The sequence below is a fragment of the Moschus berezovskii genome, chromosome X (genome assembly GCF_049115385.1).
Source record: "Moschus berezovskii isolate FMDL1 chromosome X, NW_MosBer_1.0, whole genome shotgun sequence".
NCBI classification, from domain to species: Eukaryota; Metazoa; Chordata; class Mammalia; order Artiodactyla; family Moschidae; genus Moschus; species Moschus berezovskii.
Window position 1 is genome coordinate 22123766 of NC_142488.1, and position 72089 is coordinate 22195854.

A 72089-nucleotide genomic window follows, 5' to 3' on the forward strand; every position below is an offset into this window, starting at 1 on the left:
TTTCTATATGTTTTTTCCATAGCTTCAAAGCATTTCCTAATTTCTCTTGTCATTTCTTCTATTTCCTCCAGATTACTTAAGATTGTTCTTAATTTCTACCTATTTGTGAGTTTCTCCAAAGACTATCGTTGATCACGATAAACTGATCTCATTACGTTTGATCTCATTATTTACGTTAGTGCAACAGGAGTAATAATTAATCATAAAGTTCCTTGAGCATATAGCATTTAGAAATTACATCCTAAGACCTTGTGTCTAGAAATTTTCAAAAGGAATTTTGGGTTGGCTTGTAAAATTATCTATTTTTGTCATTATAACCTAAGGCGAGGAAACTAAGACTAACATATTCTCCTAAGAATTTCACTGACTGTATCTATAAATTTGAGTTATATCCTCTCTCTTTAGGTTCCCCAAATCTTTTTCAGCACTTATGAGACTGAGACCCTATATAAGCCAAGTACCAAACCAGTTTTCTTGAGAGGACTGTGTAAGCTTTGGCTCTATTTATATAAAGTCAATTTTTATAATGAGATTTCCATATTTGATCAGATTAGTATAATATTTGAATGTAATACTCAAAATAGGGTATGGCCTTGGTTAAACAATTGATATATTCAATTAGATCCTGGTAAAAATGAGCATGGGTTCCATGTGAGCCTATACAAATAATTAAATTACCATGAAAGTTTCAGTAAAAATGTTATTTGAATTGAGAGAGGGATTCAATGAGATGTAAATATCATTAGCGGTATTTTCAGTTCACACAGTCATAATCTACTAAATTTAGAGTTAAGAACAGTTTATAAGAAATGGAAGCTTCCCTAGTGGCTTCCTTTGTGGCTCATCTGGTAAAGAATCTGCCTGCAATGTACAAGACCTGGGTTCAATTCCTGGGTTGGGAAGATCCCCTGGAGAAGGGAAAGGCTACCCACTCCAGTATTCTGGCCTGGAGAACTCCATGGACTGTATAGTCCATGGGGTCTCAAAGAGTATACAACTGAATGATCTTCACTAGTGGTTGAGTGGTAAAGAATGCATCTGCCAATGCTGGAGACACAGGTTCGATCCCTGGAGAAGGAAATGGTAGTCCACCCCAGTATTCTTGCCTGGGAAATCCCATGGAGAGAGGAGCCTGGTGGGCTACAGTCCATGGGGTCACAAAAGAGTTGACTCAGTGACTAAACAACAACAACAAAATGGCCGGAAAAACAAAAAGAAAGAAAACCCAAAATCATGTCAACATCATTCCAAACACACAACCACAGTTATAGTTTCCTCATAAGATTTAGTCTTGTGTCATTAATTATTTTTAATCTTATCAGTAATCTGTGTTCATGATATATGCCCACTTACAGACTAAAAATATCCCTATTAATTCCTAGCAGTCCATAGCACATCTTGAAAGTTGTCCAAGTATCATCAGCTTGAAGTCGTAGCCAAGAGTGTATTCTCTGGAGTATCAATAGTTCATGGTACACAGTAACATCCTTCCCGCAGGCCCTGAGACTGTTTTGTTTTGCTTTCTACAAATTTTAGCCTGAAGCATTAATACTAGAGCCTTTATGAACACATCAGGATAAAGGATAAAGCTGATAATAAACATTGATGGTTGTGGTTAATTTATCAAAGTAACCAATATTATAAGAATGTAGAAGAGCAAAATTCTCTATTGGGGTGCAGTAAATAATTATTTCATTAAGGTTTGATCAAGGATTTCCTTGAAAGTAACATTATATTGCAGACTATTGAAGGCATTGACAAATCTCTGAAATATTGCTATTAATAAAATTTACTTATACAAACTTAACCTTGAAAAGACCGAACATCTCTTCTGATTTGGAAATTCTTCCCATAAAATTTTTACAGTAATGTTAAGCTAAAGAAGAAATATGGAGTTATCAAAAAAAAAAAAAAGGAAGAAAGAAAGAAACTAATTACTTCTGGCAGCCCTTTTTGATAAGGTGAAATAGTAAATTTCTACCTTTCCAGGGACCATCTGGGAAATCTCAAAGATAGTTTTAAGTGTTGAAGGCATCCTAAAATTTTAATTTATTTTTAATGTAGGTTTTGATCTTGCAAAGACACAACTGAAAAAGTTTTCAAAGGAGATATGGTCACTTTATTAAGATAGAATCATGGATTCCTGAGAAACAATGCTTTTTATTGAAAGAGGCAAAATATACACAAATAAATATAGAAAAGAACAGCATGATTGTAAGGAAACTCAGTTGTTTCACAACTGAGGAATCTTAGTATTTGCTAAAAAAAATAACAATCATTTTCATTGACACAAATCATACCTCGAGTCAAGCAATCCATCCAGACTGTTCTTACAACTAACATGGACAAAACTAGATTTTATTGATGGGGGACAAATGCTGTAAATCTGTTTTTCCTCCAGCCTCTGTTCCCTATCCCCTTCTTCCTCCCTTTCTTTGTCTCTTTCATAAAATTACTTATTATACAAAGTAATAATAATAAAGATTATAGTCAAGTCAACAAAATCAGGTAATATTATTATGGTGAGATTTGGAAACTTATCTGGAGAGATTATAAGTAGGATAAAGAATAACATGTAATAACATTCTTATGACTCATTTGAAAAGATCCTGATGCTGGGGAAGACTGAAGGCAGGAGGAGAAGGGGACGACGGAGGATGAGATGGTTGGATGCCATCACCTACTCAATGGACATGAGTTTGAGTAAACTCCAGGAGTTAGCAATGGACAAGGAGGCCTAGCGTGCTGCAGTCCATGGGGTCACAAAGTGTCAGACATGACTGAATGACTGAACTGAACTGAACTGAAGGAGTTTTAAGACAAATCTGGATGACATCACTGACTCAATGTACCTGCGTTTGAGCAAACTCCAGGAGATGGTGAAGGAGAGGGAAGTCTGGCATGCTGCAGTCCTTAGGGTTGCACAGAGTTGGACATGACTTACTGACTCAAGAACAAAGACAAATTTATCATTGAAACAGACAGAAAGCCAAATTTTAGCTTTCCATTAAGATATTATTTAGCAATAAAGGTTTTTTTCCTTAAAATTAGAACCACTCAAACCAAGCCAACTTTGTAAAAATTTAAATACATTTTGTTGCCTTTTCTGTATTCTTGTAGAGTCTGAACCACAGACAATAACCAAAGAAACTAATATGTATTTTACAGAAAAATTAAAAATGGATAGATATTCGAGGACATTGTATATTATATAAGCATGTTAGTTTGAGGAGGAAATGGCAACCCGTTCCAATATTCTTACCTGGAGAATCCCATGAACCAAGGAATCTGGCAGGTCCTAGTCTATGGGATTGCAAAGAGTTGGACATGACTGAAGTGACTTAGCATGCACACAAGCATGCTAGCAAACTAAATACAAATTGTACAACTCTCTGCAGTCACTCAGATCTCTTTTACATCTAGTTAAAAAGGCAAAAAGGAATATCAGTGATAAGGAATCTGCCTTCCAATGCAGAAGACATGGGTTCAATCCCTGATCCAGGAAGATCCTACATGCCATGGAGCAACTAAGCCCATGCACCACAACTATTGAACCTGTGCTCTGAGCCCCAGAGCTGCAACTACTGAATCCCTCACACCTAGAGACCATGCTCCACCACAAGACAAGCCACCTCAATGAGAAGCCCACTCACCACAATTAGAAAGCAGTCCCCAATCACTGCAACTGCAGAAAATCAACGCAGCAAGGAGACCCAGCACAGCCAAAAATAAATAAACAAAATTAATTTTTTTTTAAAAGGAACATTAAAATGACTCATTGTTCATGTTCATTAAAATGACTCAAAGATAAGGCTTACTCTCAAGTGTAGCAGAAGAAAATGTTTCAAAAATAGAAGCATATAATCTTTGTAATAATATTTTCAGTATTCATTCTTAAAAACTGTCTTGATATTTAATAATCCATAAAAAATCAATTTAAGATCAGTCGAAGATGTTATGGCTCAGCTGGTAAAGAATTTGCCTGCAATACAGGAGACATGGGTTCGATCCCTGGGTTGGGAAGATCTCCTGGAGAAAGGAAAGGCTATCCACTCCAGTATTCTGGCCTGGAGAATTACATGGACTGTATAGTCCATGGGGCCGCAAAGAATTGTACGTGACTGAGCGACTTTCACTTTCATTTCAAGGATGTTTAAAATTATGTAATTATGCTTAAGCTTTCAAACTATGAAATATAATAATTTTTAACTTAAAAAGTTTATGACAATAAAGAAATAATTTAGTGAACACAAATTTGTATCTTTCATAATTTTCATTCTTATGGAGGAGTAATATAAGTTGATTTGATCATTAAACCAAGATTAAAAGTTTAGAGAGTTCAGAATAACTATTCTCTTTATGAAGGAACACAAATCAAAATCTTATTAAATATATATGATGATGCCATAAGATGTAAGGGGAAGGGGTAAATTAGGAGGTTGAGATTAACGTATACACTACTAAATATAAAATAACCAACAAGGATCACTTGAAACTAAGACAACATTGTAAATCAACTATGCTCCAATATGAAGTTAAAAATCAAAAATACATAATATACCACATTTTGATAAACTCAAGGAAAAGGTTCATATCTATCATTTTTAAACCAAAATGATTTAGTCAAATGTGTCAAAGAGTAATCTTTATGATGTGAACTTGGATTTTTTAAATGTTTCTAGACTAGCAATTTCTAAAATTTTAGAGGTTTGGTTTCTTTTTTTCCTGTGTATTTGAGGGAAATAAGGACTTATTTTCAAAAGAAAATAGATATCCATTATTCATCCCATCAGTTCAGTTCAGTTCAGTTCAGTCGCTCAGGTCAAATGATAAAACAAAAGTCCCAATTAATGCTGCCACAAATGAGAGTAGCTTATTGGCCATATATTAACCAGAAACAAAAACAAACAGTAGGGAAAAAAAAAGAAAGCTAAACAAAAGCAAATAAAAAAGTAAACAAATGTAAAACTCTATTGCTGCTTGGGACTTATTTTGAGAACTAAGAGAAGACCTAACTGGGATGAAGGTCTTCATGAGGTATATACACTTTCTCAGCAATGCAGTTTACTTGGTTCATGGGATGAGGCCACATGGGCATCTCAGTGGATCATCTACAAAACTGGTAAGTATATTTTCCAAAAGAACAATCAAGACTCTTACATGACCCAAAACAAATATGTGTCAAATATTTCCTGTCATTCCTTCATTACTTAGGAAAATAGTAAGATGATAAAAACCAGTCCACAGAGCATCTGAGAAGCTAAGTATTAATAGGCCACGTTATGATGAGATTCCTGAATTAGAAACCAAACTGGCTAATGACCTACATGGTTGTAAACTGAAACTTCAGGGATGGAATCACCAAATAAAATACAGGATGCAGAGCTAAATGTGAATTTCAGATGAACAGTGAACAATTTTTTCAATATAAATAAGTCCTAGATATTGCATGCATATTTATTTGTTAAATCTGGCAACTCTCTAATGAATTATCTGTTTCATTAGACAAATTATTTGCATTTCTTCTTGACAAAAATTTACAAATCAGTCTCTGCCTCTCTAGATATATAAATGACCCAGACAATAAAAAGTTAAACCCAGAATTACACTAAAAGAATAATAATAATCTCTTTTACCAAAATCTAGTGAACTTGAGGTTTCCAAGTATTAGACAATTTTCCCAGTGAAGCACAAGTAAAACACTTACATTGGCAAATACTATTTCTTACAAAATAACATTAGGAATTAAGATATAAAACAACAAGCATATAGACTGTCTCCTTAAGTCTCTTCATATTCAATCTGAGAACACTTTGGTCATTTTTTTTTAAATAGAATACTATTTCATGAGGGAGGCACTCTGATATTGTCCCAAACACAGGTTGGAAAGGTTATTTTTAGACTTATGACGTTTTCAACTGCAGAAAAAAATTTACTTCCAGAAAAGAAACCAAAACAAACCATACAATCAGATAACAGGGCAAAAATTGTTCACAAGTATTACTTGAATAAGGTCAGGAGCTATATTCCCCTGCTGTGTTCACCTCTCTCTAAAGCAGATCAAGATAAGTCATTCTACATTTCTGAAATACAAGTCTATCCCTCAAGGAACCATTTTAACCACCAGGAAGCTGTATAAGAACAATACAAATTATATTAAACTTTTTATTTTATAATTTAATTTAGCAATTAACAATGTTATGATCGTTTTAGGTGAACAGTGAAAAGACTCAGCCATACATATACATGTATCCATTCTCCCCAAACTCCCCTCCCATCCAGGCTGACAGAACATTGAGCAGAGTTCCCAGTGCTATATAGTAGGTCCTTGCTGGTTATCCATTTTAAATATATGCATGTCCATCCCAAACTCCCTAACTATCCCTTCCCCCATCCTACCCCCCCCACAAAAAATAAGTTCATTTTCTAAGTCTGTGAGACTATTTCTGTTTTGTGAATAAAGGAACTATATAAACCTGATTTTGAAGGAAAAATTAGTGAGTAAATGATCTTCGTTGCAAATCTTCAGCAAAGAAGAAATTTTCCCAAGAGCTAGGCAGGTAGCTATATATGTTAACTATATAAAATACAATCTAGCTATTGTTATATATTCATTCATTTATTAAAGACATTGAGCTCCACATATTTGTTGATTCAGGTTATATCAATATAAACAACAAACAAGGTGGATTTCTATCTTTGTGAGAGTATGTCTACTTGGCATTTGTATGAAAAGACAAAACAACTAAAAAACTGAAACTAAGTCACCCAACTAAAATGAATTCTCTCTAAAAAGGATTTTATAACTTAAAGTTTAATTATATATTTTGAAATACTGACAGTTTAGTGAAATTCTGGTACTAGCTTGACAATGGAATTGTGATTTCTGTTCGTTGGTTTAAACTTCTGCAATTCAGGAAGCAATGTCAAAAACAATAACATCAGACAAAGGGCCACTTGGGAGAGACAAAGAATAAAAACAAATATGAATCTAAAAAGAGAAGGAGAAACTTTAAATATTAGAAAGTCAACAACCTTTGAATTCACAATTATAAAAGTATTGATTGGTACTGAATGATCTTATAATGATCAGCAGATAAGAATGAGTCTTGTTTAGATACCATTATTCAAGAAATGATGAATATGGTAAAGTGAGCACTTACCAGAAACAATATACCTACTGTATAGCACAGGGAACTCTGCTCAATGTTATAGGGACATTTTTTTAAAATAAATAGAATTACTTCATCCTCCAGATTCAAATACATTTTTAGTGGCTGTAACACCTAGCTGCCTATCCAAAATGGATTCTCCCCTTCTGAGAACACAGATTTTATTGAGAGAGCACTGTGTCAATTAATTCTCCCCTTTCCAGACTTCTATAGCTATATTTGACCCTCTGACTCAGCAAAAGTGAAAGTTGCTCAGCTGTGTCCCACTCTTTGCGACCCCATGGACTATACACTCCATGGGATTCTCGAGCCAGAATACTAGAGTGGGTAGCATTTCCCTTACCCAGGGGATCTTCCCAACCCAGGGATCGAATCCAGGTTTCCCACATTTCAGGCAGATTCTTTACCAGCTGAGCCACCAGGGAAGCCCCTTGTGACTCAGTACCTTATGAAATAAAAATAAAAATCTGCTGAGTGAGGCATTTATGAAATTTACAGTTTTCCTGAAAAGAGAGACAAATCTAGCTGATGTGTTTTTCTCTTTACCATTCTCCTTTTCTCTTGCCTGCAATGCAGAATAATAACTTTCAAAAGGTGTGCCAATGACTTTCCACTATGAGGAACCAAGCTTTCCTCTAAGATTGGAGGATCATGAGGCAAAAAGGAGCGTGAGTCACAGTGACTTCCTGGAGCAGCTGCACTTCCCCTAGGTAGACTATCTCTCAATTTCTTGTTAGCAAGAAAAAAACAGGTTAACTCCTATTTAGGCAAGTCATATAATTTGGTTTCTCTTACCCAGGCCTCTTACACTACAGGCAGATTCTTTACCATCTGAGCCACCAAGGAAGCCCTACTTGCAGCGAAATTCAACCCTAACTGTATGACAGAAGCAGAGGGAGAAGAAGGGGGGACCTGAATAAGTATATTTTAAAATTTCTCCCTGGGAAATTCTAACATGAACCTTATTTCGCTCTATAAAGAAGGGCTGTTCACCTCCATGTCATTGAGATGCATGCACATGTGCCAACTGTATCTGAAAGTTCCTTCTAACTCAGGGTCTTAAAATGAAAATGGAATCTAACTCATAGAAAAATTATTCAGTGCCCTAAATAATGTGCATTTTCTCTCTCTCTCTCTTTCCCTCTTCTTCTCTCTTTTTCTTGATTTTTCTACCCATACACACATTATTAAAGTATACTTTTCAAAATTTTAAAATTATAACTCTCATGCCAAATATTTTATTTAAAACATTAATGAAAGAACCAATAAAACATTAAGACTGATTTCAAAAACATTTGAGGAGCTAATTGTAGGCAGTGTAATAAAGAATGCTAGGATAAGATTGTTGGGTTAAATACAGAACTGGTAACTGTCTACAGAGCAATAAATTATAATTTGTGGCATCACCCTTTCTACATGATAGAAATTATTTGCACCTCTACTGGATGAAAATGTGCAATTGAATATATAACCTCACTCCATCCAGATTCTTTAATCGATAGCCTTGATTTGTGTACTATATCTCATATAAGTATATATTTAAATATATAATAAGTCTATAACATAAATATAATAAATACATATTACTATGCATGTGTGGCCACTCAGTTTCTTCAGTTGTGTCCGACTCTTTGTGACTCTATGGACAGTAGCCCACCAGGCTCCTCTGTCCATGGGATTTCCGAGGCAAGAATACTGAATGGCTTGCCATGCCCTCCTCCAGGGGCTCTTCCTGACCCAGGGATTGAACCTGCATCTCCTGTGTCTCTTGCACTGACAGATGGATTCGTTACTGTTGAAGCACCAGGGAAGTCTCATATTTTAATATAAAAACACATATTTAAATTTAAACTATATAATAAATAAATATATAATGAACATATGAGATATAATTATTAACAAATACTGTTGTGATGTGAATGGTATTAACTCCAACCCACACTTTCTGGGAGCTAGAAAAAGCCTTAGCTATGAGTAGTTGAAGGAAATGGTAGGTTCTGATTTGCTTCTATTCTTGTTCTGGTTCTTCGTTATCCACTAATCCTTCCTTGGAAGGAAAGTTATGACCAACCTAGATAGCATATTAAAAAGCAGAGACATTACTTTGCCAACCAGGGTCTGTCTAATCAAGGCTATGGTTTTTCCAGTGGTCATGGATGGATGTGAGAGTTGGACTGTGAAGAAAGCTGAGCACCAAAGAATTGATGCTTTTGAACTGTGGTGCTGGAGAAGACTCTTGAGAGTCCCTTGGACTGCAAGGAGATCCAACCAGTCCATTCTAAAGGAGATCAATCCTGGGTGTTCATTGAAAGGACTGATGCTAAAGCTGAAGCTGCAATACTTTGGCCACCTCATGCGACGAGTTGACTCACTGGAAAAGACTCTGATGCTGGGAGGGATTGTGGGCAGGAGGAGAAGGGGACGATGGAGAATGAGATGGCTGGATGGCATCACCGACTCTATGGACATGAGTTTGAGTGAACTCCAGGAGTTGGTGATGGACAGGGAGGCCTGGCGTGCTGTGATTCACGGGGTCGCAAAGAGTCGGACTGGACTGAGCGACTGAACTGAACTGAACTGTATCCTTATCTTATCACAGCTCAGTTTACCACCCATGACATTCTACAGGGAAAATACCTCTTTAGTTGCCTCAGAGCAAATCCCATTGACATCTTAGTTGTACTGTAAGCAACTACTCAAAAGTGGAGACTAAAAAGCAGAGACTATGCCCATTGCATTTTTCTATACAATTTTTATTACTCTTGTAGCTCAACTACTAATTGTTACTTAGCACACACATATAAAAATTTTGTTAGTTAATACAGAATATGTCAATACCAATGCACACTTTGCAAAACAGGCTAACTATAGTTACATTTTATATATAGGTGGGTGATTTTTTCTCTCAGTTGTTGGTGCAGAACTTGAAGAGACAACCCTGGATTTCGGAGGAACAAAAATTTTTAAGGGAGCACAGCCTTCAAACTTTCCCACTTATTGTTTAAAATATCATAGCCCCAGATAAACCTCTGGTGACGGCTGAGTGAGGAGTTTGGCAAATCCTCTCCCCCATAAACAGCTAAAAAGCTGAAGAAAATTGACAAAAACAACCTTTTCAGTACTATGGCAGTAGTCCAAAGGCATATAACAATGTAAGAAGTATTTATGCTTGAACAATTGCTGAATATTGAGTAGAAATAGTAGGAGTCTATGGCATTTTTGCCTGGGATGCTACCAAGAGCCCTCCAGCTCCATTGGCACAGATGTTCTGCCAGAGCAGAGCCGGCCATAAGGGCTGACAGCTTCACTGATGCGATCAAAATAGAGTGAGCCTCTTAACTGGCGGTAATGGAATACACATTCTTTCCAAGAGAACAGGGAACATTTACAAAGATAGATGGTACTTCAGGTCATAAAATGAGCCTCAAAAACATTAAAAAAAATTCAAGTCACATTAAATATATTCTCTGACCACTATGAAACTAAATTAAAAATCAATAACAAAATGATTTCTATAAAATCTCCCAGTATTTGCAAAATAAATATTCTATTCCTAAATAGCCCATAGATCTAGAGGCAAACCAAAAGTTAAATTAGAAGTCTTCTGAAGTGGATGCAAATGAAAACACAATATATTAAAATGTGTAGGATGTCTCTAAATATGCAGTCAAGAAAAAATGCCCACATGAGAAAATAAGAACATTTTCAAATCAATGATTTCAATGTCCACCTTCTGAAACTAGGAAAAAATAGCAAGTTACACCCATGATTAATAAATATCAAACAATAAAGACTGTGGTAGAAATTGGTGAAATAATAACAGAAAACAATAGACAAAAATCAGTAACTGAAAATCGATTCTTTGAGAAATTCAGCAAAATTGATAAGCCTTTAGCTGAATTGGCTAATGAAAAAATATACAAATTATTGGGAGTTGGTGATGGACAGGGAAGCCTGTCACAAACAGTCGGACACGACTAAGCAACTGAATTGAACTATGAATATTAGGGATGAAAGGAGTGACATCACTACAGAGTATAGAAAATTTTAAAGAATCATGAAATATTTTGAAGAACTTTGTGCCAAAACGTTTTAAAACTTTGATAAAATGGACAGATTGCTTGACAGCTCAAACTCTCAGAGCTCCCAGAACAATAAATAGCCTGAATAAACTTATATTTATTTTTAAAAATGATATTATAGATAAAATCCTTTCAACAAAGATAACTTCAGAATCAGATGGCTTCAGTGGTGAATATCCAAACAGTTAAGGAATAAATGATACCAATTCCATACAAACTATATCAGAAATTGAAGAGGAGGGAATCATTTCCAATTCACCCACTAATAGCAACATTATGCTACTACCAAAACAAGCTAAACTGCTATAAGAAACGAAAACTAACGACCAATATTCCTCACGGACATAAATGCAATAATTCTAAAACAAAGGTTTGGCAAATCTAATCCAGTACTAACAACAATAATGAAAGAATAGGCAAAGAATTAACAAAAACTTCATCAAAAAAGACATAGGGACGGTAACTAATCACATGAAATTATCCTCAACATCATTAGTCATGAGGCGAATAAGAATTAGAATCAAAGCAAGAAACCATTCACATGCTAGCAAAGCAATTCTCAAAATTCTCCAAGCCAGGCTTCAACAGTACATGAACCATGAACTTCCAGATGTTCAAGCTGGATTTAGAAAAGGCAGAGGAACCAGAGATTAAATTGCCAACATCCATTGGATCATCAAAAAAGCAATAGTTCCAGAAAAACATCTATTTCTGTTTTATTGACTATGCCAAAGCCTTTAATTATGTGGATCACAATAAACTGTGGAAAATTCTTAAAGGAATAAGAATACCAGACTACCTGACCTGCCTCCTGAGAAATCTGTATGCAGCTCAAGAATCAACAGTTAGAACTGGACATGAAACAACAGACTGGCTCTAAATCGGGAAAGGAGTAAGTCAAGGCTGTATATTGTCACCCTGCTTATTTAACTTATATGCAGAGTACATCACGTGAAATGCCGGGCTTGATGAAGCACAAGCTAGAATCAAGATTGCCAGAGAAATATCAACAACCTCAGACACACAGATGACACCACCCTTATGGCAGAAAGTGAAGAAGAACTAGAGACTCTTGATAAAAGTGAAAGAGGAGAGTGCAAAAGTTGGCTTAAAGCTCAACATTCATAAATTAAGATCATGGCATCTGGTCCCATCACTTCATGGCAAACAGGTGTTGAATCAAAGGAAACAGTGACAGACTTCATTTTGGGGGGCTCTAAAATCACTGCAGATGCTGAATGCAGCCATGAAATTAAAAGACGCTTACTCCTTGGAAGGAAAGTTATGACCAACCTAGATAGTATATTAAAAAGCAGAGATGTTACTTTGCCAACAAAGGTCCATCCAGTCAAAGCTATGGTTTTTCCAGTAGTCCTATATGGATGTGAGAGTTGGACTATAAAGAAAGCTGAGCACCGAAGAATTGATGCCTTTGAACTGTGGTGTTGGAGAAGAATCTTGAGAGTCCCTTGGACTGCAAGGAGATCACACCAATCAATCCTAAAGGAAATCATTCCTGAGTGTTCATTGGAAGGACTAATGCTGAAGCTGCAACTCCAATATTTGGCCACCTGATGCAAAGAACTGACTCACTGGAAAAGACCCTGATGCTGGGAACGATTAAAGGCAGGAAGAGAAGGGAACATCAGAGGATGAGATGGTTGGACGGCATCACCAACTTGATTGACATGAGTTTGAGCAAGCTCCAGGAATTGGTGAAGGACAGGGAATCCTGGAGTGCTGCAGTCTGTGGGGTCGCAAAGAGTCGGACACGACTGAACAACTGAAGAGAACTGAGAAACCACTACAGACCAATGAGGAAGTCTAAAATTAAAAAGACTGACAATAGCAAGTATTAGCAAGGATTTGGAACAACTGTAATTCTCATCCACTGATGGTTGGGTGTAAAATGGTGTGGTTACTTTGGTAAAGATTTATAGTTTGACATTCACCTACTACATGATTTGGCCATCACCCTCAGAGGTATAACCCAAGAGAAACAAAAGCATATGTCCATACATATACTTGTGTGTGACTATTTATAATAGTTTTATTTATAATGGCCAAAAACAAGGAAATCCAAACTGTACATCAACAGATGAATGGATTAAAACAAAACAAAACTTTGCTATAGTCATACAATAGAACACTTCTTAGCAGTAAAAAAACAATGAACTACTAATACATGCTATAACAGAGATAAACCTCAATGTAAATGTGCTGAGTCAAATAAATCATGCCAAAAAGAAATAAAATGTATGGGGCTTCTTTGATGGCTCAGTGGTAAAGTCTGCCTGCCAAAGGAGACAAGGTTTGGATCTCTGATATGGGAAGATCAAACATGCCGTGAGGCAGCTAAGCCAATGTGATACAACTGCTGAGCCTGTGCTCCAGAGCCTGGGGGCCGCAACTACTGAGCCCACATGCTGCAACTACTGAAGCCTGTGTGCCCTAGAGCCCATGCTTCACAGCAAGAGAAGCCATGGCAATGAGAAGCCAGCACATCATAACTAAGAGTAGTCCCTACATGCCACAGCTAGAGAAAATCCCACGTGCAGCAATGAAGACCTAGCATAGCCAAAAACAAACAAATAAAATTTTAAAATGAAAGATGATGTATGATTCAATTTGTATAAAGTTAAAAAAATGGAAACTAATCTATAGTGACAGAGAGAAGATCAGTGGATTCTAGGAGATCTGGGGTCAGAGAGAAACGGACAGAATCATGAAGACAATTATATTTTGGAGGTAAGTATATGTTCATTATTGTGATAATGGTTTAAATATATGTGAAAACTTATTAAATTATAGGATTTAAATATTTTAGTTTATCATACATCAACTATTGCAAAATAAAGTTTTTTTTTAATCCCACAAAGAAGGCTAGGTAGAAATGACTTGATTGGTGAATTACATCAAATATTTAATGAAAAAAATCCAAATTTTTGCAAGCTCTTTCAGTAGATAGAGAAGGAGGGCATATACTTTATAATCCATTCTATGAGGCCAGTATTAATCTGATATCAAAGCCAGAAAAGGACATCACCAAAAAAACTACAAACCAATATCCCTCATTAACATAGTCAAAAAGATTGCTTGACAAAAATTCATTCAAAATGTGGGAGAGGGTGAGGGTGGGATGATTTGGGAGAATGGCATTGAAACACGTATGTTGTCATATGTGAAACAAAAAAAAAAATGGACCCTAAACCAAAATATAAAATGCGAAACTATGGGGCTTCCCTGGTGGCTCAGAGGTTAAAGCGTCTGCCTCCAATGCGGGAGACCCGGGTTCGATCCCTGGGTCGGGAAGATCCCCTGGAGAAGGAAATGGTAACCCACTCCAGTATTCTTGCCTGGAGAATCCCATGGACGGAGAAGCCTGGTAGGCTACAGTCCACGGGGTCGCAAAGAGTCGGACACGACTGAGTGACTGAACGGAACGGACGGAACGGAATAGAAGTTTCAGATATAGCACAGGTGAAAATCTAGGTGACCTTGGGTTTGACAATAACTTTTCAAATGCAACTCCAACAGTGTGATCTAAGAAAGAAAAAATGATAAGATGGGCTTCATTAAAATGAAAAACTTCTGCTCTTTTAAAGACACCGATAAGAGAATGTAGGGTAAACCACGGGCTAGAAGACCAATTTTGTAAAACATCTCATAAAGACTAGTATCCAAAGTATGCAAAGAACTTTTAACACTCAGCAATAAGAAAACAATGTAATTACAAATGGGCAAAAGATTTAAAAAGACACATCACCAAGGAAAATTGGTGACAGAAAATATACATATGACAGATACTCAACATCAAATGTCACCAGGGAATTGCAAATTGAAACAGCAGTAAGATAACACTACACACCTATTAGAATGCCTGAAGTGGGAAACACTGACAATGCTAAAGGCTCACAAGAATGGGGAGCAATAATTCTCATTCACTGCTGGTGGGAATAAAAAGGATACAGACATGATGGAAGACACTTGAACTGTTTCTTACAAAACTAAGCATACTTTTACCACAGGATCCATCAATCATGCTCCTTGGTGTGTACACAAATGAATTAAGAGCATAGGTCCTCACAAGGAAGGTCTGCACACAAATGTTTATAGGACCTTTATTAATAAGTGTCAAAACTTGGAAACAACCAAGATATCTTTCAACAGGTGAATGGATATACAAATTGTGGTACATCCATACAATGGATTGTTATTCAGTGCTAAATAGAAATCAGATACCAAAGAGAAAAAGACACAGAGGAAATTTAAATGAAAATTTGCAAGTGAAGAAGTCAATCTGAGAAGGCTATATATACTATTTTATTTCCATGATATGGCCTTTTAGAAGAAGCAAAACTATGGAGACAGTAAAAAGATCAGTGCTTTCTAAGCGTTTGAGAAGGAAGGAAGGAAGGAAGGTGGAGCATGGGTTTTCTTTTAGGGCAGTGAAACTGTTCCATATATTACTATAATAGTAGACAAATATCATTAAATACCTGTCAAAATCTAGAGTATGTACAACACAAAGAGTGAACCCTAATGTAAACTATGGACTTTGTTAAGAATAATGTGTTAATTCTAGCTCATCAACTGTCACAAAAGTACCACACTAATGCAGAACATTAATAAGAAGGAAAACTGTGTAGGGGAGGGAAGAAGAAGGTGTACGGGAACTGTGTACTTTCAGCTTAAGTTTCCCTTAAATCTAAAACTGCTAAAAAAATAAAGCATTACGCACACACACACACACACACACACACACACACACATGTATTTATCTTCAAACTATTTATATAACCCTTGTAAAGTTCAATGTATATGGTTCCCCACTTAAAATTGTGGCTGTGACTTTAAAAATCAAATTGTCAAAATAAAATAAATAGAGGTGAAGGTAATATTCTCATTTCCAGGATCATTCCACTATAGTCACTCATTCACTTTGCTGTACTAAAATGCACTGAACTTTTAAGACTTAATTGATATCATATTTAATTCGTTAATAAATCTCATCATTTGTTCTTTTTTTATGATTACATAGCAATTGTTTATTATTTTTCCAGAAATAAATCTTTGATTCTAGTCACAAAATTTTAAGGCAGAACTGTTGTATGATATTGGGCATTCTTGAAAAATGTATAGTTCCCCAAGTGTAACATTGTGGTTATGATTATTTCTGTTATTTCTCTATCCAAAGAGAATTTATAAGTAAATCATTCCCATGACAAAGAAAAATAAGGGAATAGTTAGAAAAATAGTTCTCAGTCATTAGTCTGATGGTAAAAATGCTTTTGTTTTTCCCTGATTCTTTTCTTATTCCTCAAAATCATAATGCAATTTGCCTTGATAATGTACTACAGAGACGGACCTATGACTTTTTTGTTTGTTTGTTTTAATTTATTTTAATTGGAGGCTAATTACTTTACATTATTGTATTGGTTTTGCCATAAATTAACATGAATCTGCCCCGGGTGTACATATGTTCCCCATCCTGAACTCCCCTCACACCTCCCTCCCCATCCCATCCCTCTGGTTCATCCCAGTACACTAGCCCCGAGCATCCTGTATCATGCATCAAACTTTCACATATAATAATATACATGTTTCAGTGCCATTCTCCCATCATTATCCCACACTCACCCTCTCCCACAGAGTCCCAAAGACTGTTCTATACATCTGTGTCTCTTTTGCTGTCTCGTTTACAGGGTTATCATTATCATCTTTCTAAATTACATATATGTGCGTCAATATACTGTATGGGTGTTTTTCTTTCTGGCTTACTTCACTCTGTATAGTAGGCTCCAGCTTCATCCACCTCCTTAGAACTGATTCAAATGTATTCTTTTTAATTGCTGAGTAATACTCCATTGTGTAAATGTACCACAGCTTTCTTATCCATTCGTCTGCAGATGTACATCTAGGTTGCTTCCATGTCCTGGCTATTATAAACAGTGCTGTGATGAACATTGGAGTACATGTGTCTCTTTCAATTCTGGTTTCCTCGGTGTGTATGCCCAGGAGTATACACACGATTGCTGGGTCATATGGCAGTTCTGTTTCCAGATTTTTAAGGAATCTCCACACTGTTCTCCACAGTGGTTGTACTAGTTTGCATTCCCACTAACAGTGTAAGAGGGTTCCCATTTCTCCACACCCTCTCCAGCATTTATTGCTTGTAGACATTTGGATAGCAGCCATTCTGACTGGCGTGAAATGGTACCTCATTGTGGTTTTGATTTGGATTTCTCTGATTATGACTGATGTTGAGCATCTTTTCATGTGTTTGTTAGCCATCTGTATGTCTTCTTTGGAGAAATGTCTGTTTAGTTCTTTGGCCCATTTTTTGATTGGGTCGTTTATTTTCTGGAATTGAGCTGCAGGAGGTGCTTGTATATTTTTGAGATTAATCCTTTGTCAGTTGCTTCATTTGCTATTATTTTCTCCCATTCTGAAGGCTGTCTTCTCACCTTATAGTTTCCTTTGCTGTGCAGAAGCTTTTGATTTTAATTAGGTCCCATTTGTTTATTTTTGTTTTATTTCCAATATTCTGGGAGGTGGGTCATGGAGGATCCTGCTGTGATTTATGTCAGAGTGTGTTTTGCCTATGTTCTCCTCTAGGAGTTTTATAGTTTCTGGTCTTAAGTTTAGATCTTTAATCCATTTTGAGTTTATTTTTGTGTATGGGGTTAGGGAGTGTTCTAGTTTCATTCTTTTACAACTGGTTGACCAGTTTTCCCAGCACCACTTGTTAAAGAGATTGTCTTTACTCCATTGAATATTCTTGCCTCCCTTGTCAAAGATAAGGTGTCCATAGGTGCGTGGATTTATCTCTGGGCTTTCTATTTTGTTCCATTGATCTATATTTCTGTCTTTATGCCAGTATCATACTGTCTTCATGACTGTGGCTTTGTAGTAGAGCCTGAAGTCCTGCAGGTTGATTCCCTCAGTTCCATGCTTCTTTCTCAAGATTGCTTTGGCTATTTGAGGTTTTTTTGTATTTCCACACAAATTGTGAGATTATTTGTTCTAGCTCTGTGAAAAATACCATTGGTAACTTGATAGGGATTGGATTGAACTTATAAATTACTTTCGGTAATATATTCATTTTGACAATATTTATTCTTCCAATCCATGAACACAGTATATTTCTCCATCTATTAGTGTCCTCTCTGATTTCTTTCAGCAATGTTTTATAGTTTTCTATATATAGGTCTTTTGTTTCTTTAGGTAGATATATTCCTAAGTATTTTATTCTTTTCGTTGCAATGGTGAATGGAATTGTTTCATTAATTTCTCTTTCTATTTTCTCATTATTAGTGTATAGGAATGCAAGGGATTTCAGTGTGTTGATTTTATATCCTGCAACTTTACAATATTCATTGATTAGCTCTAGTAATTTTCTGGTAGAGTCTTTAGGGTTTTCTGTGTAGAGGATCATGTCATCAGCAAACAGTGAGAGTTTTACTTCTTCTTTTCCGATTTGTATTCCTTTTAGGTCTTTTTCTGCTCTGATTGCTGTGGCCAAACTTCCAAAACTATGTTGAATAGTAGTGGTGAGAGTGGGCACCCTTGCCTTGTTCCAGACTTTAGGGGAAATGCTTTCAGTTTTTCACCATTGAGGATAATGTTTGCTGTGGGTTTGTCATATATAGCTTTTATTATGTTGAGGAATGTTCCTTTTATTGCTGCCTTCTGGAGGGTTTTGATCATAAATAGATGTTTAATTTTGTCAAAGGCTTTCTCGGCATCTATTGAGATAATCATATGGTTTTTATTTTTCAATTTGTTAATGTGGTGTATTACATTGATTGATTTGCGGATATTGAAGAATCCTTGCATCCCTGGGATAAAGCCCAATGGTCATGATATATGATCTTTTTAATGTTGTTGGATTCTGACTGCTAGAATTTTGTTAAGGATTTTTGCATCTATGTTCATCAGTGATATTGGCCTGTTCAGTTCAGTTCAGTTCAGTCTCTCATTCGTGTCCGACTCTTTGCGACCCCATGAATCACAGCACGCCAGGCCTCCCTGTCCATCACCAACTCCAGGAGTACACTCAAACTCATCTCCATCGAGTCTGTGATGCCATCCAGCCAGCTCATTCTCTGTCGTCCCCTTCTCCTCCCACTCCCAATCCCTCCTGGCATCAGACTCTTTTCCAGTGAGTCAACTCTTCGCATGAGGTGGCCAAAGTATTGGAGTTTCAGCTTTAGCATCAGTCCTTCCAATGAACACCCAGGATCGATCTCCCTTAGAATGGACTGGTTGGATCTCCTTGCAGTCCAAGGGACTCTCAAGAGTCTTCTCCAGCACCACAGTTCAAAAGCATCAATTCTTTGGCAATCAGCTTTCTTCACAGTCCAACTCTCACATCCATACATGACCATGGGAAAAACCATAGCCTTGACTAGACGGACCTTGGTTGGCAAAGTAACGTCTCAGCTTTTTATTTTTTATTTATTTATTTTTTTTTGTTGTTGTTGTTTGTTTTTTTTTTTTTTTTTTTTGAACAGAGGAAAATTTATGCGTCGAACCTGGACTGGTCACTTATGATAATATACATGCTACAATTCCATTCTCCCCAATCATTCCACCTTCACCCTTTCCCACAGAGTCCCAAAGACTGTTCTAAATGCCTATGTCTCTTTTGCAGTCTCTTATACAGGGTTCAGGTTACCATTTTTCTAAATTCCATATATATGCGTTAATATACAGTATTGATGTTCTTCTTTCTGGCTTACTTCACTCTGTATAATTGGCTCCAATTTCATCCACCTCATTAAAACTGATTCAAATGCATTCTTTTTGATGGCTGAAAAATACTCCATTGTGTATATGTACCAAAGCTTTCTTATCCATTCATCTGCAGATGGACATCTAGGTTGCTTCCATGTCCTGGCTATTATAAACAGTGCTGCAATGAACATTGGAGTACATGTGTCTCTTTCAATTCTGGTTTCCTCGGTGTGTATGCCCAGGAGTGCGATCGCTGGATCATATGGCAGTTCTATTTCCAGTTTTCTGAGGAATCTCCACACTGTTCTCCATAGTGGCTGTACTAGTTTGCATTCCCAACAACAGTGTAAGAGGGTTCCCCTCTCTCCACACCCTCTCCAGCATTTATTGCATGTAGACTTTTGGATAGCAGCCATTCTGACTGGTGTGAAATGGTATCTCATTGTGGTTTTGATTTGCATTTCTCTGATGATGAGGGATGTTGAGCATTTTTTCATGTGTTTGTTAGCCATATCAGCTTTTTAATAGGCTATCTAGGTTGGTCATAACTTTCCTTCCAAGGAGTAAGCGTCTTTTAATTTCATGGCTGCAATCACCATCTGCACTGATTTTGGAGCCCAAAAAAATAAAGTCTGACACTGTTTCCACTGTTTCCCCATCTATTTCCCATGAAGTGATGGGTCAGATGCCATGATCTTCGTTTTTGGAATGTTGAGCTTCAAGCCAAAATTTTCACTCTCCATTCACTTTCATCAAGAGGCCTTTGAGTTCCTGTTCACTTTCTGCCATAAGGGTGGTGTCATCTGCATATCTGAGGTTATTGATATTTCTCCCGGCAATCTTGATTCCAGCTCTTGCTTCTTCCAGCCAAGGGTTCCTCATGATGTACTCTGCATATAAGTTAAATAAGCAGGATGACAATATACAGCCTTGACGTACTCCTTTTCCTATTTGGAACCAGTCTGTTGTTCCATGTACAGTTCTAACTGTTGCTTCCTGACCTGCATACAGGTTTCTCAAGAGGCAGATCAGGTGGTCTGGAATTCCCATCTCTTTCAGAATGTTCCACAGTTTCTTATGATCGACACACTCAAAGGCTTTGGCATAGTCAATGAAGCAGAAATAGATATTTATGTGGAACTCTCTTGCTTTCTCCATGATCCAGTGGATGTTGGCAATTTGATCTCTGGTGCCTCTGCCTTTTCTAAAACCAGCTTGAACATCTGGGAGTTCACGGTTCACATATTGCTGAAGCCTGGCTTGGAGAATTTTGAGCATGTCTTTACTAGTGTGTGAGATGAGTGCAATTGTGCGGTAATTTGAGCATTCTTTGGCATTGCCTTTCTTTGGGACTGGAATGAAGACTGACCTTTTCCAGTTCTGTGGCCACTGCTGAGTTTTCCAAATTTGCTGGCATATTGAGTGCAACACGTTCACAGCATCATCTTTCAGGATTTGAAATAGCTCAAATGGAATTCCATCACCTCCACTAGCTTTGTTCATAGTGATGCTCTCTAAGGCCCACTTGACTTCACATTCCAAGATGTCTGGTTCCAGGTGAGTGATCACGCCATCATGATTATCTTCATCGTGAAGATCTTTTTTGTACAGTTCTTCTATGTATCCTTGCCACCTCTTCTTAATATCTTCTGCTTCTGTTAGGTCCATTCCATTTCTGTCCTTTATCAAGCCCATCTTTGCATGAAATGTTCCCTTGATATCTCTAATTTTCTTGAAAAGATCTCTTGTTTTTCCTATTCTGTTGTTTTCCTCTATTTCTTTGCATTAATCGCTGAGGAAGGCTTTCTTATCTCTCCTTGCTATTCTTTGGAACTCTGCATTCAGATGCTTATGTCTTTCCTTTTCTCCGTTGCATTTCGCTTCTCTTCTTTTCAGACCTATTTGTAAGGCCTCCTCACACAGCCATTTTGCTTTTTTGCATTTCTTTTCCATGGGGATGGTCTTGGTCCGTCTCCTGTACAATGTCACAAACCTCCGTCCAGAGTTCATCAGGGACTCTATCAATCAGATCTAGTCCCTTAAATCTATTTGTCACTTCCACTGTATAATCATAAGGGATTTGATTGAGGTCATATCTGAATGGTCTAGTGGTTTTCGCTACTTTCTTCAATTTAAGTCTGAATTTGGCAATAAGGAGTTCATGATCTGAGCCACAGTCAGCTCCTGGTCTTGTTTATTCTGACTGTATAGAGCTTCTCCATCTTTGGCTGCAAAGAATATAATCAATCTGATTTCGGTGTTGATCATCTGGTGATGTCCATGTGTAGAGTCTTCTCTTGTTTTTTTGGAAGAGGGTTTGGCCTGTAGTTCTCTTTTTTTGTGGCTTCTTTGTCAGGTTTTGGTATTAGGGTGATGGTGGCCTCATAGAATGAGTTTGGAAGTTTACCTTCCTCTGCAATTTTCTGGAAGAGTTTGAGTAGGATAGGTGATAGGTCTTCTCTAAATTTTTAGTAGAATTCAGCTGTGAAGCCGTCTGGACCTGGGCTTTTGTTTGCTGGAAGATTTCTTTTTTTTTAATTTTTAAAAAATTTTTATTTAATAAATGGTACAAAGCACAATGCCAAAAACATTAACGGTTAAAATTTCACCAAATGAAAAAATACTATAGAATACACAGTTGTAAAAAGCTACATTAAGTTGTTTTACAACTGCCTCTAGCTGCAAAAAGAAAAAAAAAACCAGTACTGTACCTAAGTTTTCCCTCTCTCAAAGTAATGCCATTTATGTTATAAACCATAATCACCCCATCAAAAGACGGGAACTGCTTTTGTTAATTCATATCACTTTGCTATACACCTGAAACAAACACAACACTGTAAATAAAATATAGTTCAATATAAACTAAAAATAAGTAACAGACCTTTGGGGCTTTACACTGAGTTAGTTCCTATCAGAGGGATAACAGCACCACAGCCATACTGAATCCACATGAAGGAGGCATACGAATGACTGGATTACAAGAATTATAGGAATGAGAGCTGCTCACTGCCCAGAAACTACAGCTGGAAGATTTCTGATTACAGTTTCAATTTCCATGCTTGTGATGGGTCTGTTACGATTTTATTTTTCTTTCTGGTTCAGCTAGGAAAGTTGTACTTTTCTAAGAATTTGTCCATTTCTTCCAAGTTGTCCATTTTATTGGCATATAATTGCTGATAGTAGTCTCTTATGATCCTTTGTATTTCTGAGTTGTCTGTTGTGATCTCTCCATTTTCATTTCTAATTTTATTGATTTGGTTTTTCTCCCTTTGTCTCTTGATGAGTCTGGCTAGTGGTTTGTCAATTTTATTTACCCTCTCAAAGAACCAGCTTTTGGCTTTGTTGATTTTTGATATGGTCTCTTTTGTTTCTTTTACATTTATTTCTGCCCTAATTTTTAAGATTTCTTTCCTTCTACTAACGCTGAGGTTCTTCATTTCTTCCTTTTCTAGTTGCTTTAGGTGTAGAGTTAGGTTATTTAGTTGGCTTTTTTCTTGTTTCTTGAGGTATGCCTGTATTGCTATGAACCTTCCCCTTAGCACTGCTTTTACAGTGTCCCACAGGTTTTGGGTTGTGGTGTTTTCATTTTCATTCTTTCTATGCATATTTTGATTTCTTCTATGATTTGTTGGTTATTCAGCAGCATGTTGTTCAGCCTCCATATGTTGGAATTTTCAATAGTTTTTCTCCTGTAATTGAGATCTAGTCTTACTTCATTGTGGTCAGAAAAGATGCTTGGAATGATTTCAATTATTTTGAATTTACCAAGGCTAGATTTATGGCCCAGGATGTGATCTATCCTGGAGAAGGTTCCCTGTGAGCTTGAGAAGAAGGTGAAATTCATTGTTTTGGGGTGAAATGTCCTATAGATATCAATTAGGTCTAACTGGTCTATTGTATCATTTAACATTTGTGTTTCCTTGTTAATTTTCTGTTTAGTCGATCTATCCATAGTTTTGAGTGGGGTATTAACGTCTCCCACTATTAATGTGTTATTGTTAATTTCCCCTTTCATAATTATTAACATTTGTCTTACATATTGTGGTGCTCCTATGTTGGTTTTATATATATTTATAATTGTTATATCTTCTTCTTGGATTGACACTTTGATCATTATGTAGTGTCCTTCTTTGTCTCTTTTCACAGCCTTTGTTTTAAAGTCTATTTTATCTGATATAAGTATTGCTACTCCTGCTTTCTTTTGGTCTCTATTTCCATGGAATATCTTTTTCCAGCCCTTCACTTTAAATCTGTGTGTTTCCTTCGTTTTGATGTGGGTCTTTTGTAGACAAGATATATAGGGGTCTTGTTTTTGTATTCATTCAGCCAGTCTTTGTCTTTTGGTTGGGGCATTCAACCCATTTACATTTAAGTTAATTATTGATAAGTATGATCCCATTGTCATTTACTTTATCATTTTGGGGCCAAGTTTACACACTCATTCTGTGTTCCCTGTCTAAAGAAGGTCCTTTAGCATTTGTTGGAGAGCTGGTTTGGTGATGTTGAATTCTCTCTCAGCTTTTGCTTCTCTGTAAATCTTTTGATTTCTCCTTCATATTTGAATGAGAACCTTGCTGGGTACAGTAATCTGTTAACATTGTATTTTTGAGAGTGTAACCTCTACCTCAGATTTTTAATCTTTGATTTTTGGCATTTGTTATCAAATTTGTACCTTTAAAAATCCAATCTTTAGTACCCATTTTTACTTAGGAGTGTGATTACTGGTTTGACTGCTTTCTCCTTCTTTTGACTCTCCTTTTTCTACCCCAGGTCACCTCTATCTCCTCCCTCCCCCTTCTCATCTCTACCCAACTCTTTGAATATCTGTGTGTATTTTGGGCTGTGGAGAACAATTAGGGAACTGAGTACTACCTAGATCTGTCTCTCTCCTTTTGATTCCCCTTTTCTCCTCATGGTCACCTCTATCTCCTTCCTTTCACTTCTCTTCTCTATATAACTCTGTGAACCTCTCTGAGGGTTCCAGATTGTGGAGAGCACATAGGGAATTGATTACTGGCTAGACTGCCCGCTCCCCTTTTTAATTCCCCCTCTTTGCCTCCTGGTCACCTCTATCTCCCTCCTCTCTCTTCTCTTTTCCACGTAACTCTTTGACCCTCTCTGCATGTCCCTCACTGTAGAGAATCTTTTCACCATTAACCTAGATGTTTTATCATTGGTGCTGTATGGATGGAGAAGTCTTGAGGCTACTGTAAGAATAAGACAGAAAACCAGAGGCAGGAGGTTTAAGCCCAAAATGTGAGAATACCAGAGAACTCCTGAATCCAGGGAACATTAATTGATAAGATGTCATCCAAAAGCCTCCAAACCTACACTGAAACCAAGCACCACCCAAGAGCCAACAAGTTCCAGAGCAAGACGTACCATGCAAATTCTCCAGCAATGCAGGAACATAGCCCTGAACGTCAATATACAGGCTGCCCAAAGTCACACCAAACCCACTGGTATCTCAAAACTCACTACTGGACACTTTATTGCACCCCAGAGAGAATAAATCCAGCTCTACCCATCAGAACAGGGACACAAGCTTTCCTAACCAGGAAAACTTGACAAGCCACTCGTCTAACCCCACACATGGGGAGGAACCTCTGCAATAAAGAGGAACCACAAACTGCCAGAATACAGAAAGACCACACCAAACACAGCAATCTAAACAAGATGAAAAGGCAGAGAAGTACTCAGTAGGTAACAGAACATGATAAATGCCCACCAAACCAAACCAAAATGGAGGAGATATCCCTATCTCTACCTGAAAAAGAATTCAGAATAATGATAGTAAAAATGATACAAATCTTGAAAACAAAATGGAGTTACAGATAAATAGCCTGGAGACAAGGATTGATAAGATGCAAGAAGGGTTTAACAAGGACCTAGAAGAAATAAGAAAGAGTCAATATATAATGAATAATGCTATAACTGATATAAAAAACAGGCTGGAGGGAACCAACAGTAGAATAACGAAGGCAGAAGATAGGATAACTGAGGTGGAAGATAGAATGGTAGAAATAAATGAAGAAGAGAGGAATAAAGCAAAAAGAATTAAAAGAAATGAGGACAACCTCAGGAACCTCTGGGACAATGTTAAATGCCCCAACATTAGAATCATAAGTGTCCCAGAAGAAGATGAAAAGAAAGGCCATGAGAAAATACTTCAGGAAATAATATTTGAAAACTTCCCTAAAACGGAGAAGGAAATACTCACCCAAGTCCAAGAAACCCAGAGAGTCCCCAAAAGGAGAAACCCAAGGTGAAATGCCCCGAGACACATATTAATCAAACTAACAAATATCAGGCATAAAGAACAAATACTAAAAGCAGAAAGGGAAAAACAACAAATAACACACAAGGGATTCCCATATGGATAACAGCTGACCTTTCAATAGAAACTCTTCATGCCAGAAGGGAATGGCAGGACATACTTTTGGATTAACCTACCACCCAGATTACTGTACCCAGCAAGGATCTCAGTCAAACATGAAGGAGAAATGAAAGCTTTACAGACAAGCAAAAGCTGAGAGAATTCAGCACCACCAAACCAGCTCTCCAACAGATGCTAAAGGATCTTCTCTAGACAGGAAACACAGAAAAAGTGCATAAACTTGAACCCAAAACAACAAAGTAAATGGCAACGGGATCATACTTATCAATAATTATCTTAAATGTAAATGAGTTGAATGCCCCAACCAAAAGACAAAGACTGGCTGAATGAATACAAAAACAAGACTCCTATATATGCTCTTTACAAGAGACCCACCTTGAAACAAGGGGCACATACAGACTGAAAGTGAAGGGCTGGAAAAAGATACTTCACGCAAATGGAGACCAAAAAAAAAAAAAAGCAGGAGTAGCAATACTCATATCAGATAAAACAGATATTAAAATAAAGGCTGTGTAAAGTATATTAAAAAGCAGAGACATTACTTTGCCAACCAAGGTCCGTCTAGTCAAGGCAATGGTTTTTCCCGTGGTCATGTATGGATGTGAGAGTTGGACTGTGAAGAAGGCTGATCGCCGAAGAATCGATGCTTTTGAACTGTGGTGTTGGAGAAGACTCTTGAGAGTCCCTTATACTGCAAGGAGATCCAACCAGTCCATTCTAAAGGAGATCAACCCTGGATGTTCATTGGAGGGACTGATGCTAAAGCTGAAACTGCAATACTTTGGCCACCTCATGCGACGAGTTGACTCACTGGAAAAGACTCTGATGCTGGGAAAGGTTGGGGGCGGGAGGAGAAGGGGACGACGGAGAATGAGATGGCTGGATGGCATCACCGACTCTGTGGACATGAATTTGAGTGAACTCCGGGGGTTGGTGATGGACAGGGAGGCCTGGCGTGCTGTGATTCATGGGGTCACGGAGAGTCGGACACGACTGAGTGACTGAACTGACTGAAAGAGACAAAGAAGGACACTACATAATGATCAAAGCATCAATCCAAGAAGAATATATAACAATTATAAATATATATGCAACCAACAGAGGAGCACAGCAATACGTAAGGAAAATGCTAACAAGTATGAAAGAGGAAATCAACAATAATACAGTAATAGTGGGAGACTTTAATACTCCACTCACACCTATGGATAGATCAACTAAAAAGAAAATTAGCAAGAAAACACAAACTTTAAATGATACAATAGACCCAGTTAGACCTAATTGATATCTATAGGACATTTCACCCTAAAATAATGAATTTCACGTTTTTCTCAAGGGCACACGGAACCTTCTCCAGGATAGATCACATCCTGGGCCAAAAATCTAGCCTTGGTAAATTCAAAAATATTGAAATCATTCCAAGCATCTTTTCTGACCACAATGCAGTAAGATTAGATCTCAATTACAGGAAAAAAAAACTATTAAAAATTCCAATATATGGAGGCTAAACAACTCACTTCTGAATAACCAACAAATCACAGAAGAAATCACAAAAGAAATTGAAATATGCATTGAAACGAATGAAAATGAAAACACAACAACCCAAAACCTGTGGGACACTGTAAAAGCAGTGCTAAGGGGAAGGTTCATAGCAATACAGGCATACCTCAAGAAACAAGAAAAAAGCCAACTAAATAACCTAACTCTACACCTAAAGCAACTAGAAAAGGAAGAAATGAAGAACCTCAGCGTTAGTAGAAGGAAAGAAATCTTAAAAATTAGGGCAGAAATAAATGTAAAAGAAACAAAAGAGACCATATCAAAAATCAACAAAGCCAAAAGCTGGTTCTTTGAGAGGGTAAATAAAATTGACAAACCACTAGCCAGACTCATCAAGAGACAAAGGGAGAAAAACCAAATCAATAAAATTAGAAATGAAAATGGAGAGATCACAACAGACAACACAGAAATACAAAGGATCATAAGAGACTACTATCAGCAATTATATGCCAATAAAATGGACAACTTGGAAGAAATGGACAAATTCTTAGAAAAGCACAACTTTCCAAAACTGAACCAGGAAGAAATATAAAATCTTAACAGACCCATGACAAGCATGGAAATTGAAACTGTAATCAGAAATCTTCCAGCAAACAAAAGCCCAGGTTCAGACGGCTTCACAGCTGAATTCTACCAAAAATTTAGAGAAGAGCTAGCACCTATCCTACTCAAACTCTTCCAGAAAATTGCAGAGGAAGGTAAACTTCCAAACTCATTCTGAGACCACCGCCACCCTAATACCAAAACTTGACAAAGATGCCACAACAAAAGAGAACTACAGGCCAATATCACTGATGAACATAGATGCAAAAATCCTTAACAAAATTCTAGCAATCAGAATCCAAAAACACATTAAAAAGATCATATATCATGACCAAGTGGGTTTTATCCCAGAAATGCAAGGATTCTTCAATATCCACAAATCAATTAATGTAATACGCCACATTAACAAATTGAAAGATAAAAGCCATATGATTATCTCAATAGATGAAGAGAAAGCCTTTGACAAAATTCAACATCGATTTATGGTAAAAATCCTCCAGAAAGCAGGAATAGAAGGAACATAACTCAACACAATAAAAGCTATATATGACAAACCCATAGCAAACATTATCCTCAATGGTGAAAAATTGAAAGCATTTCCGCTAAAGTCAGGAATAAGAGAAGGGTGCCCACTCTCACCAATCAGAGCAGAAAAAGAAATAAAAGGAATCCATTTGGAAAAGAAGAAGCAAAACTCTCACTGTTTGCAGATGACATGATCCTCTACCTAGAAAACCCTAAAGACACCACCAGAAAATTACTAGAGCTAGTCACTGAATATAGTAAATTTGCAGGATTTACAATTAACACACAGAAATCCCTTGCATTCCTATACACTAACAGTGAGAAAACAGAAAGAGAAATTAAGGAAACAATTTCATTCACTATTGCAACGAAAAGAATAAAATAATTAGGAATATGTCTACCTAAAGAAACAAAAGACCTATATATAGAAAACTATAAAACACTGATGAAAGAAATCAAAGAGGACACAAATATTTGGAGAAACATACCATGTTCATAGACAGAAAGAATCAATATAGTGAAAATGAGTATACTACCCAAAACAATCTATGCATTCAATGCAATCCCTCTCATGCTACCAATGGTATTTTTCACAGAACTAGAAGAAATAATTTCACAATGTGTATGGAAATACAAAAAGCCTCGAATAGCCAAACAATCTTGAGAAAGAAGATTGGAACTAGAGGAATCAACATGCCAGACTTCAGGCTCTACTACAAAGCAATAGTCATCCAGACAGTACGGTCCTGGCACAAAGCAAAAATAAACAAATGGGACCTAATTAAACTTGAAAGCTTTTGCACAACGAAGGAATCTATAAGCAAGGTGAAAAGACAGCTTTCAGAATGGGAGAAAATAATAGCAAATGAAGCAACTGACAAAGGATTAATCTCAAAAATATACAAGCACCTCCTGCAGCTCAATTCCAGAAAAATAAACGACCCAATCAAAAAATGGGCCAAAGAACTAAACAGACATTTCTCCAAAGAAGACATACAGATGGCTAACAAACACATGAAAAGATGCTCAAAAGCACTCATTATCAGAGAAATGCAAATCAAAACCACAATGAGGTACCATCTCACACTGGTCAGAATGACTGCTATCCAAAAGTCTACAAGCAATAAATGCTGGAGAGGGTGTGGAGAAAAGGGAACCCTCTTACACTGTTGGTGGGAATGCAAACTAGTACAACCACTATGGAGAACAGTGTGAAGATTCCTTTAAAAATTGGAAATAGAACTGTCATATGATCCAGCAATCCCACTGCTGGGTGTACACACCGAGGAAACCAGAACTGAAAGAGACATGTGTACCCCAATGTTCATCACAGCACTGTTTATAATAGCCAGGACATGGAAGCAACCTAGATGTCCATCAGCAGATGAATGGATAAGAAAGCTGTGGTACATATACACAATGGAATATTAGCCATTAAAATGAATACATTTGAATCAGTTCTAATGAGGTGGATGAAACTGGAGCCTATTATACAGAGTGAAGTATGTCAGAAAGAAAAACACCAATTCAGTATACTAACACATATATATGGAATTTAGAAAGATGGTAACGATAACCCTCTATGTGGGACAGTGAAGAAGACACAGATGTGTAGAACAGTCTATTGGACTCTGTGGGAGAGGGTGAGGGTGGGATGATCTGAGAGAATAGCTTTGAAGCATGTATATTATCATATGTGAAACAGACCACCAGTCCAGGTTCAATGCATGAGACAGAGTGCTCAGGGCTGGTGTACTGTGATGACCCAGAGAGATGGGATGGAGAGGGAGGTGGGAGGGGGCTTTAGGATGGGGAACACATGTACATCCATGGCTGAATCATGTCAATGTATGGCAAAAAACACTAAAAAAAAAAAAAACCAAAACATAGCTTTAACTACGAAAAATAATCAAGTCAAAAAAGAATAAACATATAGTGATTTTTAAGAAAGTTGATTTAATAAACATATCAAACTTTGTACAATGAAAAAAAAGCTATTTCAGAACTCAATGGTCGGGGAAAAGGATGGTTGAAGGGCTAGTTAGGGAGTTACGGATGGACATATACACATTGCTATATTTAGAATGTATAACCAACAAAGACCTACAGTATAGCACGTGGAACTCTGCTCAAAATGATATACGGCAACTTCTAGGGGAGGAAAGTTTGTGGGAGAACAGATACATGTATATGTATGGCTGAGTCTCCCTTCACTGTTCACCTGAAACTATCACAACATTGTTAGTTGGCTATATCCCAATACAAAATTAAAATGTTTTTAAAAATCTCAATGGCTAAAAAAATAACATTTATTATTTCTCAGGAGTCTGTGGTCTGGCTGGGTGGTTCTGGTGATCTGATCCAGACTCAGCTGATCTTGCTGGGGCTTGTTCACATGTCTTTGGTCAGCTGGCAGGCTAAATGAGGTCTAGCTGAGCTAAGATGACTTTGGCTGAAATGACACAGCTTTACTCCATGTATCTCTCCTAATATTTCAGGAGGCTGCACTAGGCAGGCTCTTGTGGTAGAGAGAAAGGAACATAAAAAGGAAGCCAAAGTGTGCAAATCACTTCTCAAGACTGCTTACATCAAGTTTGCTACTGTTTCAATGAATAAATTAAGTCATGTGTCAAGCCCAAACCCAGTGTGTAGGTAGATACGACCAAAAGGTTAGACCCTAGAAAGGTGTAAAATGGCAACACAACCATCCTACCATACTATGGAAATGGACAGAAGGTATTAGGCTTTGGTCAGCTGGCAGGCTAAATGAGGTCTAGCTGAGCTAAGATGACTTTGGCTGAAATGACACAGCTTTACTCCATGTATCTCTCCTAATATTTCAGGAGGCTGCACTAGGCAGGCTCTTGTGGTAGAGAGAAAGGAACATAAAAAGGAAGCCAAAGTGTGCAAATCACTTCTCAAGACTGCTTACATCAAGTTTGCTACTGTTTCAATGAATAAATTAAGTCATGTGTCAAGCCCAAACCCAGTGTGTAGGTAGATACGACCAAAAGGTTAGACCCTAGAAAGGTGTAAAATGGCAACACAACCATCCTACCATACTATGGAAATGGACAGAAGGTATTACTCTAGTAGTTTCCCCTAGGCAGAGTTCATCACCAGTAAGCTAAAAGCAATTAAACCTGATTGTAGCCATGCTGCTGCTGCTAAGTCGCTTCAGTCGTGTCCGACTCTTAGCGACCCCATAGACGGCAGCCCACCAGGATTCTCCATCCATGGGATTTTCCAGGCAAGAGTACTGGAGTGGGTTGCCATTGCCTTCTCCGATAGCCATGCTAGGGCTTCCCAGATGGCACTAGTGGTAAGGACCCGCATGCCAATGCAGGAGACATAAAAGACTTGGGATCAATCCCTGGGTTGGAAAAATCCCCTGGAGGAGGAGTGGCAACCCAGTCTAGTATCCCTGGCTGAAGAAATCCATGGACAGAGGTGCCTGGCAGGCTTTTAGACATGATTGAAGCGACTAAGCACATATAGCCATACTAACAAATACATAGAAATAAGACTAATAGGAAGTATAATATGATATTGTGGTCTTGGGGGGCACTATCTTTAGCTTTTTTCAGTAGTTTTTTGGTTTTTTCCAAGCTTCCTTTCCAGATGAAATATATATTGCAAAAAAACACATTCATTTTCTTTAGTTTTTCCATTTTGATGTATCATTATGCTACCTCCTTTTTTTAATCACACAGATTTTCCCTCAAAACTCCTAATATTATTATTGTCAAATACTCCAAATACACAAAGATACCATACACACACACACACACACACACACACATCTGCTCCCACACAAATACCTACCTACACGTGTACACACACTCTCCTTGCACAACTGAGTCCCTAAAACAGCAATATTTTCTTAAGAGTTAATACATTTTATGGAATACATAAAGAAGTGGTTCTCAGCCATCTCTGCTTAATTGGAATCACTTGGGAACATGCAAACACTGATGTTTGGGTCTCACTCACAAAAGTTCTGATATAGCTGATCTGAGATATGGCCTGCACATTAGGCTTTTATAAGTCCTCCAAAAGATTCTAATGTGCAAATAGGTTGGAGAAACACTGACTTAGAGTTTTCGCTACTACTCAATCATTTTGCCATTGCTATAAACATTTATTCTTAACTAGTGACTTGGTCATTTAATAAAGCTGGACAGAGAGACAGACAGAAGGCAAATGGAAAAGTTTTTTCCAAGAATAGTATGTTTTGATAAGGTATTTTAAAACAAGAGTCAAACATAATTTTTCAGAGCAATGACCCATATTAGAAAATGATGACAATGGAAACAATGAAGTAAACACACATATACTCTTGAAATTTCCTTCTAAGCACAATATTAACAAGCAGCAAGATTAAGAAAACTTTCTAGAAGGGACACATGAAATAGTACCAATTAAATCTTCTATAAATTTAAGGAAATCGTACTAAGTCATGAAGACCCAAAATGGAGAACAGAGTACCAGTATCTTGAAGTCAGACGGCGTATTCATGATATAACAGGACGATGAGTTAGTTTTAGCTAATTAAGATTCAGTAGAATACCAATTGTGGAGAAGGCAATGGCAAGCCACTCCAATACTGTTGCCTAGAAAATCCCATGGACAGAGGAGCCTGGTTGGGCTACAGTCCATGGGGTCGCTACTAGTTGGACAAGACTGAGCGACTTCACTTTCACTTTTCACTTTCACACATTGGAGAAGGAAATGCAGCCCACTCCAGTGTTCTTGCCTGGAGAATCCCAGGGACGGGGCAGCCTGGTGGGCTTCCATCTATGGGGTCGCACAGAGTCAGACACGACTGTAGTGACTTAGCAGCAGCAGCAGCAGAATACCAATTGTATCTATGGTAAATGCCTCATTGTATAGCTCTTAAGTACTGAGAATTCCATAAGCATCTAGAAAACGTTTTCAAATAACTGAAGGATTAACTGTTTGGTATCACAGTTCCAAAAGTCTTTTAAAACTGAAGATCAGAGTTGACTATTTAGAAGAAATTACTCCAGTTTATATAACATTGTTTTAAGACTAGGACGAGTTGATCTGTCCTATATGTACTATCATTAGGGTGATTTTCCTAAGACTGTTCCTGTTTATGGGCTTCCCAGGTGGCACTAGTGGTAAAGAACCTGCCTGCCAGTGCAGGAGATGAGGGAGACATAGGTTTGATCCCTGGGTCAGGAAGATCCCCTGGAGGAGGGCACGGGCAACCCACTCCAGTATTCTTGCCTGGAGAATCCCATGGACAGAGGGTCTTAGCAGGCTATGGTCTGTGGGGTCGCAAAAGGGTCAGACATGACTGAAGTGACTTAGCATGCACATCTCTGTTTATATATGCTGTAGATCAATCAATGCCTGCTACTTATATTTAATTTCTATATATAGTTTTCTCTTTCATTCTCAAAAATATCCCAGCTTGGATAATAAAGTAGAACACATATGTAAATAATATCTTAAAATGTCTTCAAATGTAATTTAATTACACACAATTGCAGGAGAATCTTAAATTTGGTCAATACATTCTTATAGTATTGCCCAAAGCTAGACTTAAGGTCTTATTTTAAGCCAACATATTATATTCTAGACACCAATTTATATTTGACATGGCTCTATAGCTTTCCAAAAGGCTTTCATAGTCAACATTTAATTTTACTTCACAAGAATTGTATCAGATTGTAGAGTAGAAATATGTATAGATTTTCACAAAATTTACTTTCACATCACAGGGAAAGATCTGTAAAGCAAGATCTCTAAAATCTGGCTATTCCTTTCCAGAAACTACAAGGCAGAATCATCTTATGTCAAACATGAAGGCTTCAATCCTACAGTTGATTACTCTGATATAGCTGGTGCCTCCTGCCTCCTTCAGTCATTTGGAAAGCTGCTAGCAGATGGAGAATAGTTCCAGTTAAGGGCAATTAAGTCATTTTATGTGTGACTATTTAAAAGGCAGAAGCTTTAAAACACATATGTCTGTCAGTTATTTTCTATAAAATGTCTTAAGGACTATTATAGAGAGAAAAGGAAGCCCAGTAGCTCTGTCTGAGCCTCCCGCTTAGACTCCGTCCTGGGACTCTGCAATTTTATCTCCTGGCAGGTTAAGTTTCCTGTAGGCTTTTAGCAAGGGAAATGTGTGAAAACTAGAGGTTTTGTTCAAACTACTAATTTCACAGGTAAGAAAACTTTGGTTAAGAAAATTCACATGCCTTTCAAAGAGCATTTAAATACTGCTTTTCTGTTTTCAGACCACAGCCAAGTCAGAAAAAAAAAACCCTTCCTCATGCTAAATGTTAAACACCATCAACAAACAATTTTTATCTTAAACGTAACCTGAATTTTTTTCAGAGCAGTAATTTCTCAGACTTTGATTGTTAAACAATAATCTGTCCATCTCTGATGGGTCAAGTATATATAAATGAGAAGTACCACTTTCACCTACCTGGTTCAGCTCATCAAGCAGAAATAGCATTTCCTTAGAAGTGTGTTTATCTTCGTGGGTACAACAGAGTTCATCCAAATGCCAAATCCTCCCTTTATATCCCTGTTTATTATTTTTTTTTTTACTTGGGAAAAGTCTCTAAGGAAACATGGCCTTGTGTAGCCTCTTAGACTATCTTGAGTTCCAGTAGGGAAAAAGTGTTATCAGTTACCATGACAACTTTATTTTTCCAGAGCTCCCTGCTGCACCTCATTTGTACTAAACATAAGGAATCATTATTATTCAGTGTAGACTCTGATAAAGCCTTTTCTTTTAATAGTTTGCAATACTCCTTGAAGCCTTCCTTTCTACAAAGTGAAATACATTTAATTTTCCAAAGACAATGTTACCTTTGCTACCTCTCCATCAAGCACATATAGCACATAAGCTCAGCCCACAGCATTTCTACCTTCTAGGCATTTTCAGAGATTTCTACTATGAGTTGGAGAAGACTCTTGAGAGTCCCTTGGACTGCAAGGAGATCCAACAAGTTCATCCTGAAGGAGATCAGTTCTGGGTGTTCATTGGGAGGACTGATGCTGAAGCTGAAACTCTAATACTTTGGCCACCTGATGTGAAGAGCTGATTCATTTGAAAAGACCCTGATGCTAGGAAAGATTGAGGGCAGGAGGAGAAGGGGACAGCAGAGGATGAGATGGTTGGATGGCATCACCAACACAATGGACATGGGTTTGGGTGGACTCCAGGAGTTGGTGATGGACAGGGAGGCCAGGCGTGCTGCGGTTCATGGGGTCTCAAAGAGTCGGACATGATTGAGCGACTGAACTGAACTGAACTACTATGAGTAGAATTTGATTTAATTAGAAGTTCATGTGAGATTTCTGATGTTTGTTAACTAACCAAATTCTCTCGCTTCTCTTTACCTACTTCCTTCAAAGGTTACTTAATGACACACAATATTAGCCTTCAGCTTCTACAAACCCCATAACTTTCATGCCATGAAACAAATGCATCTTATGTAGCTTTAACCAACATCTCCCCATTTCCCCACCTCCATACCCTGGTAACTGCCATTCCCTCAGTTTTCATGATTTCAGATTTTTAGATTTCACATATGATATTGTGCAGTGTTTGTTTTCTCTGTCTGACTTATTTCACTTAGCAGAATGCCCTCAAGGTTCACCAAAAAAATCTTTGAAAACTAGGCAGTGAATTGAGCAAAGTTGCAGGCTACAAAATCAACATATAGAAAACAGTTACATCTCTTTACATTATCAATGAAATACCTAAATATCAACTACAATCAGAGAGCAAAAGTTTACTTCTGGGCTCTCAGTTCTGTTCCATTACTATATATGCCTATTTTTTTAGGCCAGTACCATACTATTTTGGACTCCCTGGTGGCTCAAATGGTAAAGCGTCTGCCTACAATATGGGAGACCTGGGTTCAATCCCTGGGTTGGGAAGATCTCCTGGAGAAGGAAATGTCAACCCACTCCAGTATTCTTGCCTGGAAAATCCCATGGATGGAGGAGCCTGTTAGGCTACAGTCTATGAGGTCGCAAAGAGTTGGACACGACTGAGCGACTTCACTTCATACTATTTTGATTACTAGAGCTTTGCAGTATAGCTTGAAATCAGGAAGTATGATGCCTCCTGTTTTCTTTCTGAAATGTTGTGACAATTACGGGTCTTTTGTGATTCCAGACAAATTTCAGGATTTTTTTTTTTTTACTATTTCTGTAAAAGAATGCCATTGAGATTTTAATAGGTATTGCATTGAATCTACAATTGGCTTTGGGTAGTATGGACATTTCAATATCAATTCCTCTGATCAATGAACAAACAAATCTTTCCATTTGTTTGTGCCTTTGATTTCTTTCATCAAAGTCTTGTAGTTTTCAGTATACAAATCTTTCACTTACTTGGTTGTATTTATTTCTAAGTATTTTACTATTTTTTATGCTATTGTGAATACAATTTTTTATTTCTTTTTTTTTAGATATTTCATTGCTAATGTAAAGAAATGTAACTGTTTTCTGTATGTTGATTTTGTACCCTGCAACTTTGTTCAATTCACTGCCTAGTTCTCAAAGATTTTTTTGGTGAACTTTGAGGGCATTCTGCTAAGTGAAATAAATCAGACAGAGAAAACAAGCACTGCACAATATCATATGTGGAATCTAAAAATCTGAAATCATAAAAACTGAAGGAATGGTGGTTACCAGGGTATGGAGGTGGGGAAAGGGGGAGATGTTGGTTAAAGGGGACAGGCTTCTAGTTATAAAATGAATGAGTTCTGGGGATCTAATACCTCATGGTAATCATAATTAATATTGCATTATATACTAGAAAGATGCAAAAAAAGTTCAGATCACAAATACTCTCATAACAGAAAAAGAAATGGCAATTCTGTGATATGAATGTTAGCTAAGGCTATGGTGCTAATCATTTTGCAATATAGTAAGTGTATCAAATCAACACATGCACTTTATTATTTTGTGATTCTTTAATTGAAGTGGTTGATTTATAATGTGTTAGATTCTGCTACATATAAAAATAACTGTCATTTATCTATATGTGTACATATACATATATAATATTCATATGATAAATACATGAAAATGTTATATATATGTATACATATATTCTTTTCCAGATAATTTTACATTATAGTTTATTACAAGATATTGAATAATATAGTTACCTGTGCTATATCATAGGTCCTTGCTGTTTATCTACTTTATAATACTAGTTTGTATCTGCCAATCTCAAACTTCTAATTTATCCCTCCCTGCTTTTCCTTTTGGTGAACATAAATTTGTTTTCTATCAATGTGAGTCTATTTCTGTTTTATAAATAAACTCATCTATATCATTTTTAGATAGCACATATATTTAAATCTTCCAGCTTTCTTTATCACACACACACGTGTGCATGCACATGTTTCAGTCTCATCCAAAACACATTTTATAAGTGAACAAATCAAGACCCAGATATGACCATAATTATAAAGCAAAGAGGTACTGGTTCCTTGACCAGCAGTGTGGTCTCCTGTCTCTGGACCCAGCTTATTCTTGAAATAGAGTAATAGAAGTAGAAATGCAAAGAAATAAAAGTATTCCAGAATTGCCCAAATGCCAAAAAGCAATCATTATTAATTTTAACTTAGGTAATACATTGGAAAAGATCAAAGGTAATGCTGGGAAAGATCAAAGGCCAAAGGAGAAGGGGGCGGCAGAGGATGAGATGGTTAGATATCATCACCGACTAAATGGACATGAATTTGAGCAAACTCTGGGGGACAGAGGAAGACAGAGAAGCCTGGTGTTCTGCAGTCTATAGGGTTGCAACGAGTTGGACATGACTTAGAGACTGAACAACAACAACAAATGCATCACTCTCTCTCTTTTTCCTGCCCACTTTCCCTCCCTCTTTCTCACCCCTGCTGCCAATTTTCCTCTGGCTTTTGGGACAGAGTTAGTTTGTTATATCAAACCATGCATTCTTAAAGACTCATCTCTAATATTGATATTACTCTTATAGTACTGTCATTATTCTTATAATATTTTTATTATACTTATAACTTTGGTACTATTTTTATTTTGTTGTTATTATTGGTTGCAACTACTGTTGATATTATTCTAATACTGTTATTATTCTTAAAGGCTCATTTCTAATATTGGTCTATGCAATTTCTAATATTGTGCTATTAGAGTCTCTTTGCCTCCCTGCTTTTCCCTCTTCAATTCTATATGGTACCTCTGGCTGGTCTTACTTTGTTTCCGCCCTTAGAGCATTTGCTTCTCTGCCCTATACCCAGACTCCTCCCTAGTCTGTGCTGCCACTTTCAGTCTTAACTTGCTGTGATTCCCCCAAATGATCAGGATTATAGTTTCTTTTCTAGACTTGGGCTTTGATCTATGGCTGTCGACTTCATCCTCTTTTCTGTCCTTAGAGCCAGTAGTTAGCTCCAGGTTGAAGCTATATTTTCTAATAACCTTAAGCTAAAGATCTACCACAGGCAGTGTTCAAAATTGACTCTTATTGGCCCTGGAAGCCTAAATGCAAGGCAGAGAGAAAACAACTGAACAGAAGAGTAAATCAAACAAATGCAGTCATGTTGGTGAGCATTGAGTTTAGTTCATTAGCTTCAGCTCACCACCACATCAGCTGGAAATGGTATAAACTTCCCCAGAAAGACAACTGCAAGCCTATAAAACACTAGGCATTAATGTGCAGTGAGAACAAATTTAATGGAGAAACTCACAATATTCTCCCCATCCTAGGTTCTATGAGATTATCCAAAAACAATAATTACCTAAGAAACAAAGCACTTTAATTTGTCTTTTTGGATTATTACTGGAAAGTTCTTTGATGCTATGATTTGGACTTTTTCACTAGAGATATTTTATTCCAGTTTAAAAAATAACTAGAGTCAAGTATTTTTTTTTAATGCTAAAATTTTCCAAAACAGTAAGCCTTTTCCAGTACAAATTTCATTAGGGACCAAACAAGAAACTGAGCATATATTTCATTGAAATTTTCTCCTTCCCACTGAGACTAAGAGGATAAATTAGGTTAAAAACAAACACTTATAAAATCAAGTAGCTTGGAAGCTCTGAAGTTCTGCTTAGAGTTGAGGCAGAGATTTGTCAATATGTGGTTAATTTTATTAAAGCTGAGCAATCTTGATGCAGGTACCCACATTCACACAGTGCTATGTGCTTAGGACATCAGGAAAGAAAGGCCCTGAGGAGATATTTGCTGAAAATATTTCAAATTATATTTCAAAGAAAGCCTTAGTTATAATCATCATAACAAAAATCAGAATTTTCTATCATTTAATATTGCTTTTGTTTTGAATTATATATAGAGGTAGCAGCCATAAAGCTTTTCAGGAATAGGGTTTCTAATAATCTTATTTTGACCTAGTTCACATATGTGCACATGTGCACACATGGACACACACACATACCTAAGTAAAACCTACACCTTCAATTTTTCATTCATCAGAATTTAAAGTAATCCAATTTAAAGAAACACATTTCCAATTTTTCTAGTCCAATTACAATACAACTCAATTAAAAAATAAACACAGCTCTTTGGGAACACTTCTGTTACATGAAGAAAGAAATACTGATATTATACTTTGCTTTATTAATAACTTTAATCCTACTGAGTATTTGGGACCACATTTTCAAGTCGCTTCATGACTTTTACTTCAAAAATAAAGCCATGAGCCAGGTTGATAACTGGCTAGTTTAAGAAGAGAGATGGGAATTTCAGATGTGAACTGACAAAAATGCCCACATACAGGCCCAAGACCTAACCAGAATTACAAAGCACTTTTTCAGAACTGGAAACATTCAAAAATATTTTCAGTGCATACAAATAATAAATCTCTAACATCAGACATGGAAGCAAAAAAGAAAACTTTTGAAGAGACTAGAGTGGAAGATCATGACATGAAAATTCAAGTAGCTTTATGTTGTGTTATTGTGAGATTAACAACTTTCAGCCCTTAATGTTTTATCACAAAAGAATAGAGAATCCAGGGACTTTGTTGGTAGTCCCCTGGGTAAGACTGTACTTCCCATGTAGGACATCCAGGTTCAATCCCTGGTCAGGGAACTAGGTTCCACATGCCACAACTAAGAGATCACAGGGCCCAACAAAGAAGGAAGATCCTGCATGCCACAACTAAGACCCGGCACAGTCAAATAGAGAATCCAGTGGTCCAGGACGAGCTATCAGATCTAACTTTCACTCCTGACTTATCCATATTAAGAAATCTGGCAAATTACTGAAAACAATTCTGTTTATACATCAAGATCATAAGTTGCATCTGATAGTTTTCTATTTCATTTCAGGGAAAGAGCTTCTAAAAGAGTCATCTGATTAAGTATGAAAACATAAACACTGTTTTTTTTTATCTTGATACATGGCAATAGAGTCAGAAGCATCATTCACTTTCAGTAAGTATTTGAATAAAATAATGGGAGACTTATCTAGAAGAGTCTTCTTACAAATTCCTGGATGATCATGTTCAGTATCTCATGACAATGTGAAAGTCCTAATAATCTGAGATGCATTTGTCTCTCTCACACATTATATTGTACTAAAGCCATAAGTAGTGGCTGAGATTCTGGGAGAATTATATGAGAAGCCTATGGTACATTCGATCCACTTCTTTTTTTTCTCTCTGACAGCACTGCTAAGCATGTGTATTCTTTTAAACATATACTTCAGATAATTTATTCAAATATACTTAAATGTGCCCATTTATTTATATGTCCTATAATGGAATCTAAAATCTCCAGATAATTGTTACATATTTCGAGGTGTTCTCTCCATTATTCTTTAAACCTCTTAAATTATTGGTTCCATTCACAATGTTTAAAGTGAAAATAACAGGGGCAGGGAGAAGTTACCTTGTGTTTCATTCCCTATTTCCTGATCAATGTGCCTTTTTCTCCATGTGAAAAATATTCCCCTTCTCTTTTGCTTCTCTTTCCCCTAAATGCTCTCCCTACACCATCCCCTTGTTAAATAGGATGTTCCTGTAATTGAAAAGAGGAATGACTAAGCCTAGTGACCCAGGAGCTGCCAGCAGGTTCTCAAAGGGTAGGACTGTCAAGGGAAAGAAAAGAGCACCATCCTTACTTTTCACATTCCCCTCTACAATTTAAGTGTTTCCTCTTTTTAATTTTCCTGTCCAGATGAAATACTAGATAGTACTTCTTTTTACTCCATTTTCTGCTTCTGTTGCCTAGTACTACTTCAGCTGAGGTCAAAGAGATGAATGCCTAGGCTATTAATCTAGTACAAGGAACAGCAAGTCCCCTCTCTAATGATGATGTATAATAACTATGAGTTAAGAGGAAATCTTCTGCTTTATGCTTTATTAACTACACTTCATTTTTTATACTTACCAAACTTAGTCCAACTTAGAAATTTATCAGTATTTCTTTCCCTGTTATCTCCTCTTCCTTTTAACTAATGGGGTAACCACTTAAGATAATTAATTGTTGGAAATTGGCTTGGAATATGTCTAGTTGCTCTAAGCTTAGTTTCAGTTCAGTTTTATCTTCAAATGCATGAGCTTTCCTAAGCCGACCTGACTGAAATTAACAGTGAGGGGCATTATTCTAGAAGTCTACCAGTCTACTTACTCCATGAAGAGAGAGATGATCCGCATCTCATTCAACATTGTATTTCCACGACCTAGTACTGTTCAGGCTGAATGAACAAATAAAGGCCCTTTTCCCAGAAAGCCATCAAAAAATTATTCAAAAGAGTGTTTGTGTTTGTCTTTATAATCTTACTGCACAGAATTAAATAAATAGCTGACTTAAATTTGAGTGATGTTCTACAGGAAACTGTGAGGATTAGGACATTCACAGGGGATTCTGTGTGATTATTACTATTATTATTCTTACAAATGTTTCTGTGACAAGAAGGTATTACTTTCTCACCTAAACCATAATCTACATCAGGAAATTAAAGCAGAATAGTATTACTGGTGTTCCACCTTTGAACAATATCCATATCCAACTTTGACTTTACTATGACAGTAGAGAGTTATTAGTACTCTGATTTTAATGAAAGTTCAGTTCCTGGAAACACATTCCTAAGTGGCTTACTATTCAGTCACTGTAAAGGGTAAATTATGTCTGTTTCCATAAGCATTTATTGACCACCATTTTGTGTAGGATAATGTGCTAGGTCCCATGAAATTTATCCAAAGATTGGGAAAGAAACAAGTGAGTCATCAAAGTAAGTAAAGAAAGAGAAAATGAAACTCTTCACAACAAAAACTGCTCCACTTTCTTCAATACATTTTGGAATACTTTTATTCCAACTGATTCCTGCAATAGCTGAAAAACTTGTAGGAAGGGGAAAATGAAAAGTTTGGAAAAATTTACTATTATTCAGTTAGAATATGCAAGCATGTTTATGTTAATGCAGCAACTACCTGAAACTATAGGTAAGGTTAAAGGTAAGTTTAAACTATTAATCATTCTCTTATTTTAGCTCTTTTGTTCCCTCCTAAGGCTTTGGTGTGATCATGTCCTAGAATTCCTTCCAGTTGTAGCAGGAAACATAGCCATCTTCCTCACAGAGATAGGAGTCCTCACTGTTGGTCCATTTTTCATTGTCCATGTTACCTTCCTCAAGTTTTCCCTAGTCTGAGTTCCAGTTATCTTCTGGTCCAAATTTGACTGCAGTTATTTTTCATACTTTATTGTATTACAAAGTACAGCACATGATTAGTTCTGTCTCAACTATGTAAAAATTACTCAGTTCAGTTCAGTTCAGTCGTTCAGTCGTGTCTGACTCTGTGACCCCATGAATCACAGCACACCAGGCCTCCCTGTCCATCACCAACTCCCAGAGTTCACTCAAACTCATGTCCATCGAGTCGGTGATGCCATCCAGCCATCTCATTCTCTGTCATCCCTGTCTCCTCCCACCACCAATCCCTCCTAGCATCAGACTCTTTTCCAGTGAGTCAACTCATCGCATGAGGTGGCCAAAGTATTGGAGTTTCAGCTTTAGCATCAGTCCTTCCAATGAACACCCAGGACTGATCTCATTCAGAATGGACTGGTTGGATCTCCCTGCAGTCCAAGGGACTCTCAAGAGTCTTCTCCAACACCACAGTTCAAAAGCATCAATTCTTCGGTGATCAGCTTTCTTCACAGTCCAACTCTCACATCCATACATGACCACAGGAGAAACCATAGCCTTGACTAGACGGACCTTTGTTGGCAAAGTAATGTCTCTGCTTTTTAATATGCTATCTAGGCTGGTCATAACTTTCCTTCCAAGGAGTAAGTGTCTTTTAATTTCATGGCTGCAATCAGCATCTGCAGTGATTTTGGAGCCCAAAAAAATAAAGTCTGACACTGCTTCCACTGTTTCCCCGTCTATTTCCCATGAAGTGATGGGACCAGATGCCATGATCTTCGTTTTCTGAATGTTAAGCTTCAAGCCAACGTTTTCACTCTCCTCTTTCACTTTCATCAAGAGGCTTTTGAGTTCCTCTTCACTTTCTGCCATAAGGGTGGTGTCATCTGCATATCTGAGGTTATTGATATTTCTCCTGGCAATCTTGATTCCAGCTGGTGCTTCTTCCAGCCCAGCGTTCCTCAAAAATTACTAGAGAACCACAAATCAAAACCATAATGAGATATTACCTGACACCTGCCAGAATAGCAATCACCAAAAAGTCTACAAATAACAAATGTTGGACAGCATCTGAAGAAAAGGGAACCCTCCTACACTGTTTTTGTGAATGCAAATTGGTGCAGTCACTGTGGAAAACATTATGGAGGTTCTTCAACAAACTGAAAAGAGAACTACCACATGATCCAGCAATTCAACTCCTGCATATATGTCCAAAACAAACAAAGACACTAATTTGAAGAGATATATGCATCCCAATGCTCATAGCAGCTTGGAAACCAAGACATGGAAACAACTTAAGTACCCATCAACAGATGATTGGATCAGGGGATGTGGTACATATATATGATGAAATATTATTCAGCATCAAGAATGAAATACTGCCATTGGTAGCAATGTGGATGGACCCAGAGAATATTATGCTTAGTGAAATAAGTCAGACAGAGGAAGACAAATATTGCATGACTCCACTTATATGCGGAATCTAAAAAAAATAACACAAATAAATGTACATGCAAAAGAGAAACAGACTTAAAGACACAGAAAACATATAAGTGGTTACCAAAGGGGAGAGGGAAGCAGGGAAGGACAATTCAGGGGGATTGAATTAATAGATATGAACTACTACATATAAAATAGATAAGTAACAAGGATATATTGTATAGTACAGGGAATTATACTCATTACCTTGTAATAATCTATAATGGAGTGTAACCTGCAAAATTACTGAATCACTATGCTATGTACCTAAAACTAACACAATGTTAATCAACTATACTTCAATATAAAATAAAGTAAAATGCCGAAGGAAAAATGGTTTCTTTTGTACATTTCTGCTCTCTGAGGTAGGGCTAATTTCATGGGAGTGTAATCAGTCTGAGCAGTCATACAGGCCCATACGCTTGGGCTCTTGTTTTCACCATCTTGAAATTCTTAATTTTATCTTTGAACTTGTGTTTTGTATGTATACTTCAGTGCGACAAGGGAGCATGCATAGGAGCAAAGAGAATATATGGAGGAAAGAAAAACTCTTTACATTTTAGTGCCTTTATAGCACAGTCTTTGTTCTTCATGAAAAAGAGGCCCAGTACTTTGATTACGAACTGAGTTCTGCGAATTAAGTAGTCTTGCTCTGAGGAGAAATATCTGAAAGTGGGATCCAAACTATAATTTCGCAGAGGGAAAAAAAACCGAACAAAACAAAAAATACCTTCGTAGAACTGAAGTTTCAAAATTGCTTTTGAGTACCCTCAAAAAGTTTTGCTACAGTGAATCTTTATGATAAATACAGTACCTATCTGGTAGAGCAATTTAATTATTAAAGGCTGTATTAATTACCATAATAATCTCCACTCCAGTAGAACTCTAGGTAGACAAGTCTTCTAGCCTCAGGCCTATCCTCATTAAACTGCAATTATCATGATAAATGGGGAGTATGATTTTGCTGCAGCCAATATCAGCCCTACTTACTAATCAGAGGCAAGAATTAAAGATATTTAAATAAAAATGAAAATAGTAGGGTTTCCTGTCACAGAGCCATTAGGCCTACATTGGTGTGCGGGGATACTTTATACATTTTAGCCGTAAATGATAAAGACCTCAAATAAGTACCAGTGTTAGTATCAGTTAGTGCAAACTGATGACTAAATGCAGTCTCTCCTAGGAAGGTCCTAAGTTGTGTGAGAATTCAAGATGATGATCATCTTCCTAAGTATAAATGGGCAATATTACTAAATAAGATGGGTGTTAAGGATGCCTTCTGACACAGTGTGTGCTCAGTCAAGTAATGATATATTTCACATTTGCCAATGGTATAGCTTCAATAGCCCTGCACTACTGCATGTGTTTTGTTGTTGCTGTTTTTTAGTTGCTAAGTCATGTCTGAGTCTTCTGTGACCCCATGGATGTAGCCCACCAGGCTCCTCTGTCCATGGGATTTCCCAAGCAAGGTTACTGGAGTGGGTTTCCATTCCCCTTCGCCAGGAGATCTTCCCAACCCAAGGATCGAACCTGCGTCCCCTGCATTGGCAGGCAGATTCTCTACCTTTGAGCCACCAGGGAAGTCCACTGTAAGTATTTCAGTTCAGTCACTCAGTCGTGTCCGACTCTCCGCGACCCCATGAATCACAGCACGCCAGGCTTCCCTGTCCATCACCAACTCCCGGAGTTCACTCAAACTCATGTCCACAGAGTCGGTGATGCCATCCAGCCATCTCATTCTCCGTTGTCCCCTTCTCCTCCCGCCCCCAACCTTTCCCAGCATCAGAGTCTTTTCCAGTGAGTCAACTCGTCGCATGAGGTGGCCAAAGTATTGCAGCTTCAGCTTTAGCATCAGTCCCTCCAATGAACATACAGGACTGATCTCCTCTAGAATGGACTGGTTGTATCTCCTTGCAGTATAAGGGACTCTCAAGAGTCTTCTCCAGCACCACAGTTCAAAAGCATCGATTCTTCGGCGATCAGCTTTCTTCACAGCCCAACTCTCACATCCACACATGACCACTGGAAAAACCATTGCCTTGACTAGACGGACCTTGGTTGGCAAAGTAATGTCTCTGCTTTTTAATATACTATCAAGGTTGGTCATAACTTTCCTTCCAAGGAGTAAGCGTCTTTTAATTTCATGGCTGCAATCAGCATCTGCAGTGATTTTGGAGCCCCCAAAAAATAAAGTCTGACACTGTTTCCACTGTTTCCCCATCTATTTCCCATGAAGTGATGGGACCAGATGCCATGATCTTTGTTTTCTGAATGTTGAGCTTCAAGCCAACATTTTCACTCTCCTCTTTCACTTTCTTCAAGAGGCTTTTGAGTTCCTCTTCACTTTCTGCCATAAGGGTAGTGTCATCTGCATATCTGAGGTTATTGATATTTCTCCCAGCAATCTTGATTCCAGCTTGTGCTTCTTCCAGCCCAGCGTTCCTCATGATGTACTCTGCATAGAAGTTAAATAAGCAAGGTGACAATATACAGCCTTGACGTACTCCTTTTCCTATTTGGAACCAGTCTGTTGTTCCATGTCCAGTTCTGACTGTTGCTTCCTGACCTGCATACAGGTTTCTCAAGAGGCAGGTCAGGTGGTCTGGGATTCCCATCTCTTTCAGAATGTTCCACAGTTTATTGTGATCCACACAGTCAAAGGCTTTGGCATAGTCAATGAAGCAGAAATAGATGTTTTTCTGAAACTCTCTTGCTTTCTCCATGATCCAGCGGATGTTGGCAATTTGATCTCTGGTGCCTCTACCTTTTCTAAAACCAGCTTGAACATCTGGGAGTTCACGGTTTACATACTGCTGAAGCCTGGCTTGGAGAATTTTGAGCATGACTTTACTAGCGTGTGAGATGAGTGCAATTGTGCGGTAGTTTGAGCATTCTTTGGTATTGCCTTTCTTTGGGATTGGAATGAAGACTGACCTCTTCCAGTCCTGTGGCCACTGCTGAGTTTTCCAAATCTGCTGGCATATTGAGTGCAGCACTTTCACAGCATCATCTTTCAAGACTTGAAATAGCTCAACTGGAATTCCATCATCACCACTAGATTTGTTAGTACAGATGACCAGTATATCTATTACTGTGGGCAGGAATCCCTTAGAAGAAATGGAGTAGCCATCATGGTCAACAAAAGAGTCCGAAATGCAGTACTTGGATGCAATCTTAAAAATGACAGAATGATTTCTGTTCGTTTCCCAGGCAAACCATTCAATATTACAGTAATCCAGGCCTATGCCCCAACCAGTAATGCTGAAGAAGCCGAAGTTAATCAGTTCTATGAAGACCTACAAGACCTTTTAGAACTAACACCCAAAAAAGATGTCCTTTTCATTACAGGGGACTGGAATGCAAAAGTAGGAAGTCAAGAAACTTCCTGGAGTAACAGGCAAATTTGGCCTTGGAGCACGGAATGAAGCAGGGCAAAGGCTAATAGAGTTTTGTCAAGAGAATGCACTGGTCATAGCAAACACCCTCTTCCAACAACACAAGAGAAGACTCTTCACATGGACATCACTAGATGGTCAACACCAAAATCAGATTGATTATATTCTTCGCAACCAAAGATGGAGAAGCTGTATACAGTTAGCGAAAACAAGACCAGGAGCTGACTGTGGCTTGGATCATGAACTCCTTATTGCCAAATTCAGACTTAAATTGAAGAAAGTAAGGAAAACCACTAGACCATTCAGATATGACCTACATCAAATCCCTTATGATTATACAGTGGAAGTGAGAAATAGATTTAAGGGACTAGATCTGATTGATAGAGTCCCTGATGAACTCTGGATGGAGGTTCTTGACATTGTACAAGAGACAGGGACCAAGACCATCCCCATGGAAAAGAAATGCAAAAGAGCGAAATGGCTGTCTGAAGAGGCCTTACAGATAGCTGTGAAAAGAAGAGAGGCGAAAAGCAAAGGAGAAAAGGAAAGATATAAGCATCTGAATGCAGAGTTCCAAAGAATAGCAAGGAGAGATAAGAAAGATTTCCTCAGTGATCAATGCAAAGAAATAGAGGAAAACAACAGAATAGGAAGAACAAGAGACCTCTTCAAGAAAATTAGAGATTCCAAGGGAACATTTCATGCAAAGATGGGCTCAATAAAGGACAGAAATGGTATGGACCTAACAGAAGCAGAAGCTATTAAGAAGAGGTGGCAGGAATACACAGAAGAACTGTACAAAAAAGATTTTCACAACCAAGATAGTCATGATAACGTGATCACTGACCTAGAGCCAGACATCTTGCAATGTGAAGTCAAGTGGGCCTTAGAAAGCATCACTGTAAGTATTAACATGAGTTTAATTTAGAAATCATACCTTAAGAAGATGACTTCCAAGTTTATTGAAACCTAAAGCAAAGACAAATGACAACATATGATTTTAAGTTGGGATGATATGTTTTAACATGGGATGATATGCTATAATTTCAATAATCAGATTCCAGGAGAATCCCTGTACCCTTGAGGAACACTCACTTTTCACCCGAGTTTCTTTAAATGAGCTTCATTTCCCTCATATCAAATATTCTCCAAGACAAGATGTTTTAAAATTTGCCATTTTAATGAATGAATTCTCAGGGGAAGGATACCTTACACAAAATACTGTATCATGCTCTGCTAACATTTTAAATTATTTAAAAATAAGTACTATCTACTGTATTTATTTTACCTAGAAAGGATGGTTATTTTTACATCTGTTCTCATCCACATATTCCATTATCTTCAATCAAGGAAGAGAAGTGTCTATACTGAAAATTATAAAACACTGAGGAAAGAAATTGAAGACAGAAATAAATGGAATAATATTCCATGTTTATGGATTGGAAGAGTTAATATTTTTCAACATCCATACTACTGAAAGCCATTTATATATTCAGTGCAACCTGTATCAAAATCCCAATGGCATTTTTAAAATAACTAGAAAAAATAATCTTAAAATTCATATTAAACCACAAAAAAAGTGAATACTCAAAACAATCTTGAGAAAGAAGAAAGATGGTGGTACACTTTCTGATTTCAAACCATATTACACAATAGTAGGGTACTGGCCTAAAAACAGACACACACACCAATGGAAGAGAATCAAGAAATTAGAAATAAACTATGCATATGTAGTCAACTAATATTTGACAAGACAGCCAAGAATATTCAATGGGGAGAGGATGGTCAGTTCAATAAATGGTGTTGATGGAACTGGATATTCACATGGAGAAGAATGAAATTAGATCACTATCTTACACCATTCATAAAAATTAACTGAAAATAGGTTAAGAACTTTAATGTAAGACCTGAAACTACGAAACTTCTAAAAGATAACACAAGGGAAGAGCTCCCTGACATTGGTCTTGATGATGACTTCTTGGATATGACAACAAAACCACAAGCAGAAAAGGAAAACAAGCAGGACTACAGAAACTACAAAGTTTTTGCACACAAAAATAGAAACAATCAACAACACAAGAAGGCAACCTATAGAAGGGGAAAAAATGTTGGCAAACCATCTATCTGGTAAGGGGTTAGTATCCAAGATATATAAGGAACTCATACAACTCAAGAACAAAAAATTATTATTTTAAAATGATAAGAAGATGAACAGACATTTTTCCAAGCAAGACATACAAATAGCTAACAAGTACATGAAAGGTGCTCAATATTACTAACCATCAGGGAAATGTAAATCAAAACCACAATGAGATAGCACCTTACACTTGTTGGGAATCTATTGTCAAAAGATGAGAGATAAATGCTAGCAAGGATGTGGAGAAAAGGGAAGCCTGGTGCACTTTTGGTGGAAATATAAAGCCATTATAGAAAACCATACGAAATTTCTTCAAACAAATAAAAATAGAACTTCCATATGATCCAGAAATCCAATTCCTAGGTATATATCTGAGAAGATGAAATCACTGCCTCAAACAGATATCTGCACTTTCCTGTCCACTGTAGCATTATTCACAGTGACCAAGTTAGGGAAGCAATCAACAGTTCATCAAAATGTCACTCACTCATACACACACACAATAAAGAAGCATGAAATCGTGCTAGTTGGGACAATGTAGATGGACCTTAGGAGACTTATGCTGTGTGAAATAAGTTGTACAGAGAAAAACAAATACTACATGATCTCAATTTTATATGGAATCTAAAAACATAGAACCCACAGAAACAGGGAGTAGAAGGGTGGTTGCCAGGGGCTGAGGGGTGGGGAAAATGAGATGCTGATTAAGAGTATTAACTTTCAATTATAAGATGAATAAGTTTCCAAGATCTGAGGTACATTATGGTGACTGTAGTCAATGGTATTGTACTGTATACTTGAAAGGTGTTAAGAGAGTAGAGCTTTAATGATTTCACCATAATAACAAAAACAAAATGGTCATTGGGTGAGATGACAGAGGTGTTAACTTACTTCAATGTGGTAAACATTTCACAATATATATATGTATCAAATTAAGTACAACTTCAGGGTTAACATATAGATTGTTTAATTGCATTATTAGTTAGGTTTTATAAATCAATATCATCAGAATATACAAAATATTTATCAATTAGAAAAATTTCTATACCTATTGATACTATGTCTTCCTGTGAGTCTCAACTCCTAAAATATTAAAAACATCAAAAAAAAGTAGAATGAATAATAAGATGGTGACTATTAAGCATGAGGAGCACTTGCTTTGGGCCAGGCACTGTGCTGACTTTAAATGTATTATTTCATGTAATCTTTATAAAAATTCCATGAAGGTTATCAATCAAGTGCACATTTTAACTATACTTTTTCTTCTACACATGAGAAAACACTTGCTCATTTGAAACATTAGACCATGTTTTGAAAATTTGCCACTTCTGGTGCCAAACATCTCTAATCACACACTTCCTATAATTATTCTAGCTAGGTTCCTATCTCTCTATATCCTGCTGGCCTCAGTGAAGCAAAGTTCCTGCCAGAAACTAGTTATGTGTGTGCGTGTGTGTGTGTGTGAGTGCACACACACACACACATGCTTAGTTATTTAAAAAAATTTATTGGGTTATATAATTGATTTACAATGTTGTATTAGTTTCAGGTGTACAACAAAATAAATCAGCTCTATATATACATATATCCACTCTCTTTTTAGATTATTTTCCCATATAGATCATTGCAGAGTATTGAGTAGAGTTCCCTGTGCTATACAGCAGGTCCTTATTAGTTATCTATTTTATATATGTGTGTGTGCTAAGTCACTTCAGTTGTTTCCAACTCTGTGAAACCCTATGGACTGTAGCCTACAAGTTTCCCCTGTCCATGGCAACCCACTCCAGTATTCTTGCCTGGAGAATCCCATGGACAGAGGAGCCTGGTGGGCTACAGTCCATGGGGTCGCACAGAGTCAGACATGACTGAAGCAACTTAACATGCACACATAGTGTGTATATGTCAATCTCAATCTTCCAATTTATCCCCCTCCTCTTTCCCTCTTTCCCCCTTGGTAACCATAAGTTTGTTTGCTACATCTGTGACTATTTCTGTTTTGTGGATAAGTTCATTTGTACCATAAACTGGCTTTCTTTGTATGTCTTTCTTCCATGAGCTCTCACATCCTACTTTTTCTCTGGTAGTAGAAGTGAGGTTAAAAAAAGAGGGGGACATGGTGCCAAGCATATGGTTTCATTCATCCTCTGAGAGCTGTGTTTTGCTAGGTGCATGGCTTGGCACTACAGAAAATTTTCAGCTGTCACTTGTCCCTTGATCTCCATAAGGGTGATGAACCTGAATAGATGGATCTCTTGCTTCAGCAGGCCTAAAGCATATGATTTTTGTTTTTTCTTTCCCAATTTGCTTCAGTGATTTTTTTAATTGGAGTTTAATTACTTTACATTATTATTATTGGTTTTGCCATACATTGACATGAATCTGCCCTGGGTATACATATGTTCCCCATCTTGAACCCCTCTCCCACCTCCCTCCCTATCCCATCCCTCTGGTTCATCCCAGTACACCAGCCCCAAGCATCCTGTATCATGCATCGAACCTGGACTGGCGATTCATTTCACATATGATAATATACATGTTTCAATGCCATTCTTTCAAATCATCCCACCCTCGCCCTCTCCCACAGAGTCCAAAAGACTGTTCTCTACATCTGTGTCTCTTTTGCTGTCTCGTATACAGGGTTATCATTATCATCTTTCTAAATGCCATATATATGCGTTAGTATGCTGTATTGGTGTTTTTCTTTCTGGCTTACTTCACTCTGTATAATAGGCTCCAGTTTTATCCACCTCATTAGAACTGATTCAAATGTACTCTTTTAAATTGCTGAGTAATACTCCATTGTGTAAATGTACCACAGCTTTCTTATCCATTCGTCTGCAGATGGACATCTAGGTTGCTTCCATGTCCTGGCTATTATAAACAGTGCTGTGATGAACACTGGAGTACATGTGTTTCTTTCAATTCTGGTTTCCCTGCTGTGTATGCCCAGGAGTGAAATTCCTGGGTCATATGGCAGTTCTATTTCCAGTTTTTCAAGGAATCTCTACACTGTTCTCCATAGTGGTTGTACTAGTTTGCATTCCCACCAACAGTGTAAGAGGGTTCCCTTTTCTCCACACCCTCTCCAGCATTAATTGCTTGTAGACGTTTGGATAGCAGCCATTCTGATTGGCGTGAAATGGTACCTCATTGTGGTTTTGATGTTTTACATTTTATCTTTTTGAATATGTTACAAAACAGTGTGAACAGAATAAGTTCAAACATGATTTATTGATGTTTCCTTCTAGTCTCAAATGCATGATGCCTACCCATTTCCTATGACCATCTTTAGAAGATCTGTCACTACATTGTGCAAGGGGACAACTCCTAGTATTGATTACAGGCACAAATGCATTGGGAAACAAATAGAGTGGAAAGGCAAGAAAGTAGTGACTATGGTTGATGGCTAGCCCTCCCTCTCAATGTTCCTTAAGCCAACCTTGAGTAGATTCTGGACCCTGAGTAAAAGGTTATATACACTGTACTTGATTTTCTATTTATTGTCTTTCACACACTACACTCTAAGGACACTGCGCTGCTTACAGTGTTTCTAACATGTCAAGCTACTTTTCATTTTGGTGCCTTGGCACATACTACTTCCTTTTTCTGGGATTTTCTTTCATCCCCCTGTTCACCTAACAAAATTAACAATACTTCAAAACCTAGTGCAGGTGACTTCCTGTTAATCTACTTCACCTTGGAACATCACTGCCCTTTTCAGTGATCAGTTGTATATCTAGTGCAACTGCTGCATTGATCACACTGGTTCTAACTGTCCTTGTCATAGTTCTATTTCTATTTCTCCCAGAGAGTAGAATCCATACCTAGCATAACTTCCTAGCACTTAGTAGTTTCAAGGTTTATGAAAACATAGTTGTTGATTATTAACTTAAAACTTCTCTACTTACATCAATTTTAGGTTACATATTTTTCTGTTCCTGTGGATAATATAACCCTTTTCAATGTGGGGACTCTGTTCCCCCTACTAGCTACACCCACTAGAACTAAAGTACATGCAATGTCCAACAGAACTGGTGATGGGTAATTACTCTTGTCAGATGCTTTTGACTAGCATCAAAATTGGGCCCTTTATAGCACATATTCACATAAATGACAGCGTGAGTCAAACCTATCTATCTCCCTAAATAGATGGAACCATTTCCCACCCTTCAAACATTCTTTTCTCTCTTCTAAGGTTATGTCAAAAATCATCATGATTAATAGTCAACATGTCCACTCCACTCAATGCAACTTCTGAAGAATTTATCTTTCTTTCAGAATTCTCTAGGCAATAAAATCTTTCCAAAGCAACTCTGACTCCAAATAAATCTTCAAGGAAAATATAGCTGTTATTAGCAGATATCTAATAAAATTATCAGTAGCATTATCATCATTACCTTCACATAATACAGTCCTTTGTGATCAATCTACTTTGAGTACAAAATCACTCACTGAAGGGAAAAGGTCACTCATTGCATTTCAGAAATCTGTCTTACAAGCTCTTTCAACAAAGCAAACAGACCTGACTCTGACTCATTCAAGAGCGTATGTGTGTATACTGATATGTTTCATGGTATTTTTCCCCTAATTTTTGACTGTATACAAAGCAAGAAAAAAGGTAAAGTAATAACTTATATTATTTAGATATGCTACATATGTATCATATATATTACATATGTGCTATATACATATTATATATCACATATATTTATTATATAAAATATACATATTGTACATGTGTGTCTGTGTGTGTCCAGTCAGGAGACAGAAAGCACAACAGCTATTTTGAACTGAGAGAATATAAATGTTATTTAAGATAAAGGAATGTTAACTGGGTATAAAACCATTAACTAGGTAACTGACAGAAAATTCTAACATATGGCAGAGGTAGAAAGTTCAGGAATTGCCATCCATAGGACTGGAGGAACAAAGAGAAGAGCCTGAAACTGTGAAAACAGTTGCTTAGTGGAGGATGCTCAGAGAGCTCAGTTGGTGTTGATGTCTGTAAGAGTGATAGGAGGAAGCTGGCTCTATTTGAGCACTGAAAAAGCAGCACTTGAGTTTCAGCTGCTCCTATAGGTAGGCATTAATGCTGGTAGGGTAAAGAAGAGTTGTCACACTGATGTTGACAGAAAAATAGCAAATGGACCGAAGTTCCTTCCCCATGACCCAGCCTTGTAGGCAGGCAGAGGCCATCAGTCTCCCTCCCCTATAGGGAGATCCAATCAGAAAGAAGCTGGCAACACAGAAATGTGTTTTTGCAGAGTCCCAGCTCTGGCTAAGAGAGTAGAGCATGGAATGGCAGATGAAGAGCTATGAGACAACAACTTGATAGCTGGCATTCTTCCTCTTTTTCTCAGGAAGACACTGAGGCATTCCACAGATTATTTTGATAAAACAACCAAAGTCTTTGTATGCCAAAGAGTCTCAATAGAATTAATATTAATATAGGATCTTCTTTTAAATATTTGGCCTAGAATATTCTTCCCCAAAAGGAATTATTAGCTTTGGAAGATCACATCTATAAGATTTTCAACAGGCAATATTTAAAGTAAAGAATGTGATTTTCCTATATATTTCAATGTCAATTTTCTTCCTTCCTTCCTTTCTTTTTTTTTTTTTCTGATCCATTTCAGGAAGAGAGATCGCTTTCTGTATGTCCCTGGTGTAAATATTATCTATATCTCAGGTCAGAATGAGTAGGAGGACCTTGTAAAAAGAAGTAAGCGAAAATCAAGTTGATGAAGAAGAGAGGTACAAATGGATAGCATGTTAAAATTCAGTGCTGGTGAAAAGCAAATATTTGGACTATGAAATGCATTTTTGGAATTCTGCAAAGTCTCTGTAAGATGTAACATAATCAAGCAAGACTCTCAAGAACCAAATAGAATATTTAGTGAAGGGAGAAGGTGCATCTTTATAGAATGGGAAGACTGACATTATATCTACTGATTAAATAGTATTTCCTATTGTAAGAGCAGATGTTATTCTAAGAGAAAGAAATGAATTAGCATTAATCCTTTATCATGAACAAACTAATATTTATGGGGGGGAGATGTTCCTTCACATTCTCCTAATCAATTTCACACAAAAATGTTTCCACTACACAGAAAAACTGCACTTTAAAAAGGCAATTTGAGTAAGGCTGAAATTCTTCTATGTTGTGGCTTCTGTGATTTCTCAGATCAGCAACCATGCACAGAAAGAGTGCTAAATGGGAACTGCTCTGTCTTCCCCACCCTCATCCATATCTCTCTCTGCTATTTAGAAGCTGACAGACAGTAAATATCCACACAACAGAGCAACAGCAAATGATAGATTGGCTAGAGATGAGTTTCTCTCACTTGCCAGGGAAGATTTAGAAAATGTACCATAATTCTGTGTAATACTAGAGCAGCAGGTGAATCTAGAAAATAATTTTATATTTTTATTTCAAACAGAATTCCACTTTATATTGGCAGATTACTGCTCTTATAAAGAAGACCCTCAAAATTCCTTAAAAGATCATTTTTCCTTTTCCCCTCTTTTTCTGTCTTGCTAAATTTTATAATGATTACTCCCCAACATTCTACTAAAAGTATTGTCAATTTTGTACATCTACAAATCAAGAAGGAAAAGACACATCACCTAATAGCAAACTGGGCAAGTATTTAAACAGGTATGTAAAGCTACATCTAAACATCCAATGTGAAAGTGAAGTGAAAGTTGTTCAGTTGTGTCTGAGTCTTTGCGACCCCATGGACTGTATAGTCCATGGAATTCTCCAGGCCAGAATACTGGAGTGGGTAGCCTTTCCCTTCTCCAGGGAATCTTCCCAACCCAGAAATCGAACTGGGGTCTCCTGCATTGCAAGCGGATTCTTTACCAACTAAGCTATGAGAGAAGTCAGTAAATATATGGAGAAGTGTTCCACCTTATTAGAGAAACACAAATTAAAAACACCATAAAATATTATTACATAAGCAAGAGAATGACTATTTTTTTAAAAAAACACTGACAACATAAAATATTATGAAGACATGGAACAAGTAGGATTTCTATAAACTCTTGGTAAGAGTGTATGTAAATAAACTACTTTGTAAAACTGATAGCATTTATACAAGTGGATGGCAGGCATATCTAACTATATTTATAACTGAAATATATGACCCCCAAATCCAGGTACTAGAGTGTTCATAGTAGCTTCATTTGTTATGAGCAAAAAAACATTTTAGTTGATAGAGATGGTGCCATCACTATGGAAAACAGCATGGAGGTTCACCACCAAATTTAAGAAAAGAACTAATATATGATCCATCTATTTCAGTTATATGGGCATAAATTAAAAATAATTAAAATCAGGATATGGAAGAGACATCCAAACACCCATGTTCACTGCTACATTATTCACAATAGCCAAGATATGGAAATAACCTAAATATCTATCGATAGATGAATGGATAAAGAAAACATGGTATGGACATACAGTGGAATATTATTCAGCCTTAACAAAAGAAGGTAATCCTGCAATGTATGACAACATAAATGAAACTGGATGACATTATGCTAAGTGAAATAAGCCAGTCACTGAAGTAAAAATACTTCATGATTCCACTTATGAAGCATCAAAAATAGTCAAATTCACAGAAATAGAGTGTAAAACAGTAGCGATCATGGGCTGGGGTGAGGGGGAAATGGAAAGTTGCTTAATGAGTATAAAGTTTCAGTAAGATGAATGAGTTAAGAAATCTGCTGTACAAAATAAGGCCTACAATTCAGTATTGTACACTGAAAAATTTGTTAAGAGGGTAGATCTCTATGTAAATATCTTTACCACAAAAAGAGGGACAGAAATCAGGAGGAATCTTTTGAAGTGATGTATATGTTTATTATATTGATTATGGTGATGGTTTCATGGGTGTATGGATATCACCAAACTCATCAAATTGTATATATTAAATATGTCTTATGTTTTGTATGTCACTTATACCCCGATACAGCTTTTTAAAAAAAATATTTCAAAAAGAGAAAGCAAATGAGAGACCATGACAAGCAGTATTTATGCATTCAGTTTCTTGAAAGTAACTTTTTTGTGTGACTCAGGTTGTCATCATTTCTCCCCTTGCAGCAGCCTCCAGCCCAACCAGTCTTTCTGCCTCTTCGGTCTGCTCTCACTTCATTCATTCTTTCCTTTTTTAATAACATATTTGCATTTTGAAGCATACCATTTATACAAAACAGTCTGCTAATAAATGAACAGCTCACAGGATATGAACAAAAAAAATTTAAAACTGAACACCCGTATACTCATACCACCCTGATTAAGAAGTAGAGGTTAGTTTGGAGTCTTTTCCCAAACCGCCCCCTCCATCAGAGATAATCATTGTACTTAATTTTATGTTAAACACATCCTTGCATGTATTTAGATTTACAACATTGTAATGTTATAAAATGAACATGAACTAAAAATCATTTTAGTGGCATTCTGTTAGGTTTCTCTTGTTTTAAAATTTAAATGAATGGAGTCATACTAATTTATTCTACTAAATTCTGTTCTACTGTGAACTTTTTCATTTTGATACGTTACTAAGATTCATCTACACAGATGCCTGTTTCTTTATACCATTTTGGTTTTCAGTGTTGAATAATAGCCATTGTATATCAGATGTCATTTATTCTGTTTTTGATAGAAACTTGCACTGTTCATGGTTCTTTTGTTACTGCAAAGACTAATCTTAAGAGCATTCTTTTGTATATCTCTTGTATATGCATGAGGATTTTTAGGGAATATATCTAGGAGTGGAGCCACTGGGTCATGGGGAATGTACATTTTAAAATTTACTAGGTACTGCCAAAATAGTTTTCAAGGTAATCAAATTTAAAAAAATTCCTTCTATTTCTTATCTTTACTTAGTACTGTCATTAATTGTACTCATTCAAGCTAATGTGTAATTTTATCTTAACATTTTCATATGTTTCAATGGCTGTTTGTTATTTCTTCTTCCATGAAAATATAGACCATGTCATTTGCTCATTTTTTAGGGTCAGTGTCTTTTTCTTACTGATTTCTGATAGGCTTTATATAGTCTGAACTCTACAGGTTTCCTTTTAGTAATCAGTGTTACACATATCATTCATTTCCCACTTGACTTTGATAGCTTGCCTTTTACTCTCTTTTTGTATCTTTTGATGAAGGGAAGTTCTTGAATTTCATATAGACCTGTGCTTAGTCGCTCAGTTGTGTCCAACTCTTTGCTACCCCATGGACTGAGGAAGCTGTTGGGCTACAGCCCATGGGGATTCTCCAGGCAAGAACCCTGTAGTGGGTTGCCATGTCCTCCTCCAGGGAATTTTTCCAACCCATTTCCCAACCCATATATTTTCCCTCCTCCAGGGGAGACCAGGTCTCCTGCATTGTAGGTGGATCCTTTACCATCTGAACCACCAGGGAAGCCCTCATATAGACTTAATTACCAATATATTCCTATATAGTTTATGCTTTTTATATCTTAAGTCTTTCCCTACCCAAAGTCATAAAGATTTCTCTTCTATTTTTTTTTTAAATTAAAACATTTTCTTCCCCATTGAAGATCTTGATCGATCTGGAATTGATTTTTGTATATGGAGGAAGTAGTTGTCTACTTTTACATACTTCTTTTCTCATATAGGTAACTGCCTCTCTTTATCATTTAATGAATGGCCCATCCTTGTTTCATTGTGTTAAAATGATTCTTTGTCATATATCAAGTTTCCAAACACAGGTGGAACTATCTTTGGCTTATCTATCACTGAATCAATTTCATAGTGTTTTAAAGCATTGCTTTAATAAAAGAGAAATTACAAATATTTTTATTCATTCAGTTAAGCCAAAGTAGAATTATTAAGCAATAATTTAATAATTAAAAATCTGTCTTCTGCAGTAAAGACCTATGGAATAAACAATAACAATGAAACAAAAAAACCATGAAAACAGTTCCTTAAGCAGTACAGTTTATTAGAAAAAGTTTCATTGCATGTAAGAAATTCTCTCTAATCATTTAGAAACTCAGGTAATTACACCTTTGGAGAGCTTTCAGTACTCTTGTATAAACTTCATAACCTAGGACACTTTTTCCTACAATATGTATTATGGTTTTGTTAAAATTATTTCTGGGTCAGCTTATACTTTGATTAAGCCAAGACATATCTAATTAGAAAACATATGAAAATATATATATATGTTTAGTTCTTATTTATCAAATTTGTATCTTTGGGCCCATCTTCATCAATCATTAATCTTTAACTATCTTTATTTCTATGAAATCTGTAATTGCTTTAGATAAATATCCTATGGAGTGTATCTCTGGAGAATTTTGAAAATACAGTGATTATAAAGTACTTCTTTTAGGATTTTGTTTTTCCTGAGGGTGAAAACAGAATAATGTAAAACTTCTCTATTTGTGGAGAGGAATTTTGCACCCATGCATTACATTTCAATAGTAAATAAACATGCAGCCAAGCTAGGAGTTCATCATTGAAAAACTAACACTGACTCATTCGGAAATCAAGTCAGTTAACTGGCCAAACTATTGATTCTTGCCAAATTGCAACCTCCCTGTAAATTAAGGACAACTAATCCAAATAAATATCTTGTGGCGACGGCAACATAATTGTCACAATAATGTAAACATAAATGCATTTTTAAAAAGAATAAATTTTTTCATATCATCAGATATACAGTAACAGATAAGTGATGCTATCAGTCTAACATACCTCTCTGACACACACACACGAAACAAAGAACACTGAGTACAACAGTAAAGCTTCACTTGTGTGGCATTTTTCTTTGTAACTTATTTAAAAAATCAGAATCTAAGGTTATAATATCAAGTGCATTTTATATACTATTTCCTCAAAGAAATAGAGTCATCATCCCTCAGTTTATGTGGGGAATTGGTCCCAGGACTCCTATGGGCATCAAAATCTGTAGATACTCAAGTCCCTCATAGGACAGTCTGTCCTCAGTATCTATGGGCTCTGCATCTGAGGATGCGGAAGGTGGACTGTGCTATGACTTTGCTTTACAGCATTAATCAGGCTTATAACAATTTGGGTGACGATTTTTTAATGGTCTCCCTTGCCAAATCTAAATTCTATGAGAGTAGGGACTGTGTCCCTCATGTTTTGTTCACAACATTGTCCCTAGTTACTGGGACATTATAACCCCTCAATGGGAAGTTTGTTGGATGATCAAGTCCCTGTACAATCTATCCAGAACATTTTTGACAATGGTCATAAATCCTTGTTTTTATCTTTTCAACTATTTATACTCCAATGGACAGAGGGGCCAGGTGGGCTACAGTCCATAGGGTCGCAAAGAGTGGGACATGACTGAAGCAACTTAGCACACATGCATATTAATTAATACATCAATATTTTCAAGAAAAAATGGGGCTTTGAGTCTATTAACATACTACAACTCTACTGAGTATAGAAAAGATTAATCTGTAGGAAAGCAGAGTGTTTAATATCTACCCTTGTGGTGCCTCAGATGCCATCATCTCAGGATTTCTGGTTTTCCTGCATTGCGTTTCCCAATAGTCTTATTTTAGAATGAAGATTCTCTAGGGGGTGAATGTTCAGAGTCTAGTATATAGTAGTATAATTTAGTTTTGCCATTTCACTTTGCAATTGGGTTTCCCTGACAAAAACTCTAGACTGAAATGATCTTGGTGTGAATTTTAGTCTCTTAATTGGTACTACATATACATGAGATACTGGAGAAGGAAATGGCAACCCACTCCAGTATTTTTGCCTGGAGAATCCCAGGGACAGAGGAGCCTGGTGGGCTTTCGTCTATGGGGTCGCACAGAGTCAGACATGACTGAAGCGACTTAGCAGCAGCAGCAGCTTACATGAGATACAGAGGACACAGAAGATAAAAGACTCAATTGCTGCTGCTGCTAAGTCGCTTCAGTCGTGTCTGACTCTGTGAGACCCCATAGATGAAAGCCCACCAGGCTCCCCCATCCCTGGGATTCTCCAGGCAAGAACACTGGAGTGGGTTGCCGTTTCCTTCTCCAGTGCATGCAAGTGAAAAGTGAAAGTGATGTCACCCAGTCGTGTCCGACTCTTAGCGACCCCATGGACTACAGCCTACCAGGCTCCTCCGTCCATGGGATTTTCCAGGCAAGAGTACTGGCCTGGAAACTAGGGGTCATCAAAGAGGAGGGGAGAGTCACCAAAGTTTTAGACACTTTATATTTGATTGACAGCTCTCTACCTTAATGATTTTATTCAAAAACATTTAAAAATATGTAATCTTCTCTCATATTAATATATCCTGGAGGTGATTATAATTGTTGTAGCTTAAACTTTCGGCTCAGAGGATAAAGCATCTGCCTGCAATGCGGGAGACCTGGGTTCGATCCCTGGGTCAGGAAGATTCCCCTGGAGAAGGAAATGGCAACCCACTCCAGTATTCTTGCCTGGAGAATCCCATGGACGGAGGAGCCTGGTGGGCTACAGGCCACGGGGTCGCAAAGAGTCGGACACGACTGAGCGACTTCACTTCACTTCAAACTTTCTATTTTTTTTGGTTAAAAAAAATTGATTGACATACAACATAAAGGAAGAAAAGTACTCAACTCACAAATGTACAGTTTCAGTGAATTTTTACAGCTAACATAGTCATAAACCCAGCACCCAAAACACTAGCACCCCAAAAAAGCTCCCCTCATGCCCCTTTCCAATTTTTTTTCACACCAAACGTGAGTTTGCTGAAATGTTTTCAGCTAACAGCTCTTTATAAAAAGTGTGAGCACTTATAACCTATTTTTTTTTGCTTCAGAGATTTAGCCAAAATTCTGAGAAACTAAAAACAATCCCATTTGACATCCTCTGACATATCTGTAAGACTACAAGGCCAAATCACTTAGGATAATTTTGAGAAAGGAGAAATACTCTAATTTATACATTTAATGTTTGACATGTTTCCTTAAAACTGTATCAAGGAATCGATTTCATTTGTTCTTATTACCTTTTGCCTTTAAGAATGGCAACGAACTTTTCTCCTAGAAGTAATTCTTTGTAGAGACAGGTTCCAGTGGATACTTCCCTTCCACTGAGTTAAAGAGAAAGGACATTTGCATTTTCAAAGAACTGCAGATTTAGAGGACTAAATCTGCAAAAGACCTTACTCACCTTTCCATCCAGACAACCCAATTTACAGATGAGAAAGTCAAGACTCAGGAAAGCAAAGTGTTACATCACTGTCTTAAGTAAGGCAAACCTGTACTAGGAACTAATCCCTCCATATCGAGTGCATAGCTCTTTCCAAACTATAAACAGAGCTGCTTCTAAGGAGTGTGATGGCCTGAATGTCAGCTCTAATTCCACCTCTGACTGGTTGGGTGACCTTAGGCATACTGCTCATCTCTCTAAGCCTTAGTTGACTCAAGTTCATAGTTACTGTGTGTACTTGGCAAATAGTCAACAACACAGTGCCACAGTCATGATGGTTATTGCTACTACTGTTGTTGACAGAGGGAAAGAAATGCAAATGTGATCCCAGTGCATACACTCTCATACATATGGGACATCCAACATTTCACAAAACTCTTAGGGATGTCTTGATGCGGGTGGAACTTGTTGTCTGGCAGCCTTCTGGAATATTCTGTAGTTACCTCCCCAAAAGTAGTTTGATTTAAGAACAGTAAAATGAGACCAACAAATGTGTTCCTAGGTCCCTTGTCCTGACCAACAGTTAGTTACTTACATATGACTGCCAGGACAACTCAGAAGGGTACCTTTGGGAGATACAGTAAAAACTGAGTATAAATGGATCGATTAGAGTATGGATGATCATCAGAAAGAGAGAATACATCTCCTCTGCTACTTCACATATAAAGAGCTGTAAGACTCTGCTCTCCATTGATTTGGACACCAGCACAAGGTAGCCAAAATGGAACTGACTTTATGAGTAGACACATTTCATCATCAAATCATTTTATTCTCAGAGTCAGTTATTCTGCAAAAGTTCCATGATTAAATATTATCCCCCATATTTCTCTTTTGTATTTACCCCACTAAAGTTCATCATTTTGATTAACTCTTATCATTCTAAATTATCAAGGTGATTTTAGACACTAGCTTCACATCCAGTGTTAGCCATTCATCCCCGGTTTTTAACAACTGAGAAGTGGTCATCATATCTTTTGTGCTTCCCTTTGAGTTTTATATAGATACATATTTAAAAGACTAGAAGAGAAGGTAGGAATACTCTGGGATGTCTAAATATATTTCTATCACAAAAATACTGATACGGTCCATTGTCCAATGTACTTTGAACATAGCCATTTAAAACACCTGCAAATCAACTGAAGCGTACAATTATCCAGTTCTTACATTATCTTCTTTTTCATCAAGACAAAGTGATAAAGAATTTGGGTTTAACCCTATAAAATAACAGGAAGGCTAACTCTCCAATTACTTTCCCCAAATACATGCACAATTGCTAAAATATTAACCAATTGATAATAGCCAATCACCTTAAGTTACCTCAGGTCAGGTTCCTTTACTAAGCTCCTTTAGTTACTCTCAATATTTGTTTCACTAACTTAGAAAAGCAGAAGTTTACTAAATTCTTTTAGGTTTTTTTTTTCAATTGAAATCCATATATATACTTCCTGGAATAAGGAAATCATTGCAGTATTACTCGTCAGGTTTGCATACCGGAAATGATTTTATACTCCATTCAGTCTAGCTGCCCAACAGAACACTAGATTATTCAGTGGAGTAGACATCAGGAAAATGGCCTAAGATTCTGTTACACAGTTCTCAAAGGAAATATTTGCATGCCTCAACATCATTCTTATTCAGTAAATAAATGAGAGTCCTCATAATCTGAGAACTTCCCTGCTCACAGGGAAGCTTGCTTGTTCAACAATTTCTCTGGGAGTTTCAAGACACCCATCTGCAGCTGTTCTTTTAACTGGACTTTATTAAACACATGCTTCACAAAGAAAACTCAATCTGCTCATTCAGAGGCAGAATAATACTGGAACACACTTCATTTGGGAAGGGGAAGAGAAAGTGACCACTAGAAAGGATGTGGTTTCATGGGGGTCAGGGTAAGGATTATGTAACAACCCATTTTCTGTCATCATTAAAAGCCTCAATTCACATAAGAAATGCAACTTATTCATCACATACTGATGATTTAAATGGACTTCAGAAAGGATATCTGAAACCCAAAGGAATTGTTGTGGTTACTGTTATTTTTTTAGCTATATATTCCAGTTATTTATATTTTGTCTCTCAGTTGCAAATGGAGCATTTTGTATTTTACAAATGCAAGAGCTGAACTCTGAAAACTGTTATTTTCCAGACTCCTTTGCCAGTTGGCTTCCTGTTACAGTCAACTAATAGAAGACATTAGAATGAGACTGGAAAGCTGGGGTAAAGACTGTGGTTTTGTTTCAGGTCCAGCGTCAGCAGCTCCTTTCAGTTGAGTTTCTTACCGGCATTCCCATAACACACTCTCATTGTGCCTACTCAGAGATACCACAAGCAGTCAAGTGTACCTACCCCCTCAGAAGTATGAACTCCAGCTATGTACACTCCCTCCTCTAAGATCCTAGGTTACTAGATGGGAATGTAAATTGGTATGGCTGCTAAGGAGAACAGTATGGAGGTTTCTTAAAAAACTAAAAATAGAGCTACTATACGGTTGGATGGCATCACAGACTCAATGGACATGAGTTTGAGCAAACTCTGGGAGATGGTGATGGACAGGGAAGTCTGTTGTGCTGCAGTCCATGGGGTCACAAAGAGTCAAACACAACTGAGTGACTGAACTGAATTGATGTGAACCAACAATCCCACTCCTGGGCACATGCCCAGAGAAAATCATAATTCCAAAAGATGCACGCACCTCAGTGTTCACTGAAGGACTATTTACAATATCCAGGACAGGGAAGCAACCTAAATGTACACAACAGAGGAATGTATAAAGAAGACGTGGCTCATATATATGACGGAATATTACTCAGCCATAAAAAGGAACAGAATTGTGCCATTTGCAGAGTCATGGATGGACCTACAGGCTGTCATACTGAGTGAAATAAGTCAGAAAGAGAAAAACACATATCATATATTAGCACATATATGTAGAATCTATTTGTGAAGCAGAAATAAAGACACAGATGCAGAGAATAAATGCATGGACACCAAGGGGGCAAAAGAGGAGCTGGATGAACTGGAAGATTGAGATTGAGATATATATACATATACATACACACACACCTTTGTATAAAATAGGTAATTAATGGTCACCTACTGTATAGAACAGGGAACTCTATTCAGTGCTCTGTGGTGACCTAAACGGGAAGGAAATCCAAAAACAAGGGGATATATGTATATGTACATCTGATTCATTTTGCTGTACAGCAGAAAGTAACACAACACTGTAAAGCAACTATGTACATGTGATGAGTCTCTCAGTCATGTCTGACTCTTTGTGAACCTATGGACTGTATGTAGCCTGCCTGGCTCCTCTGTCTATGAGATTGAGATTCTCCAGGCAAGAATACTGGAGTGTGTTGCCATTTCCTTCTCCAGGGGTCTTCCTGACCCAGGGATTGAACTAACATCTCTTGAATCTTCTGGATTGGTAGACAGGTTCTTTACCACTGAATCTCCTGGGAAACAACTATATTCCAACAAAAATTTTAAGAGATCCTAGTTTACCAGAATTCGCTAGATGGTAACCTAAGTCTGAGTTCCAATTCAGCCAGTCTCCTCCTCCCAGGTCCTAGGTTCTAGTTACCCTTAATTTATTCCCTTTGATACTCTCAGACTTAGATGTGGTAGATGTCTCTTGCAGTTATTATCTTTGGGTCACCTGTCTTCTTTTTGCTCTTTTAGCACTCCAATACCTGTATAACAATTCCTTATATTAAATTCCTTCTGCTGAATACTTAATGTGGTTTCTATTTAACTAAATGGATCAAAATGGATAAATTATAAAATGACTATCTTCCCCAAAATGTCCTTTAATAAAATTTTTGAAGTATCTCTTGTTAATAATGTTGCTTTGTGCATATTTTTCTCTTGAAGAAACAGTTAAGACATTCAGCATTTGCAAGTGACCAAGCCACTGTAATGATTATGTGAACCCTTAAAATGTAAGCACACAAACCTGTTCAATAACTATAAATATTTGATTCAGGGAAATAAATTTTGTTAAAGAAGACTGCAATAAAGCTTATTCCTGATTATGCAAATATATTGCCAATGAACAAAGTTTGCTGGTCACCTATCATGAGTAGTAAGTCAGTCCCAAACTGACAGTCTGGGTCTATAGGAACAATTAGAAGATGAGACTGATGGAGATTGATGTTTGCTAGAGGCCTATGTAGTAAACAAGTACTTTCAACATATATTTCTTTGGTTTATCATCACAGAAATAAGATAATTATTATCTTTATGTTCTGGAAGAGGAATACAGGCTAAAGAGGATAAACTACTGCTTGTGTCAGTAGTTCAGTCGTGTCTCACTCTTTGCCACCCTATGGACTGCAGCCAGGCTCCTCTGTCCATAGGATTCTCCAGGCAAGAATACTGGAGTGGGTTGCAATTTCCTTCTCCAAACTATTGCTTCAGTTCAGTTCAGTCATTCAGTCATGTCCAACTCTTTGTGACCCCATGAACCACAGCACGCCAGGCCTCCCTGTCCATCACCAACTCCCGGAGTTCACCAAAACCCATGTCCATTGAGTCAGTGATGCCATCCAACCATCTCATCCTCTGTCGTCCCCTTCTCCTCCTGCCCTCAATCTTTCCCAGCAACAGGGTCTTTTCCAATGAGTCAGCTCTTCGCATCAGGTGGCAAAAGTATTGGAGTTTCAGCTTCAACATCAGTCCTTCCAATGAACACACAGGACTGATCTCCTTTAGGATGGACTGGTTGGATCTCCTTGCAGTCCAAGGGACTCTCAAGAGTCTTCTTCAACACCACAGTTCAGAAGCATCAATTCTTTGGCGCTAAGCTTTCTTTATAGTCCAACTCTCAAATCCATACATGACCACTGGAAAATCCTTAGCCTTGACTAGACGGACCTTTGTTGGAAAAGTAACGTCTTTGCTTTTTAATATGCTGTCTAGGTTGGTCATAACTTTCCTTCCAAGGAGTATGCGTCTTTTAATTTCATGGCTGCAGTCACCATCTGCAGTGATTTTGGAGCCCAGAAAAATAAAGTCAACCACTGTTTCCCCATCTATTTGCCACGAAGTGATGGGACCGGATGCCATGATCTTAGTTTTCTGAATGTTGAGCTTTAAGCCAACTTTTGCACTCTCCTCTTTCACTTTCATCAAGAGTCTCTTTAGTTCTTCTTCTCTTTCTGCCATAAGGGTGGTGTTATCTGCATATCTGAGGTTATTGCTTAATGTCATATAATTTGTATGAGACAGACATAACTTTAATCCAAAAGTCTATCATCACTTATACCATACTTCGTTCCTGCTTAGAAGTCATGATCTCTGATTTTAATAACTGTATACACACACCATCACAAAAATTACTTAATATTTAATACAACTAAATATATACATATATATTATGGAAAATAACAACTTGATCATTTAGCTTGTCATCACCATATATTACATATTTTAAAATCTAATTTTGCTAGATAAAATAAAATGAAGTGTTCAAAAAGTATAAAGAAGTAATTCAATGCATCCTTCTGCTATTAGACAAATCTTCACCTAATGCCCATGATAAAGTTACATAAATAAAAAAGAAATAATTAGTATGGGAGAAGGGAGATAAAACACTGAAAAATTTAATTGGATTTTGTTGAAGTAAGAAGTGACAGACTAAACAATAAATAGGGAAACGGTACAGTTATCTGGGTAGAACAGAAATAATAGCTGATCAGGGACAAAGACATGGGGATTTCAAATCCCATTTTACCACTGACTCACTTGGTAACATTTGACAAGTTATAAACTGGCTGCTTTTTACTTCTCCCAAAAGAAAACAGAGGGAAGATGACATGACAGTAAAGCTCTATATCATAGGATCATTGTAAGAAATAACTATTCAAATAAATTATCATAAGGTACTCAGACAATATCAAATACTGCATAATAATACAGTTAAGTAGACAAAATAACTCAAATTCCCATATTACTGTAGTGATTAAGCTTTCATGTGACCCTCTGAAAATAGGACAAGATGCTATATATGAAATTAAGGGTGGAATTTACTGTTATATACATTCCAGTCATCCCAATGGAAAGGTCTGACTTTTTTAGGTGTGAAAATATAGAATTGTGCAAACAGTCAGTTGATTTAGTTCTACAGGGGCCAATCAGCTAAGTTTCAGTGAATCAGATCCCTTGAATGTTAAATTTTGTCCAACTCAGATACATTTCTAGAAACAACACCAAAGACTATAGACAGACACCAAGAATATAGTGTCTGTGAAAGTTTCACAAGGGAGCTCCAACATACTGCAGCCAGCCCATAGCGTGCTCGCAGAGAAGTACAAAACTACAGGGAAGGCATTAGTTGGCATGCAGGGAAGTCCTTGACAAAAATAGTAACCCCCAAGTAATGGATAATTATAATCCAAACAGGAATGTCAACAAGCCTTAACTGAAATGTAAGCCTAACCATGACCAAGGTAAGAGAAACCCAAATAAGATGGTAGGTATTGCGAGGGGGCATCAGAGGGCAGACATACTGAAATCATAATCACAGGAAACTAGTTGATCTGATCACATGGACTACAGCCGAATGTGGTCCACTGGAGAAGGGAATGGCAAACCACTTCAGTATACTTGCCTTGAGAACCCCATGAACAGTATCAAAGGGAAAAATGATAGGATACTAAATGAGAAATTCCCCATGTCGGTAGGTGCCCAGTATGCTACTGGTGATCAGTGGAGAAGTAACTCTAGAAGGAATAAAGGGATGGAGCAAAAGCAAAACAAATACCCAGTTGTGGATGTGACCAATGATAGAAGCAAGGTCTGGTGATGTAAAGAGCAATATTGCATAGGAACCTGGAATGTTAGGTCCATGAATCAAGGCAAATTAGAAGTGGTCAAACAGGAGATGGCAAGAGTGAACATCGACATTCTAGGAATCAGTGAATTAAAATGGACTGGAATGGGTGAATTTAACTCGGATGACCATTATATCTACTACTGTGGGCAGGAATCCCTTAGAAGAAATGGAGTAGCCATCATGGTCAACAAAAGAGTCCGAAATGCAGTACTTGGATGCAATCTTAAAAATGACAGGATGATTTCTGTTCATTTCCAAGGCAAACCATTCAATATTACAGTAATCCAGGCCTATGCCCCAACCAGTAACGCTGAAGAAGCTGAAGTTGAACGGTTCTATGAAGACCTACAAGACCTTTTAGAACTAGCACCCAAAAAAGATGTCCTTTTCATTCTAGGGGACTGGAATGCAAAAGTAGGATGTCAAGAAACACCTGGAGTAACATGTAAATTTGGCCTTGAAGCATGGGATGAAGCAGGGCAAAGGCTAATAGAGTTTTGTCAAGAGAACGCACTGGTCATAGCAAACACCCTCTTCCAACAACACAAGAGAAGACTCTACACATGGACATCACCAGATGGACAACACCGAAATCAGATTGATTATATTCTTTGCAGCCAAAGATGGAGAAGATGTATACAGTTAGCAAAAACAAGACCAGGAGCTGACCGTGGCTCAGATCATGAACTCCTAATTGCCAAATTCAGACTTAAATTGAAGAAAGTAAGGAAAACCACTAGACCATTCAGATATGACCTACATCAAATCACTTATGATTATACAGTGGAAGTGAGGAATAAAATTAAGGGACTAGATCTGATAGATAGAGTGCCTGATGAACTCTGGACGGAGGTTCATGACATTGTAAAGGAGACAGGGACCAAGACCATCCCCATGGAAAAGAAATGCAAAAAAGCAAAATGGCTGTCTGAGGAGGCCTTACAAATAGCTGTGAACAGAAGAGAAGCGAAAAGCAAAGGAGAAAAGGAAAGATATAAGCATCTGAATGCAGACTTCCAAAGAACAGCAAGGAGAGATAAGAAAGCCTTCATCAGTGATCAATGCAAAGAAATAGAGGAAAACAACAGAATGGGAAAAACAAGAGATCTTTTCAAGAAAATTAGACATTCTAAGGGAACATTGCATGCAAAGATGGGCTCGATAAAGGACAGAAATGGTATGGACCTAACAGAAGCAGAAGATATTAAGAAGAGGTGGCAAGAATACACAGAAGAACTGTACAAAAAAGATCTTCACGACCAAGATAGTCACGATAATGTGATCACCGACCTAGAGCCAGACATCTTGGAATGTGAAGTCAAGTGGGCCTTAGAAAGCATCACTATGAACAAAGCTAGTGGAGGTGATG